The 72,089-nt window shown below is 34.8% G+C and overlaps 3 protein-coding genes and 1 non-coding gene across 6 annotated transcripts; 3 read left to right on the forward strand and 1 right to left on the reverse strand.

The window, feature by feature from the left end:
• Positions 1-3,124: 3,124 nt before the first annotated feature.
• On the forward strand, positions 3,125-12,077 carry LOC131949099 (uncharacterized; the record flags this gene model as incomplete). Its single annotated transcript, XM_059310863.1, has 6 exons — positions 3,125-3,238; positions 4,123-4,201; positions 4,297-4,516; positions 6,138-6,315; positions 7,121-8,591; positions 9,847-12,077. Coding segments are annotated over 6 exons (4,293 nt in total), but the record flags the coding sequence as incomplete, so codon positions are not given.
• A 318-nt stretch (positions 12,078-12,395) lies between these two features.
• LOC131949361 (GPI ethanolamine phosphate transferase 2) lies at positions 12,396-34,863 on the reverse strand. 2 transcript variants are annotated; one of them, XM_059311230.1, is made up of 14 exons: positions 34,611-34,863; positions 34,145-34,488; positions 26,705-26,914; positions 26,409-26,597; positions 24,645-24,771; positions 24,281-24,490; positions 22,113-22,327; positions 21,824-21,960; positions 21,158-21,296; positions 16,659-17,215; positions 16,240-16,425; positions 15,644-16,139; positions 15,001-15,188; positions 12,396-12,634 (listed from the first exon to the last, which is right to left on the reverse strand). In XM_059311230.1, exons 2-14 carry the CDS (start codon positions 34,286-34,288, stop codon positions 12,424-12,426), a joined length of 3,009 nt encoding a protein of 1,002 aa, XP_059167213.1. In that variant the 5' UTR covers positions 34,289-34,488; positions 34,611-34,863; the 3' UTR covers positions 12,396-12,423. The 2 variants fall into 2 exon arrangements, with proteins under 2 accessions (XP_059167213.1, XP_059167205.1); XM_059311222.1 differs by having other exon boundaries at positions 34,145-34,863.
• A 126-nt stretch (positions 34,864-34,989) lies between these two features.
• Positions 34,990-35,062, forward strand: Trnaa-agc (transfer RNA alanine (anticodon AGC)). Its single transcript has one exon. It is a non-coding gene; the product is annotated as a tRNA-Ala (tRNA).
• Positions 35,063-62,570: 27,508 nt separating this feature from the next.
• LOC131949384 (elastin) lies at positions 62,571-65,665 on the forward strand. 2 transcript variants are annotated; one of them, XM_059311261.1, is made up of 6 exons: positions 62,571-62,694; positions 62,964-63,113; positions 63,217-63,329; positions 63,559-63,710; positions 64,688-65,087; positions 65,322-65,665. In XM_059311261.1, the coding sequence occupies exons 2-6, from the start codon at positions 62,984-62,986 to the stop codon at positions 65,445-65,447; spliced, it is 921 nt and encodes a 306-aa protein (XP_059167244.1). In that variant the 5' UTR covers positions 62,571-62,694; positions 62,964-62,983; the 3' UTR covers positions 65,448-65,665. The 2 variants fall into 2 exon arrangements, with proteins under 2 accessions (XP_059167244.1, XP_059167238.1); XM_059311255.1 differs by having other exon boundaries at positions 62,608-62,779.
• The last annotated feature ends 6,424 nt before the right edge of the window (positions 65,666-72,089 follow it).

Raw genomic sequence — 72,089 nt, forward strand, 5'->3', positions numbered from 1 at the left:
GATCTAGATCTCTCTAGAAACGAAAATTGCGCTCGGAAATTTCATTAACGAATACGGAATAGCTAGATACTTAACTTAGACTTAGAATATATAAGATAGATCTAGTGATCAAGATCTATTCTAGATCTAGATCTAACTAAAATTAATTAGGTCTAAAGTCTAAATTATTATTATTAATCTAGATTTCTAGATTCTAGTAGAATCAAGATATTTCAAGATAATCTAGAAATTCTAGTGACTAAAATAGATCTAGATATCTAGCTAGCTAGGCCTAGATTCTAGATCCTAGATTTTATAATTTTTATTAGGGTGTTGGGAAATTGTGAGACGCGAAAAGCGAAATGGCGAGGTGGGAAAATGCGAGGAGGGCGCAAAAACGGTCGGTCTCGCATATTACCACAACCCGATATTTACGCTGGGTGTTAAAATGCGAAGATTTCTGCGAAAAATTTACTGCACCCGATTTACAGTGGTATTTGGTGCAGACTTAAAAAACGTTTAGTTTACATTATTAAAACTTCCAATTTTTCCGTCGCTAGACATACTGATGATTTGTGAACTCCCCCATCTTTTGTGTCGACTTAGAATACCATCTTGTTCGAAACCTCCAGAAATACAGCAGACGATAGATCAACTTCTTTCTTTTGTGTGGAACGCCGAGGCTGTCTGATTTACCATCTTTGAAGATCACCATGCCCGAATCCGCTGCTGCCGCAAACATATTTTGTATTGTTGCATAGATATGTGTGATGAGGGGGGGGGGGGGGGGGGGGTTAGATGTTGTGATGTCACACTATAAAAAAGCAATGTTAGAAAAATGTTAGGGGGGGGGTAAAAATCGTCAAAAAAGCATGACGTCATTGATGGATGACCCCTTTTAGCTATTAAATGGTAGTTTAGTCGATAGCGGACTTTATTTAGATTATCTACAGACACACATTTTTTTTTCATTCTGTTCATATTCGCTTTCTGAGTTTGCACAGTATAAATGGGAGTCTAATGAACTGGGTTGGATGTACCATGTGTGAAAGATGGTGTGACGAGGTGTGTTTATATGACCATGTTGGTCATAAATTACATAACATACTATCTCTGCGGAGCTAGGTTCTAAGAACAATAATCCATGTCACCTACAAAGAGATGAAGTTTTATGGTGGGCTAGACAGAGATGGGGGCTGGCCATCATGGAGGTTAAGAAATGTTGAGGGTGGAACATCAGTATTAATGTGTCTGATCACTTCCCTGCTGGATTATGAGGGTCTTAAATTATATAACATGCCACCCATATTGGCTGAGATCTAAGAACAGCAGTGGTTATTACCTATGAATTATATTAGCCGTTTTAGTGTGGGTTTCGTAGGAGTTAAGTGGTCTCACGTTTCTTACAGTGGTGTGGTTCTACTAGATCTATTGCTACTTAATCTTGTACTTAACTAGAGAATCTAGAATCTACACTAACCAGATCTAGATAACCTATAAAATACTACTGCATTTTATCCGATTTGTCTACTTAAACTATAAATGCAAACAGTATTACTAACAGTATTTTTATTTTGAATTTTCGGCCACATATTTATATCATCCACGAAACTGTCAATAACAATATAAGGATCTTCAATTCCTAAGAGTTCAAGTTTTTTAATGTATTGTTCCTTTTCCGCAGGTGGGGTTCTTTACATACAGTGAACGCGTCCAGCGCTGGTGAACAGCTGATTGTGTTTACGTCCGGTGTACACCACCGTGGCGGTGGACGTAAGTATCACATGATTTAGGTCACGTGTTTGCAAGGACTCTATTATTATTAGTAGGCCTAGATTTCTCTAAATCTATTTATTAGTATTTATTTATAAATTAGTTGAGCGTATTTATAAACACAACCAAAACACAAAAACATTAAGAAAACAATAGATTATTTCTTTATGAATTTTTGTTTTAATTTTTGATAATTTACTTTTGTCAAAGATTGAGAAAAATCATAATTTTGAATGTGCACTAGAGAGATTTAGATATCTAGAGTCTATTTAGAAATCTACATTCTAGAATTTAAAATGTAACTTTTTTTTTTCTTTTTTACTCTTGAAAAATATGTAGGCCTATATGTTTGTGTCAGTTAAGATTTTCATGGCAATATGCATAAAGTACGAAATGGTAGGCCTAATAATATAAAAATAAAAGTTGATTGTGGTTTGACGCCATTCATCTGATCGGCATCAAAGTTTGTGGTGTTGATAAGAACTCACCAAGGGAGGCTTTTGCTTAGGCCGAATGATATTACAGTGGTTGATTAACGTACACTCCAAGGCGATAGTGTAGAGGTAAACCCGTGCCCTGATAAATTATGATCCAAGTGCCGGCATAGTTTCCGTTAAAATGAGTTATAGAAAACAAGGTTTTTGCATGTAAGAATATAGGATTGGTATAGCATTGATGAAAGCCTCCTAATATATTTCGTCAGATTGTATTTGTCCTTTTAGGCATTACTACACCTTTCATCTGATCGCCATGAAACTTTGGGAAGTTGTTAAGAATACTCCTGTGAAGGTTTCTACGAAAAGAAATTTTTAAATTTCACATGGATGGTGCAATCTGGTGCCCTGTAGGGTACAATTTGCCCCCAGGCTATCCTAGGACTTTCTTCTCACAAACACACAGGGACATGCATGCTAGTTTATAATGTTTTTTACCTTTCCTAATTAAAACACACATTCATAAAAAAAATTAGTAGATCTAGATCTAATCCTAGTGTTTTCTTAATGTTTTTGTGTGTTTCAGTTTTGTTTATAAATATGCTCAACTGGAGGTCTATGTGTAGCGGGGAATAAAATAAGCTAAAATGGAGTTTTACCATCTAATGGTATGGACATTGTTGAGTTGATAAGAATTCTTCCATCATTCTTTTATTATTACTAGATAAATGGCCGTTGATGGAGAAATAAAACAAGCGCTAGGTTGATGGTGTTGTCTTTTTCTCTAAACCAAAGGGGTTGACTAAACTCTGGGGGGGGGGGGGGGTGGATACTGGTAAAAGTATATATTTTCTACAGGCCTATAAATTCTATTTCGTTCTAAGAATTAACATTTTTCTTAGTGTATATTATCATTTTTTTACTTAGATGTTTGCTGAAAAAAGAAAAAAAAACTTCAATGTATTGCTTTTTACTGGAGGTTTTCTGAAGTAAAGAAGGCTGAACTTGTGAAAAAAATTAAAGAACTGGGTGGAGTTTTTATTGACTCACAGGTAAATTTACATTGGAAAACATTTAACTTTTTTTTTTTGACTCAACTTTCACAGTGTTTCTAGAGCAAAACCTTAAAATTTTCTCATACAAAAAGTAAAGCAAGTATGAAAAATGTTCAATATTATCAGGGGTTAAATTAATAAACCCTTAAAAAATGCTAACTGTTGGCATAATTAAGGCTAAAAAAAAACCCCACATAAAACAAAAATTAAAATTGTAAATAGGGCTAAAGCAGGGGTCGGCAACCTTTTGAGAAGGAAGAGCCAAAAGTTACCATTTACAAAATTTTTCCAGTTTTTAAAGAGCCACTAACATTTTTTATTTCAATATGTTGGCATTTAATTAGGATTAGATGAATACATGTTATTTTTTTTTTAACCTCACCTCCTCTCATTGTTCTCTGATGTGTGTTTTTATCCTGTTTAAAGTTGTTTTTCTTTACAGTATAATATTTTTTAATGAGTTTTGAAAATGAAATAATGCGTGTATATGGAACTCGAGAGCCGCATCTGGGCATCAAAAGAGCCGCATGCGGCTCGCGAGCCGCAGGTTGCCGACCCCTGGGCTAAAGAAATAACATAGCTTTTGCTAATTTTTCTATCCTCTCTGTGTCCTATCATATTGTTACAAAAATAAATGTTTCTTTTATAGATAGTATTTTTAAATGTTTTTAATGTAACACGTTTAAAACCCCTATCCTAATCCTTCCTCGGTAAAAATATTTCCCCCCCCCCCTTTTAAATAGATTTCAAAACAATAGTATAGAAAGGGCAGCATATAGAGTTTTTAACTTTGGGTCTTATTTTTCCAAAACTACGCGCAAAAAATATTAACTCGTATTCATTAATCAGTCTAACATTTATTATTTCAATATTTGTATCAGAACTTTCAGAATAATGCAACACATCTTATAAGTGAATACCTGACTTGTACTGAAAAGTTTCTGAATTCCTGTGTGAAAGGTAGAACATTTTATTTACAGTGATAAAATTGATAAATAATCATTTTTTGTTTAAAATTGGCTGTTTATCCACAAAATGTTGCTTTTTATTTTTAGGTTTGTGGGTGTTATCTCCTAAGTATATTGAGGATAGTTATAATTTAGGAAGTTGGCAAAATGAGGAAAACTATGAACATAGTATCAAAGACCAAAACTCACTCTTGGTTTCTGCATCTAAACGATGGCGATGGAAAATTTCCTTTTATAAAGAACAGCCTTTTTCTGGTTGGAAAGTGTCACTTATGGTTGAATCTTCCAAGCTGAGTGCTTACAATAGGTACTAACTTAATTTATGGTCCATTGATATTGTCAATAATGTTTTGAAAAAGTTCACTTAGGGTCATCCATAAATGACATCACGCTTTTTTTGACGATTTTTACCTCCCCCCCCCCCCCCTCCCCTCCGTCACACGTCGTCACAAAAAGCCAGACCCCCCCCCTAAAATGATGTCACACCTCAACTTACAAACCCCCCTCCCCTCAAAATTGCAGTTGAATTTTTTTAAAACATCGATATTTTTCCAAAATCTTGTCTAAACTATTACAATTTATTAAAACAGTTATCTAAAACGCAAAATAACGTCTAAAATTCGTTTTCTAACATTGCTTTTTTATAATGCAAAAATGTGACGTCGCAACATCTGGGAACCCACCCCCCCCCCCTTCATCACACATCGTCACAAAATTACAGACTATGGTGCCATAACCCCCCCTTCCTTCCCCCCTCCCCCCCTACTTTTAAAATCGATCACTCTACTATAAGCGATGAAAAAACGTGGGGCGCCGTGATTTTCTTACAGTTTCTATTACTGTTGACTCTCTACAAGCTCCCTAATAAAAGTCAATAGTATTATCTAATCAATAGTAATATAACTTTTACATCTTATATTAACAATGACCGATAAAAAACTTACTTCGGCGCCCCACGTTTTTCATCGCTTATAGTAGAGTGATCGCTTGCATTTTTGTGATGTATAGCATTTATTTTCTACTTTTTAGTTCAATCAGAAAACGTGGGTTTTTAAAAACTTTTTTAATGATAACTATTTAGTTTCACCTTCAAGGTCCTGTTGCCGGGTGATTCTTGTTTAACTTCTTAAGAGCTTTCCTTGTGGGTTCCACCTCAATGCCTGCCTGGTAATACTGGTTGGCTGTGTGTTGATGATTGTATTGTGCCAGCGGATCCTCAGTATTGTCTAAGGCAGCCTTTTATAAAGGTCTGGACTTTATTAATAGGGGTCTTTGCATCCTCCAAGTCTCTGCCTCGTAGAGCAGCAGAGATTTTACCTTGGACATAAAAATCGCTCTCCTTGCTGGTGAATGCTGTTACTGTTGCTTTAGCTAATCCTTGCTTCAACATCTGCATCTCTTCCATCTTGGTGATCCAGTTCTAGTAGCATTCATTTTTACCATTTTTGTCTTTTGATTGTGGATAAGTCCAAACTGCATGGACTTTTACTTTTCTGCTACCATGTGTGTTTTCTTCTGCATCTGCTCTCTGATTTGTATGAGATGAGCACGGTGTTGTCTACTAAGTCCAAGTTGTTTCCTCTAAGCCCAAAGTTGTCGTTTCAGAACACCCCCCCCCCCCCCTTCACACTTCTTCGGAGTGTGACATCGTTTATGGACAACCATCTTAAGTAATTAGTTGACCAAACTCTTCGTTAAGAGAATTAGAGTTCATAAAACTCGTTTATTAAGTTTATGATAGTTGATATTAATTTAAAAAATACATTTTCCGAAATAGTTTTAAATTGTTCACATTTTAATTTATATCCAAACTTTATGTTATTAATTGATCAATATCCCTAAATAATCATGTTCTAAATGCAGAATGAATTATTATAGCAGTTTTAGAATATGATTGTTATAATAAGATAAATATTAATGTATCTCAGATTACTTAAATATGGTGGAGCAAGAATTTTACCAATGACATTACCACTTGCTGCTGGGCAGCTTTATGAAATCACTTATGTCATCATGGACCCAATTTATACAGATCTGGTTGATCAGCTTTTAGAATATGGAATTCTTAGTTTGAGGGACACATTTATTTTGGACACAATTTTAAAAGTAAGATATTTCCTGGAGAAATTTGTTTTTATTAATGCATGTTTCTGTAGTAACATTTAATTATTTATTCCAAACTATTTAAAGCCAATAGTTATCCTTTCTTTTTTAGAACAAAGAAAAAGGTGGCTAGTTTAGCATGTATATGAGTGTTTAGCCAACAGATTGATATATTATTTATTGCAAATTACAAGCTATAAATGACTTGGTAGACAAAGGTAGTCACAGTACATGTGAATGTGTGAAAATTGCACTGGAAGTGCCATGTTTCATTACAATAAAAAGACAACTTTTGGCTTTAGAAAGCTGTAAATAAATTATTATCTAAAGATATTATAACAGATTTTTTTAGAATGAGTAATTGTTTAGCTAGAATAAAAAAAGGATAATTGCAAAAAATGGAAACAACAGTTCTGTCTACTCAAGAAAAAACTTGAAGTAAAAATTCTACTCAGTGACACCAAGTTTGATATAAATTATATAAATAAACAAACATTGGTTATAATGTAGGCCTACAAGTTTTTTGGTTTTTCCAGTAAGTCAATGACCAAAAAAAAGTTGGTAACCATTTTTATAAGTTCAATAATTATATTCTTTTAACATTTTTTTTCATTGCTGTGTTTTGTTGTAGCCTACATTGAGGGTCATGTGATCTACAATGATTAAAAATAATATTGACCATTCAGAACCACTGGGTTTAGAAATTTTAAAAATTTAATTTTAAATCACATCTAAAAAAGTTTGAATTAAATTATAAATAATGCTTTATTTGTTTATTCAAAGTTTTACACTGCTTTGTATTTAATAGGATGAAGAACTGGATCCATTTGATTATCAGATAACAAACAGTCCTATGAAGCAAAATTTCAACATAGAGTATGAACATTTTTTTAGTAGTCTGAATAAATGCAGTGAAAGTAAAAGCTCCATGCAATTCTTGCCAAGTAGTTCAGTTCCAACTTTTCTTACCACTGACAGTGTGGAATTACAACACAAAAACAGTTGTGTAGACCAAGCCACCAACAACTATGAACCCATTATGATCTCTGATGATGAAGATGATCCAAATTTTAAAATAAAGGACAAAGTAAATGCCATTCATATCCATGAGTATAATAATATAGGTTCAATGCAAAAGAAAAAACAAGTTTCTATAAAAGTGGTCAGTCGAAGAGATGAAAGCATATTAGCAATCAAACCTGGCATAATACATTTGGAGGACGTTGAAACAGGTCATAACATCAAATGTACTAACTTGAGTGATCTTTCTAAAGCCACAGAGAATTTACAGTGTGTAGTAATAACTAATAAAGCAAATATTTTTAAAGATAGAATTCTTAAAGAAGTTGAGCCACAAGTGCAAAAAAAGATTGCAAATAGAAAACTTTCAATAGAAAATGAAAATAAAATGAAGGTGGAAAATGAAAACCATCAGGAAGTTTACTCAACAAATGTACAATGTAACTCCTTGAAAAAGAATGTGTATCTTTATGGCCTACCTGATGATTCTAATTTAATAGTTAAATCAGGAACAGAGATCCATGATGTTATAAATGACAAATTGTTGACTCCACAAGTTAAATCTAGTACTAACGATTATCAAGAATATCATACTCCATTAAGTAATATTAGTGATTTTGATGTATTAACTATTACACCTAAGAAAGAACACAAATCATCTAATGCATCCACAGCATTTTTAACCCTTCCACCAAATATTTATCTTTATGGCAATTCCCCTTTGTCTCAACAAAAACAACTGGATAAAATTAAAAGTGAAGAAATTAATGTCAAAAAGTTGAGAAAGCAGAGAAAAAGAACATTTCAAAAGCCATTATTAAGTCAATCAGAATCTGTCGGAGATAATTGTAACAAGAGACATACATCACCAAAACTACTACTTCAACAGAATCCTTTACATCACTCCAAATTAGATTCTAAATTACTAAAAAAAAAGCTAAAATTTCAAGTTGATGTAAAAAAGTGTAAAAGAAGACCAAATGTATCAGTAGTGAAAAAATCTGCAAGTAATGCACAAGCAACTGTTAGTGCTTTAGACAATGATATTGCAAAGTTGTATGCTAATAATTCTCCAACTAAAGGTGGCAAACAATTACATGATGAAATGGAATTAACAACTTCACCATCAATCACCAAGACAACACTTTGTGAAAAAAGTTTTTTTTCACAAATAAGCTCCAGCCCTTTTGCCATATCTACACCAAAAAAGAGTCAAACCAGTCTAAAACAGTTTGGATTTTCTTCATCCTTCATTACAGGTGACTTGATTTCATACTTTTTTCTTTTAAAAATATAAAATTATTTTCCTACAGGTTAGCTTGTGATAAATATTGAATTTCCAAATGTTGTTCAAAATATTTAACATTATTTGTCCTGCTTTAAAACTTTTGTCAACAAAACTTTTTAAAATGATTAACAGTTCTTATTCTGCATAGCTTCTATAATGACCACCCATATTTTCAATAAAAACTAAAAAGGGTGTTGGTAATAGTTATATTCAATTTTTTTATACAGTTAAAGTAATTATCAAACTAAATTATCTGCCCCTAATAGCCGTCACTAAACCCAGCTCCACGAATGTAAACATTTAGCGTGAACCACAGCTCACCAGACCATGTGGGGTGGGGGTGGTGGGGAAACGCCTCGAGAGGAAGAGAGGGGGCTGCTAGGCGCGCTTACAGCTTGGTGTTTTCTATAGTCTCCAAGAAGAGAATTATATATATATATATAGATTGTTTACAAGTTTTTTTATTACGGTATGTGATTTCGCTCATCATTTTTTTTTAAAGTTACAGGGCCTAAGCATATTATTACCAACTACAATGTCTTACTGAAAATGTTTATATACAGAATGACTTTAATCTTTTAAATAACAAAAATGAGTCATTCTATTCCTTTTGAAAAATGAGTCATTCTATTCCTTTTGTTAGTAAAAGTATTTATTGCCTATAAAGCATATAAATCGCTAAATGTTAAATAAAAGATACCTGTTTTCAACTAAACAAAAGCAGCTCTCTTAAAAGCTGCCTGTTTTTGGTCATTAATAAAATAGCTTGATTTATTTAATTATTAATTTGCAAAAACTGTGATTTGGAAAAAAAAGAAAAGATGCTATCAAACTTTAAAACAGATTCAGTAAATAAAAACTTCATAAAGTAAAATGGATGAGATTATGTTAATACTATGTCTAATGCTGAACGAATAGGAAAGTGTGGTCTAATAGTGGAGCATTAGGCTACTAGCCCGAAGTTCTTGAGTTTGGATCTCGGTCCTCACTTGGAACTGTAGATTGTCCCTATAGTCCACCCAGCTCCGATGGGGACCTGACTTACATTGGGGAAAGTAAAGGCAGCTAGGCATATTGCTGACCACACCATCCCTTCATGTGCCGAGGTAAAGAAACATATGAACTCTACTTCATCTGTCCTATGGATCTTTAGGTCTGAAATGGGAGTTTTACTTTACCTTACAGTTTACACACTGAATTTACAATTTAAATTTTCTTTTCCCCAGGTTTACAGAAACCTTCCTTATCTACTACTGTAAAGAAAACTCTTACATCACAAGTGCAAACTAGGCGTAACCTGGTAAAGTTTCTTCAACTAAATGAAGCTGACAAATGTAATAAAGATAAAAAGGAAGAAAAATCTTTGAAAGTAAAACATTATACTGGTTGTTTAAAACAAGACACAAGCCATTCACCTGAATCAAAAATCTGCGTGAAAAATTGTGATACAAGTAAAAGTAGTCTGAAGTCTCCTTTACCCTTAAAAACAGAGACTTCAAAGTCCAGTTATGTAATATTACAAGAAAGAAACTGGCCATTGTCTTACCCTCTGAATGTAGATTTACTGTCCTGTTCACAGGCTACCGAGATGAACAAGATATTTGGTCAATGTATGGAGTCAGATAGGGAACTTTTAATTTCAGACTTTGCATTATCTTACAGTTTACCTTTTCTTGGACATTACCCAACACCATTACTTCTAAGAGAATTGTTACTTCTGTTCCTCAATGAAGAAGTTGAAGTTCAACGTAAAGCTCATCAACACATGATGTCTTGGCTTCAGCTTTATCCTCCTGTTTCCCCAGAGTTAACTAGAGTTTACAGTGAAGCATTCAATCTGACAAGTGACCGTTATTTTCTTATTGACATTTTTAGAAATGCTGTGGAGAAGTTGGATGGGGCTGTTGGTACTCTGGATGGTTTAGAGAGGTCTACACCAGTAATTTGGTTATTTACATATTTTGTTTCCATGTTTGAAGTAAATTTTGATTCTTGTTTAAAAGAGGGAAATCAGAAATCCATCCAAAGAAGTTTGATCATAAAATGGCTATGGGGCTGTCCACAGGCAGTATTTCACAACAGTTCAACTAACCAACTCTTGAACTGGTTAAAAAATGTAATTTCAAAACCAGAGCCAAACCTGTGCTTAGCATCAGCAATTTTTTCTTTAATTAGTTTGGCCTCTGAAGCCATTCGTCTTGCAAGTGTTCAGTGGGACATTAGTAGGTCAAACTTTGAAGAAGATTCAACCCATGCTATCGCTTATGCTTTAGCTACAAGTTTAAAGTCTTCTTTTATTGTTGATAACTACGAATTGATGGCCTCTTTGCTCAACTGTATTCACCTCAACTGGTTGCGAACTCTAGTTGTATCTATTATATTATCGTCATATAACAAACACCTTTTGTCTGACAGTAGTCAATTGAAATCAATATCTCTTACAAGCATTGTTTCTCAGTTCTTTTTTTTACTACCACCTCTGGAAGATTCTTATGCTGCAGAGAGCAGCCAACATGTTTTCTGCAATAAACCATGCAAAAATGAAAACTCTAAAAAACACAAGCTTGCTCACAATTTAGGAAAAGGCAGGACTTCTAAAATTAATAAGAAAAATTGTAAAGGTGAAACTGCTCTACACATTAGTTGTAAAAAAAATGATTTTGAAAAATTAAAGGAATTGTTATTAACGCCAGGTGTCAATGTAAATATTACAGACCATTATGGTTGGACACCATTACATGAAGCTTGCCTACATGGTAGCTATGAATGTGTTAAAATTCTACTTGAGTATATGCCTAACATTGATTCCAGTCAATATTTAGAAAATTATGAGAATTCATTAAAGGTTGACTTGAATGCTAGCTCACCAGATGGCATAACACCACTTTTAGATGCGGTCAGGAATAATCATTTAGATATATGCCAACTCCTGCTCAAATATGGGGGTAAACGGCTTTTAAATGCCAAAACAATTTATGGTCAAACACCTTTAGAATTAGCAGGGTCTGAGGAAATGAAATCTGTTTTAAGAGATGTACAACTTTCAGATTCACTTCTGGAGTTAGAAAAAGATGTTGACAATTCACAATCATATGTTGATAGCAAAATATCACACGAGGATATAAATGTCAGGGCTACAATGTTTGAGTCCGATATAGCCCCCTTATCATCTTCATATAAGTTAGTAGTGGGTTCTAAGTATGCATCAGTAACTCAATGTTCTGCCTTTCTTACCCTGTTATCAATTTTAATTACTTCTTGCTTATTTTCTAACATTCAACAAAGTAATGGAAAAACAGAAAACGAAAAATTTGTTTTAAAAAATTTGTCATTTTATGTTAAACTATTGAAAAGGCATGTAAAATACATATGTAATCCACATGACTTTCAAACTCTTAAGTTTCATTTACTAATTATAAAAGAAATTTGTATGAATCATGAAGTAACCAGTATTTAAATATGATTATTGTTAGACATGTTTGAGAAATGATACCTTATCAATAAATGTACATATTGAACATGTTTATTCTTGTTTTTTATTTCTATATTTATTTAAATAAAATGTTTACATATGTTAAGTTTTGAGTTGTGTGTTACATGCTCACACTCACAGCTGTCTGGTATCAAATTGGTCATTTGCCAAAATTATTATATCAATTTTTTTAAATGCAAATATTAACACCGAATTGGATCAGCAGTGTGGTAGATAAAAACATTGCCTTGTTTAAATGCAGGTTTTTTTTTTTTTTGTAGAATACTGAAACAACTACAGCTTAATTAAAAAAGTATTTTGTATTATAATATTATTTTGTAATAAATGTCAACACAATCATAATGATACAAATGAATGTTGTGACAAAACTATATGCACTTTCATAAAGGAGTTTAGGAGAGAATACACTCCATACAAACAAATGATAGCGTTGAACTGAGACCAGTGATGTATAGGCAGCAGTATGAAAAGCACGGCATAATAAAAGTCTGTAGCCAGATGTTGTTAACAAGTCTGAAAGCCTGTGAATATATAAAATGTTATTGGTAAAAATAGCAAAAAGTTATTAAAGTTCCTTATTAAAATCCTAGAGGTTAAAATTTGTAATAAATGCAGTCAAAACAGTTTGCCAATTTATGTTCAAGCAATATTCCCATTTTCATAAACTGCTTAGTTCTGAAAGTCTGTCAACCATGTGTTTGTGGCAAATCCTGTAACTTTGTAACACAATTTTTACCTACTTCTAAAACTAGCTGCCAAGCCTGTCAGATCACAGGCAAAAAAAATGTGTTTAATCTTGTTTTGTAATATTCCCGTTGTCTGGGTCAAGTCAAAAGGATAAAGTTTCATGGAAACAACATGGAGTGAAAACATAAACAAATATTTCATCCAAAATAAGTACCATTTTTTTTTATTCAATCATACATAGTGTAGTTACTTATGTTGCATTCCATACAGACAGATGACTCAGTCAATTATTATATAAGCTACCATTTCCACCCCTTCTTCACACAAACTCCAGACCACATCTACAATCTGACATTTTTCTCCAAGATGAGGCGGACTTAAATTTCTAAGGAAGGGACTGAACTTAAAGTATATATTTTGTATATAAATTACATGTTTCCATTAAATGTTATCCTTGTGGGTTTTTAAGGATATATAATATTTTTATGGGGGGGGGGGGGGGGGGGTTCCCTTCAATTGATTTATTTGTTCTATTTTAAATAGCATATTTAAAAAAATTAAAATTTTAAAAACATTAATTGAAAGCACATTTTTCCTGCATCTCAATTGAATATGTAAATGCAAAGTTTATATTTATAATTGTATATATCTTAATACTTATTTGTATTGTGGAAACATCTAAATGCGACTTTAGTCATGACTGAGATTAGTTCCAAGGTTTAGGAGTATGGCTGCAACTATATTTAGTATCAATGTGCAGTAACTACGTAATGATCAAGCTTAAATCCTATTCAAGTACCGATTCTGGATAAAAATCCGTTTTCAATGTCATTTTTCGTTTCCGGTTAAATTGAATTAAGGTGGTGATTTTGGTTTTGATTTAGTTTAGAGAAAATAGACACCACTATCAACCTAGCGCCCGATGTATCCTTCCTCAACGGGCCATTTTTCTCGTATTTTATAGGTATATTTTGTATGCATAAATATAAAACTAGATATGAAATATAACTATTATTAGCATTACTACTATTAATTAATTTTTCATTAGAAAGAACAGTTCATTTTAAAAAGTTAAAAATAATTTATTAATTATAAAATATTAAAATGTATAAAATAAAACATGAAAAATCTTTATAATAATAACCTTTGAATGCACTGAAAATAGGAAAATGAAGCAAAGCAAACTTGCTTTATATAGTAAAGCATTGATTTTGTAGGCTACAAAATGCATTTACTTCTACTTAAGTAAATAAGTTTCTTTTATTTTGAGTGCATTTATCAAAAGCTTATTAATATTGGTTTTCTAATTTGTTTTTTTATAATCCTTCTACTGATTTCAAGAATAAGACTTCTGTAAATCTAGGTCTTTTTGTCAGTGCAGAAAAATTCTCCCTCCATTAACTTAATGTTTAAGATTTACAAAGCAGTTGTTTTTTAAATTTAATTTACTATAATTATTTTATATCGGGTTCAGGAATTGTTAAAAACCTGTTTGAGAACCAATGGTCTATAGGGCAGATAATTGTAGGAAAAATACAGAAAAAAGTCACAGAAAAAAATAACAGGAAAAAAATTACAGGAAAAAAATCACAGGAAAAAATGTCACAAATATGTATTTGCATGGAATTTGTTAATACTTTTACGTGTTAAATATTCAGAAAGTGCAAATCAACTTAAATCAAATGAAATGTAATGTAAACATTTGGATAGCCTATATGTGCGTAGATTGTATATGCATAGTAATATTTATAACACACATAAAAATATTTAGTATGAAGTATGTAAGTTTTAATATAATACTTAACAGAATTTAATAGAATGTTCCAACCTTCTTGGTTTTCATCGTGTTAATTTAATACTAACTTTAAATTAGCGTGAAATGGCATAAAGAAGTAGTTAATTTGTAACTCGCTGTCCATTTACAATTCTCAACAATTAAATCAATTTATTTCTTTGTAACTTTTTTCTGTGACATTTTTCCAATAAAATGTTTAATTTGTGACTTTTTTTCTGTGACTTTTTTCCCCTAGCAAAAACACTTTTATCTGAGTTTCTTTTTCCTGTGACTTTTTTACGCTCACCGGAGAAATACTCTCGAAATGAAAAAAAGATTGAAGTCTACTTTTTGTTTTAATTAAAATGTCTGAACTTGTTATGCTTGTTTTACAAAGCTACACAATATCATACTGTAAAAATATACCTGAATTGAGAATTATTTTTGTCAGTATTGGGCAGCATGAAGATAATTCTTATGTAGGTCATGAACCAAAATATGGTTCCTCCATACGTAGACATACACAGGAGTGGACCTGTTATGTAAAAGTTACTCTCGTACAATCCAGTATAACCACTTGTCAGATCTATTGTGCTGAGACTGTTGGAATTACCCTGAAAATTATATTTGTATCTGGTACTGATTTTTTTAATTTAGCATTTTTTAAAATGACCACTGTTTGAGATAGTGTTCATATAACATAAGGGTACATTTTGTAAAAATACAGTGCTGTATGAGCAATCTAATATTTCTATTACAGTGCCTCTGATTTTTCTTAACATTTCTGTGAGATTTCTGCTCTAAGAATAGTTTGATTTAACCAGCTAATATTCTTTTATTCAACAATTTTTTTTTTAGGTTTTATTATTATTTCTAATAGTGACAATTGATGTGGGTTCCTAGAGAAATAATATGTGTGGTGGTGGTGATCTCTGAAAATTTTAAAAACATTAGGTGGGTAAACAAAAACATATCCTATTTCTGTTACATAATGTTACTATTGATTTTTTTTAAACTTTTTTTTTTCAAAATAGCAAAATTGGCATTTTGTTGAATGCAAAACAATTACCTGGAAGAAAAAGAAAGCATTGCCCATCCAATAACAGTAAATCAATATTGATAAAAGGCTCATTTTCTCCATGAGAATAGGTATCATAATTTGTTCAATAACTGACAAGAAGGCAAGCACAGGTATTCCCTGGGGTCTTGACACAAGGCACATAAAACACAGAAAGGCTGAGGAAAACCCTTTCATGCGTTGATCAATTGTTATCACCACTTCTTCAGCTTTTGCTTCTTCCAAAGAAACTTTCCTTTGTGAATTAGCATTAGGTTCTTGATTAAATGAAGTATTTTGTAAAGGTTCGTTTATTTTTAAATTGGGTCCAGAGTGTTTCAAGTGTGTATTATTTGCTTTCTTTTTTTGAGGAAATGATGAACTATTGAAAGTAGAGGTAGCAGATTTAACTTTTTGGCTTTCTAGCTTATAAAAATTATTTGGTAAGATTGAGATGATGAGTGCCAGACCAATGAGAAGAAAAGCTGCACGAGCTTCAACAATTCCACTGAAAGTAAAGACCAGAAAATATGGATTAAAATGAATCAAAGGAACACTGGTTAAGTATGGTAGGCAAAAAATTAAACTGAAACCTATTTATGACATACCTTGAAGATAGAAATGATGTAACTGGAAAAAACAGGTTTCCACATGCCACACGATATAAATAGATTGTTGCAAGTGATAAATTTATACATAAACTTTGTGCTCTCTTTAAACAACTAGTTCTTGTAACACTGATGATCATTAAAGAGAAGACAACTACCAAGGATAAATAGTTTTTGTTTTCTGGCCTGGAAGAAAGGTTAAAGAAAGAATCTTTTGAAAATCCATATAATGTCGGTACACATATAACATTTTAAAAACAATGATTAAGCTTACCTGATATTCATTTTTTTACCTAATGTATGACTTCTTTAGAAGACATGAGAAAAAATTATTTTGTATTCTATAGCATTTGGAAATTTTTGTTTTAAATTGCTTCTCACCTTCTCACTAAGTATAACTTTACAAAATGTTTACTCACAGAATAAACCAGTCTCCAAAATCAGGTACATCAAGCCATTTGTTGCCAGTTTGATTCCATCTTCGTAAAATTCTTAAAATTATCAAAACAACAGATACATTACACAAAAACAGTGAGATTTTAGATTTTTCTGCAATTCCTTTTGCTTCAGTCAAATAAGAATTCACAAACTTATTACCATGATTCCCTCCTATACTTTTGAGGTGGGTGTTGTCTTTAAACACAGTATCACAAGAAATATTTTCAGCTTCAGCATTCAATGCTGTCTCATATTCAAAGCTATTAAAATTACTTATACTTTTGTGTGTAGGTTTTAAATAGTCCTGATCAATTATGGTTGCTTTTCCTTCATCCAAGTTAACATTTTTCTTTTTTTCCAAATGACAAATGAAATGGAAGACCTGATTTACTAACAAAAGCACATGAACTGAAGTCAAAAGAAAATAAAGAGTTTGATGTTCTTCTTCGATAAAACTGCTAGATAACAATGACATCGTATGCACAACAGTGCCAAAAACAAGGAAGATCTCAATAATATTAGCATTCTGGATCCATATCTGAAAAGTAAATTATGATATTCATTATAATTGGGGTTGAACTACTCAAATACTGAAAAATTCATTGTTTCTTTAATGGTAAATAACGTAGTTAAAAAATTAACTGAATCATTTTAAATTTGTAAAACAATTTAAATTTCAGTGTCTGAATAAATAATAATTTTCAGCTTAAGTAGTATCCTGTTTATTTGAAGTTTCCAGATCAATTTCCATTTCAGGTTAAAGTTTCTGTTAAGGTGAAAGTTCCTGGTCTGTATGTTTAAATACAAAACAAGTTAATTAAAAAGTCTAGTGACAATTTTAGCGCAATTTCCTTATGTTATCCAAAAATAGCTCTGTCTTAGCGTAAATCAAGAGCAGGGTTAGTAAAACCATTGGTTAGTTATTAAAACTTTTTTTATTAATTTTTTTTCAGTATTTTACATGTTTTATTTACAATAGAGTTACATGACTAAAAACCATTGCGCGCCTAGCTACTGAACGTGATGACGCAGCCATTGAACGTGATGGCGCAGCTATTGAACGCGATGACGCGTGTGGTGTGGTTGGACGAAATGCCTACTAATTCGGTCCAAATTTTAATTAATTCAAAAAATTTTTTGTGACCGAACGAAAGGATATTTTTGAAAAGTTTCTTCGGCAATATTGTTCTAAATTATGGCAGGAATCGATTGGTACATGTTTCAAGTCGCTAAGTGGTCTGGTTGCCGAGATATGGGCCAAAAACTGCATTTGTTCGAGGTTTTTTGGCTTTTCCGGGAAATCCATGAAAGAAACCCGGAATTTTTATGGCCTAGGTTCATCCTGGTAACTTGCTTAACATAATTGCTTTTGGAACTAGTCATCGATATTGCTTCGTTGAGGAGGAGATACGACTTAAAGCCCGGACACACATTCCCAGAAAAGACGAGTTAATAAACGCAATTCTCCAGAATGGAAATTGCGCTAAAAAGCTGATATGACCGACAAAAAAACGCGTACGCTAAAATAATAAATGGCAGTTGGATTAAGGTTAGGATTTAAGTTACAGTTAGGGCTAAAGTTAGTTAGCATTAGAATTAGGGTTCATCATCTTTTTCCGACTGAGCTCATGACAAATGGACAGATGAAGTAGAGTCATCTGTTTTTATGATATTTGTATAGAGAGGGATAGTGTAGTCAGCTCTGTGCCCAGCCACATTAGTTTCACTAATGTGAGTCAACTACCCATCAGAGCTGTGTATTGCAGATTTAAGTTCTAATTCTGATGAAAGCTAAAGTTCCAGTTCCTTTTAAAGTCACAGGTAAAGCTTCGGTTTTGATTAAAGCTCAAGTTCCTGTTTTGGTTCAGTTTAGATTTAGTGTTATTCTTATTGAAATTTAACTTGACTCAACTGTCTTAATGTCTAGTGTGTGTCTGTATATATATATAAATATATATATAAATAAATATATATATGTGTGTATATATTTCTATAATATAAGTGGCCAGGTAGTGTGTCAGTCCTTCCTTCTGTCCTTCCCTCACCGCTATAGATTTTGGAAACATAAAAATAAACACCACATGCTGTGATTTTACCAAGGGGTCAACATGGTCAAGTCGGTAAAGCTCATAGTTGCTAAACCAAAAAGTCTTGAGTTCAAACCCTTGGGCAGATGAGGCTCATTAGCTGGGGACAGAGACTCTTCTAGGAGAGATAACTCCAAAATCAAACAACTGCTGCCTTGTAGTTTGTTCTTGGTTGGACAAAGGCTATGGAAGCAAATCCAAAAAACAAAGCAGGCTGAATTAGAGTCAACGGCCTCAATGGCGCATAACCAGTTGACATGTATACTTAATTGTGTTGGAGGGGATCACTCTTTTGTATCCGTCAACAAAAGAACGTGAAGAAAATATTAAATACACGCACATTGCTAAAATATATTGAACGGATCTGTCAAATAATACTTTTGCTTATATGCCTTTAAAAATAAATTAATTTCAATAACAGTAGTGTCGAATAAAACTAATCAATTAAAATGTTTAATAATTATGCCAGGGGAGGTATTTAAAAAAGAAATTCAATTCATGCTAAATATTGCTATTTAAGTAATTCTTTTTTTTTATTCCTATTGCATTGATTATTATGTTAGGGCTCATAATTATAATAGATTAATGTTAAGATTATTCATATTATTTTTTTCATTAGTCGGTGCAGAGTTTTATAGGTGTTTTTTTGGTGTTATTTAAAGGGATGGTTAAATGAGAGAATGTGGAAAAGGCTCTCTCTGATTGCTGACCTTCTGGGAAAGCGTGATTTGATAAAGTGTGTTTGTGTTTAAGTTTCATTTGCGTTGTGTTTGTGTATAATTTTGTTCTGTTCCCAAGTTGGTACATTTAAAAAAGATTCACTGTGGTGAAGCACAGGTATGCAGCTAGTGTGTGTCTGTGTGTGTGGATGTGTGTGTGTGTGCTGCAAGAATAACTTGAAAATCAACAGACCTCTAATGCCACAGGTCCACACACTGTATCACTCCATATCTCACATTCTACCAACACTGTTCTCTACATTCAATCATTTTCTGTAACCACTATCTGTCACAATCAATCCTCAAACAAACACCTAGTTGCACTATAGGCCACCATAGCCTAGACCAACCACATGTTTATCCACAACCATTCTGTCTCTGTCTTACACAAATTTCAACACAGAAGTTTGTTCTCGGTCTCGGTCCTCACAATTATCTCAACACATTCTGTCCATGGACATTTCAGTTTCAGCCTCTGATCATTCTCTCTGCATTTCTGCGACATACCCTAAAGTAGCATTGCTTATATACACAGCAGGTGTTGTCAACAATGTCTGTCAAGGTCAAACTATTCTATTTTGATACGACCTTTTTCCGTCATATTTCATATTTGTTAGTCCTTCTGTCTACTGCATTGGTTACAAAATAACGTGTTGACATCAAAGTGTCACCTCTTATTGACAAGTCAAATTCTATTTTAGCAAATTCTATATTAGTCACCAGACTTAAGAAAAAACATCTTGTTTACTTCACAGTTACATAACAGCTCTGTTCATTTTTAGCCTTGACCTTACCCTTGTTGACAGAATGTACTGATAAACAATAAAATAACTGCTCGATGTAAATTGGATGTTGCTATCAAACCTTATATGAAAATATCAACTAGTCTGATTAAAATATAATTTCATTGTAAACAATATGCCACTTGTTTTTAACCAATGCAGCAGACACAGTATAGTATAGTTTGACAAAAATTGAACTTAACGTGTAAACAAAAGTTAGCTAACCCCAATACCAAGTGTCAGGTGCTGAAGGTCTGAAGCTATATAATAGGGCTCAACTAGAAAAGAGACAGCAGAACCAGATTAGAAACGTGAGAAGGAGCTTCTGTGTATGAACTTGCGAAAACATGACAGATGAGGTCTGTTGGTTTATTACATGTGTTATTCTTTTGTGGAACATTGATGTTATTCTTATGAGGAATACACCTTGTATAATGATTAATAAAGTGATTTAATTAGAAGCTGCAACTCAGAGTGTACTTCTTTAATTGATAAACACATTTAAATCACGTGAGTCTGTCTAGTGTCTCGATTCCTTGATGAGGGTAAAGCAAATACTAGTGGACACACTCTGTTTAAGTTGATGTATAAGTTGAAGAAAATAGTTCTACTGACACTCAGGAGTAAAAGTGTGTAAGTTGTGAGTATAATCCACCACTTTTAAGTTTTACAATTTTATTTATTTTAATATAGTTAAATAAAGAAAATATAAGTACGAACATTTATTTCCAGTAAAATTAAATGACAGATATGAATAGAAGAACACTAATAAAATAAGAACTTCTGAAAGTGATCTATCTGAGATCCACATTAATTTATGTTTGCTGCATAGGCTCAACTAGATAAAACATAACAAAACTTGGGATTGGGGGGGGGAGGGAATGTTAAATACCTTAAGATGTTGAGCTGCAGACAAACCGGTATGCCACACTGTCATAATGTCCATACAACATTTTAAGTAGATGAATGCTAGTATCAGTTGTATGAAAACACTGTACAGACTTGAACTGCAAACAAGATCACTTGGAACACTACCTAAAAGAATAAAATATTATAATTTGTGAGATTTGTAGATATTTAATGGGCACTTTTGAACAGATGTTCTATTTTAAGATTTGTTGTCAAACTTATTCCCTGGTATTTGTTATCAAGGGTAATTATTGTTTCTGAGCTAGCTCAAATAATTCCCACACTTATGATTTACTGTGTTTCTTGAGTATATGATTTTTTTACTGCGCCAATGATAATTGAGCATACTGTGGGAATGTCAGGCGATCAAACAGTAAAGCAGAAAAGATTGTTAACTATTAATCTATGTGAATGACAATTAGCTAAATCGAGTTATCAACTATGTTCGTCAGAAGTTGTGTTTCTGATTTTGGCTTCCATAATTACCATTGCCCTTCTGTCAGTTAACACGTAGTCATTTCCTAAATGCATATAAAAGGTCTTATACCTACTTCTACTAGTAAATCTTTTTTTTAGAACTGGCTCAATGATGATGAGATACAGGTAGGGATTTTAAGTATAATTTAAATAATGGTTTAAAAAAATATACCTACCTGTGCACATTGTGATATGAGAAAGTAGAGCAGAGGAAAGAATAATGGCCATTCTGAACACAAGAGTTGCAGTAGTTACTTTAGGCAAGTTGTAATGTCTTCTCATCAAGTTGATTAAAAGGGAAGCCACCAACTGACAAGTACAAAACAAACTATTAATCAAAGAACTTCTATGCATCATTTCCTAAATAAAAAGCAAAAAGAAAAAAAAAATTAAAATTTAGTTGAATTTTAAAAAAAAAAACTATATTAAAAATCAATGGAAGAAAATAGATTGTTACATACCAACCACATTAAAACCATGGATACAGACATAGCATAAACATCATACTGTGTTGCTAGTCTCCTCACTTTTTCAGCAAGTAGAGTCAAACTTTCTGAATACATATTTATAATAGAATGACCTTGTTTCTCCCATGCTTCATAAGAAACACCAGTTTTTGAAAGCAGCCAAGATTGATACTCTATTTCAGCTTTAGTATAAAGAATGTGTGAAGAATCTGAAAATTTAAATTGATTATAACATTCACAAATCTATAAGAACACACAATCAATTGCTTGATAGTTTTAATAGCCCCAGAGATATGTAACCAAGAATGTTTTTGGTAGAAAGCAATTGTCAAGTTTGAGTTATTAATCCATTCCTTGAAAGATTTCACAAAATAACAGTCACACATAGAAATAAGCAGAAAAAGGGCACTGACCATTATTTTAAAAAATGTAGGGTAATTTTAAAAAACGTAGGGGATGTCATGCTATGAAGAGGAAAGAGGTTTGTAACTTTTGGGATGATGTGTGGAAAGCAAGATAGGGTGGGGGAGAGAGTAAGAGAGTATGATGGTCACATTTATCCATTTTAAAATGTAATTTTTGAAACAGAATTTCACCAGTTATTTTGACTTTTGTAAAGTATGACTTTCTGTAAAAGTAACACAAAATTAATCAGATTATTTGTAATATTAAATTAACCCAGATTAGCTAAAACTTTTAGAGAAGATAGTGACTGGCAATGGTCCCAGGAAAATCAACCTACCAAGCAACCAGTTAGTATCCCTTTCTTAAGCTCAATATTTTAGAAAAATTGCTTGTTAAAAAAAATACTTCTGGGTCACAGTAGAGTACTAAAGAGTGACATCATTTTTAGGGTGATTGGTCTTTTTTTTTAAATAAAAAGACGAACATTAATATACAATATTAGATAAATACAAATGGTAGCTATACAATCTTAATACACACCAAAAGGACAGATGTTAAAATAAAACAATTGAAAAAAGAAAATTATTTTTGTTTGTTATTTTTACTTTTAGTATTTCACCTGCCTGAAATGTGCACATAAATAAATAATGTTGCATTTATGTGGAATTTAAATGTGTTTATTTTTTCTGACAACAGCATTATAAATAAATAATGTACCCATCAAATGTTGCTGCAATATAGTACTACACACCAAAATAATCACACTTTGAGTGTTTCATCAATGTGTTATCAATCAGTACTTTCAGATTCATATCCCTTTTTACTCTAACTGTTGGTAATATATTTCTTGGATCTTAGTTCTTGGGGTGAGAGTTAATCTATTCTACCAGCCTGGTGCAGTTTGACCAGTGAATCAAGTAATATCCTAACAGCTGTAGCATCACCCCTCTGAAATTTTACATTTTCTTAGATAGCTGAAACCTTCCCAGTAGAATTCTAAACAATTTCTTAAAGTTTTACTGTGATCAGATGAATGGTGTAGAAATGCATAACAGGCACAGCTAGACAGACATACTTTTATTTATAATTATAGACTAGCATACCAGTAGCTAGTAAGTGTGATCTTGTTCAATACACCAGAGTGACACAACTTTTTATAAGGGTCTGATCATGTTACTAATCATGTGTTTTTAGTTGCTTTCTAAACCTAAAAAATTGTAAACAATGCTGGCACTATATTTCTTAGATCATTGTTGCTGAGGCATTGGTTTGTTGACACTACTGCCCACAGGCATTATTACATCATGAAACATTGGGAAGTTGATGAAAATACTCCTGGGAAGTTTCAGCAAAAAATAATATTAATTTAGGAGGAGTGGTGTTCCCCAAGAGTCTGTTGATTGGACATCTTGCAAGGGGGATGGGGGTAGGGATACTATTTGATTGAACTGTCAAACCACAACAATTGACACAGAGCCTGTAATTGTTTTAAAGAGTCCTCTACACTAGAGACACATCTGCTTCTACATACGATGACTAAACCAAACCAGGGGTCAACACTTTTGACACTTTGACGGTCACAGATGAGCGGGTTTTGTTTACATTTAAATGACTCACATTTAAAAAACAAGGTCACACAATTAGTAACAGGTTAAAGAAACCCTTATAAAACTTTTTGTCACCTTGTTGTGTAACTGATACGCTTGTTAAAAATTAATTTCAAAATGCAGAAATGGGAATATTTAAAGATATTTTACCTTTTTCTACATTCGAAATATAGTTCTCTAAAACTTGAATAGCTTGCTGTGCATTTTGGTGCATGACTTCTATTTTTTGATGGATTGTATGGTTTGATAAAGTATCCAAGAGAACTTTGCCGATGTTGTTTATTGGTATAGGTATACCCATAAGCACAGAGACAGTAGCACAAATATCATTTTGGGAAATGAATCCTGAATGCCTTGGATCTGTGATACAATTTACAAAACTAAATAAAATGATCTAAAAATAATCTTCAAAATAGTAAATGGCTTTTAACATTTTTAACAATAAAAAATTAAACTTATTCTAAATACACTCATGCCATACACCTCTTTTAAAAATGAAAACAGAAATAATAACCTTTATTTATATATTGGGGACTCAGAAACAATACTGGGACAGAAACTTCCCCAAGTGATGCACCCCCATGGCCTCCTTGGTCACTCATGCCATGGTCTCCACAAACCACTAAAATACTTGATTTATCCTATACAGAAGTGCATACTTTTTAATATTGTCCATTTACTTCTTTGTCATTTCTGAGAGGTGTTTCATAATATAATATACATATTGTCAATGCATAATAAATGTTAAAAGACTCAAGAATGAGGTTGAGTATGAATGGCACTTATCCATTAACAATACATACACTGAAAGTACGAAAGTTTATGCTTTATTAATGAAAGTAGTCTGTGGGGAATTAGCAAGCTATTCTCATTAAATTATCTTCATATATATGCAATCTTTAATAATTTTGCCATGAAAAATATCAAAATGAGTACATAAAAATTATGTTCTATTTTGGTTTTATAACCTTGTCATGCAAGAAAAAGTTGAAACTAACATTTTATGTCAGAATTAACAATCTTTACTCTTAAGAGCAGAATTATACTCTCTCCATTTTGGTTATCTATATTCTAATAAAAATCAGTATTTTGTATATTTATTTGTTTGTTTAATTTTTTGTTAGTCAGTTCTAATTGATCAGAGCATCTGCACCCATGTGTAGAACTGCAAAATACGTATTTATGTAGAGAACAATGTTCTTTTTCCCCAAAATGTTATAAACAAATTTAAGGCCATTAATTAATTTATTGATATATTCATATGTAGAAACATAATTTTAATTATACAAGTTGAAAACATATACTTTATTTAGCCTTCTTATTTTTACACTAAACATGGCTTCCAAGAATAGGCCATGTTGCCCATTGATAAGTTAGATGTGGTAAAATGCTAAATTTTCTGTCTGCTGTAGCTAAAACCATATCTCTGTCATTTTTTACTATTGATTTTCAATAGAATATGCTTGACAGTTCTTCTAATTTAAGAATACTATGAATTTTTCTAGATGTTGGTAAACTACATTTAAGCCTTAAGCTATCGGACAACTGATGGTTATGAACAAAAATTAGTATAAAACACAATGAATAATTGAGTTTCTTTACCAATTAATTTCAGGCCTAAAATATTTTATATAAATCTTTGTTTCTTAGCAAAGGAATAGGTATAATTAGGATATAATCAAATTTAAAATAATATTTTACTATCTCAAGAAGACTATGTATAACAACTTGAAATATTTTCTCCAGACGCCTGGCAGAATCAACAGCATGTTAGACACTCTTTTTAAGATGCAAGTCTGAAACCCATGCAGTCATAACATTTTTTGTTAAATCTTCCTGTACAGACGGTACTAAGTGGAAAATCCAATGCATGTTAATTGTTCCAATCCATTGTTGTTACTTTGACATTAGCTTTAATGATATTTTAATTTGTTATTCCTAGTAGTCCCACCAATATTAACAATCTTTTATGGAATATGTTTGACAGATCTTCTAGTCCATGATTAAAGAGATTAATGTTTATATTCATTATATTATTTACTGATGAAGACAATGACAACTAAGGGATCTTTTTTTTTTTTGGGCAGCAAAAAAAAAAAAAAAAAAAAAAAAGCTTTTAAAAAATACCAATAAATAACCGGGTTTTTAACTAAATTATTTAAGGCAAGGATTTTGTTTAGGTTTACAAACTGGAAACTGGGTTATCTAGTATTATATTTTAAGCTAAAAGTTCAAAAATCATTTCCCAACAACAAATGGTATTAAAGTTAATAATTACCCAAGACATCATACTGGTATAAATTTGATGAACTACTTTATCCATCTCTGCTAATTTTGGCTGTATTAAATGACTGTTTGGCCCAGAAATATGTCCAATGTGGTCAAGTCCAAGATAATGGAGAATCATTACATCCCAAGATGGATTATCTAATTCTGGTATCACATGGCGCGTAACATTCTTGTCAACCTAATTTTTAAATAAATATATAATGATCAAATCGTATGATTTTAAGTTCACAATAATAAGCTAACATTGTTAATTTTTTTTTTTTAAAAGAGCTTAAAATACTAAACCTCTGTAAAATCTGAAACAAAAAAAGATGTTGTGCCATCATATCTATCAAAATATCCTGGGAAAAGCTTCAACCATGTATCATCGCCAAAAAATATTATCTTGAACCCGTTTTTTTTAAACTGTGCAACAAAATTATCCTCTTCTAATTCAGAAGCTCCAAAGTTAAGAATGACATCAACAAAGCTTTGTGTACTGCCTGTTGTTATGGCCTGAAATTTATAAATGTAATTTAGATAAATGTATTAACATAAGACACATTATATGCCAATATTTGGTAATATTTGCCTATATTAAGAAAATGTTTATAAAAATCAACACAAATGCATTATCTATAATATAAGCCAATAGGTAGGGTCATTCCTCCCATCAATATAGGTTTAACAACTTTGTTTTTGAGGGTGGACTAAATTTTTTGAAAGGGGGCGGACACTTATAAAAATATGTTTTCTATAAAAATTATATTTTGTTGAATGGGACGGTAGACGTGCTTTAGGGTGTGTGAGTGGGCGGGAGGGGGGGGTGCATTATGTCATGTTTGAGATTAGGTGCAAGGTTTAGGGATATGACTTCAACAATGTTTAATATCAATATGCAGTAACTACGCTTAGATCAAGCTTAATTCCGGTTAAAATGACGATTCTGGTCAGAAATCCGTTTTCAATTTTTTTGTTTCCGGTTAAATTTGAAGTTGAGGTGGTGATTTTGTGTTTCGATTTAGAGAAAAAAGACAACACTATTAACCTAGCGCCCGTTGTATCTCTCCCTCAAAAGACCATTTATCTTGTCAATAAGAAAATTACAAACATAGATAAAGCAATTAGGATAATACTCACAGTTACATCACAGGCTTGGTTCAAATAAACATAATTTTTAATGTCCAATTTATGATAAAAGTAAGATTGTCAGAATTGTGAGTAATTTTGAATAGTAACCTATAATAGCTTACTAGTTTTTAACCAAAATTCAATAAACATGTTTTTTTTTTTAATCAAACTTTATAGTGGAATTATTTTGAGGTCTAAATAAACTTTAATGTGCTCTCACGCATAAGTTTAGGTCACTTATCTGTGATTTGGTTTCCTACATAAAGTAGAATAATCTGTATTGCCCTAGACACCCATTATTTAAGTAAATTCACACACATGAAACGTTTTGATTTCCAGATTAAAACTCTGTACAATGTAAATGTTATTCCTTACTCATTTATCAATATATGCATTTGGGCTTTGTCTTGGATGTGAAAGGGAAGGTCAATATGCTTGCTCTTTGGGCTCAGACACCTGGGGTTAACATGTTCGTAATGAGATAGCCAAATCACACCCTACTGCCAGGAAATGTCACTTTGGAAAAATTTTTGCAGAGACTTTTCCAGAGACTTTTCCAGGAAGGCTTTTTATAATGGGGTTACAGTAAACCAAAATGCATAAAACATATTATTAGTTATAACTTTGCTGTTAAATGCATATATTGATATCTGGAGCATGTTGGTGTGGGGTTTAATCTATTGTGAGACGTATTTGTGTTTAGGGGTGGGGTAATGAGAAGTGGTCTGTATGTTGATAATGAATTATTATGTGTTATTCTTGGGGTAAGTTGATGTCCTGTTGCTTAGGTTTGGGGTATGGGGTGGTGTGGCTAGAATAATGGGGTGTGGGATAGGGGTGGAGATGGAGATGGTTTTTTTTCAGAGTGTTGTTCATGCATAATGAGGGTTGGGTGTGTGAAGAGTGGTGTGATTTTGGGTGTAGGGTAAGTGGGTTGAGTTTTGTTCTAATCAGTGTGTTGTGAGGTTATGTGTGTAGTGAAATAGGCTATAGAGTATTGGGAATGGTGTAGGATAAGTGAATGGGTGTGGATCATGTGATTAGTGGTATGAGGTGTGGGTTGTGCTAGGTGTGGTTTGTACTAGGCGATTTGATTGTTAAATAAAAAACTAGAATTATGAATCAAATGTGGAAAACAATACACAATAATATGCCGTCATTGAAAATAGAAACAAAAAAAAATTAAATGCCTAATTTAATAATGCCTAATTTAATATTTTCAATAATTTTCATTTCGGGTTAAATTTGAAGGTGATTTTGGGGTTTTTTAGAGATAAAAACAACACTATAAACCTAGCCGCAGTTGTATTTCTCACTCAACAGCCATTTATCTAGCCAAGTGTATATTGAACGTCATTTAGTATTATTCCTGTGGACCCCTTGAGGAGAATAGGATGCAACCACACATCTCCATTACACGCGGTTGTGGGTGATTTTTCTAAGCTCCACAACATTCCAGCTGCTTTATTGACAACTGATCTTTTCCAAGCTGGTTTCAGCCTACTAACTTTTTTTCCTTAGGGATTCATATATATATATATATATATATATATATATATATATATATATATATATATATATATATGTGTGTGTATATATATGTATATATATGTGTGTATATATATATGTGTATATATGTATATATGTGTATATATATATATATATATATGTGTGTGTATATATATATATATATATATATATATATATATATATATATATGTGTATATATGTATATATATGTGTATATATGTATATATATGTGTGTGTGTGTATATATATATATATATATATATATATATATATATATATATATATATATATATATACATATATATATATATACACATATATATATATGTGTGTATATATATATATATGTGTGTATATATATATACTGCCACTGAAAATATTTGCTTTAAAACACTAAAACCCTCCTTTCCCCAACCCTTACCCCATCCACTCCCCCACCCCAGTGAAAGCAGCCTCCTCTTAGTTACCTTCCGTAAGTTTAAAATCGTTTCAAACTATATTATCTGCCCCTAATAGCCATCACTAAACCGGCTCTGAGATTGTAAACATTTAGCGTGAACCACAGCTCACCAGACCATGTCGGGGTGGTAGCGATATGCCTAGAAACAAAGAGAGGGGACTGTTAGGCTCACTTACAGCTTGGTGTTTTCTAAGGTCTCCAAGAAGAGAATTATATATTTAGATATTTTCAGTGGCAGCGTTGGTACTATCGAATTCACAAATTATGAATTACTGAAAAGTAGAAAATAAAACAACTAAATAGCGGCGTATGATACGCCGCGGGTCGGCTCATTTATTAAAATTTCTAACTAGAATATTCATTTTAGGTTTATCAGTTTAGCAGACTATGCAAAATGTATCGATACCACATTTTCATGTTCCTTAGGTCACCAAATGTTATAATTTGTTTTCTCAAAGAATTTTAATAATTAAACTAGTAAATGAGTAAATTCAAAGATAATAATTTAACCTTTTTAAAATAATAAAAATTGTATGAATTGAGCTAATATGATGTGGCCTGTGCTACATGCTGCCAATGATTGAATTAGGCATATGATATTACTCAACACAATGTTGAAATTAAGTTACAAAAAGAATTATTTCAAACTAAAAATAATGAAACTAGCTTCGATTTGAGTATGACTATATGGTTTTTAGTTTAATTTTTTAACTACGAAAATCGTAACGCATTATAGTAGGGGCTTAAATCTAAAAATCGAGAAAGCGGTATCGCTAATGTTTTGTCACAATATCCGTTGGTATTTATATCAATGAAAATAAGAAAACATTTTGACTTCATTTGAATTTAGCGGGAGTTGGTACATTTTTAATGTTATTTTCACCAATGATTTTACTCTTCTTCAGACGTTGACAAGCTGTAAAACCCAACTAACAAAATAGACCCTGTAGGCCTAAGTATAAATGATATCGATACTACCTTTCTCCACTTTTGTTTCCATGATATTTGTATTATATTATTATGTGTACACTGATAGTCTTCATTTATTTCATATCCCATTAGGTTATCTAGCTAAAGAATAAAACATACTGTTGTAAACAAAGGCATTTTTTAAATTGCTTGATACCCACTCAAACTCAGATAACGATTGTATGGCGGGGGGGGGGGGGGGGGGTGTCTTTATGAGTTAAAGACCTTTGAGTCTGGTGCTAATTGAGTTGCTTTCGTTAAGTTAGTGTGTTTGATATTTTCGAATACTACATTTAAGAATGAAGAAAAAAGTATATAAAATATGGTTGATAAGTTGGCTATGTAGTAGGGTACCTCTTGCTTTTCTAAACGCGGTACGGAATTGAATCTTCCCTTCATTGTCCACAAATAAAGTCACGCTTTTATTTACACACAACCCCCTCTCCCACCCATAGCTTATCCTCATTGTTGTCAGACATTTTCTCCAGACCCCGTATCCCCAACCTTTAGTAAAATGTTATCACAACTGGACAGTGTAGTCTAGTATGTAGTTCGCACGCTAACCAAACTGATAGTTAGGTACCCGGCCTGGTGACCGTAGGTCATCCCACAACCGAACTGTCCCTCACGTTAAAAACCAGGTGGCCTGATCTCGTATTTAAAACTGCAGGCAAAAGTCAGGCAGAAGCCCTTGTGTCTTGCGTCTGTCTTTGTAGCTGAGTGAAATTCTCGATTCTTGATAACGCGGCTGTTTGTTTCGCGCCAGCTATGTTCAGTTATTTAACGACACCCAAAGATTATCTCTTAACTGACATGCTTCCAATAAGTCAAAAACACTCAAATATGTTTCAATGTACTGATCTGTCTATTATACTGTTTACTTAGGAATTAGGAATGTTTATTTTTTTTTGTTTATTTTTTTTACTCAGCCAGATTTCTTTTTTTTTCTATTACTATGATGTTTTCGTCATAAATCCACTAAATCATCGATTTCCCACTTTTACTTGATCTATACAGAAGAACCATTGTTTAATCTAAAAATGACCTTAAAAGCATTATTAATTTAAGAAAAACCGGATTCAAAGTAGTGTGTCATTTGTTTACTTTTTAGGTAAAAATAGCCATTTTTCGACTACTAGAAAAGTACTATTAGGCTTCGCATATCAATGGAAAGGCCGTGACCTACTTTGTTTATTTGTTCTAAAATTAAAGAACCAGTCAAAATACCTATTTTAATGTGATTATTTTTCTACGTCATAAATTTGTTTATTTTACTCAGTCAGTTAGCGATTGGTCTTTTCGCTTCTGTAGTAAATATTCCCTTCGTTTCAGCGCGTTGCGATGTTTGATTTGGTTTTATTTTGTTTCTCTGAGCGTCTGTGAAATACTTACATTATTTTAACTTATGATTATTTTAATTAAATATAATTTGTGTGAATTAAGCAGTGAGAGGATTAAATTTGTTTCTTTTTTTATTTTGGGTAGTACCAAACACTCGCTAAAAATAGATACACACATCTAACTTAAGTCTAAAACAAGGCACGTCTGAATGCAACTGATTGCAGCTACCTCTACTCAATCTAGCACTATTCAGACAACCACTGATGCAGATGCAATATGCACATTTACTAAGAAACTGCGGCAATATAAGACACAGTTTTTACAGACAGAAGAAAGTAATGCTCCATCTAGTACTGGCAGTGCTAAATGTAAACCACAGCCATGCAGAATTATTGTTGACGGTGATTTGCTTCTTGATTTTATCAATACATTTCTTGCCCAGAGTGTAACTGTGATATAGTGGCTACTATTGATGAAAAAATGTGTAAAGGGTTTGCTTCAAGCATGGTGTGGCAGTTATAAAATGTTGTAAACAGTAAGTAAAATGTTGTAAACAGTAAGTATACAACTGCAAAAGAATCCAAAACAAGGCCATTCACAATAAACAAAGACATTGTCTTAGCATCATTGGCTTTAGACATGGGACTATACAAAATATGCTGCAGTTTCTGCAATAGCAGAATTCAATTTTGGGCCCATGCATGCTATGGCACTACTGTCAAAAGAAGGAAACCATAGTCGAAGAATAAGTGAAGGACGCCAAGACGCCAAAAAAGTCACCTTGATAATAACTAATAACTATAAAGAAAAGCGTGGGTCTCTTCCTAAATATTAGACTCTACTATTTAAATTACTAAAAAAAAAAAAAGCCCCCCCCCTCGCTCCACGCCCAAGACTCCTTAAGACTTCTGATAGATTACATTTTCAAAAATGAAGATACTTTTTGTTTCTTTTTTTTTTCCATACATCACTGAAAAAATTTCATTATTTCGTCCGATTTTTCACTATTTCATCAATTTAAAAATTTTTTTTTTCCAAAAGTGTTCTATCAGTTTTATTTGAACATATATCCAGCGTAACTGGTGCAAATTTAGTTCAGTTCTGATAATTATTAACAAAGTTATTTTAACAATGGTACAAAAAACATCTAACTGAGAAAAACACACAAAAAATTCAGAAAAAAACGTTTTAATAACAAGCTTTTATGTAATAATGCACTAAAAAGTAGAAAATAAATTATACACTACTATTTAAATAACTATAAACACATGTGTCTCCATTCTATATTAAGTTTTCATGATATTTGTACCAACTGCTTTTGGGTGTTTTCCATTTAAAAATCGTCAATAAAATCCAATAAGGCTACCATCACCATGGCAACGGAGGATTTAAAAAAATGTAAAAATATTTTCATGCTTAACCATCTGAGTTATAACTATTAGCCATATACTATTTCATTCAAATTTGATTTAGATCTACGTACTCTAATTATTATTTTTTTTTGTATGTGAATGATAAAGTTGCCTATCGGGACTTGACGGGACACAGGGCAGGTGAAGTAGATTTCACCTGTTTCTGTCTTTCCAGCATATGAAGGGATATGAAGCCAAAATAGGTGTTTTAAAAGACAAAAACAACATAACTACCATTGAACAGCCGGATTTTTATCGAAATCTTTTAATTTTAAGTCTCTTAATTTTAAGTCTCTTAATTTTAAGTCTCTTAATGAGTAAGTGCATTAAATATGGTATTGTGTTGACTGATACTGTATATAATTCGGTTTTAATTTTTCTAATAGGTATTGGTAGTCTATGTTATTTTAATTAAGTATAAACATTGATAGTAAATAAAACAAAACCTCTTCTTTTTCATAATCTTAACAATGTTTCATAAAATGTTTCTTTTCCTAAGTTTCTGATAATGATTTTTTTAAAAGCTGAATTACAATTCATTTCATTACTCACTTTCCATAGATATATACATTTTCTTCAGGCATCTCTACCATTTCTACCCCTTTCACCTCCGAACGAAATTGAAAAAAGTAATTCATAAAAAAAATATACAAAAACCAGTATCCAGTAAACCCCCCCTCCCCTCGCAGACACATCCCGACACCCTCCTCCGGACAGTTTTAAATGCAACTTCCCGGAAATAAATATCTAAAAGAAAAACCGGGTAGCCTTTTGTAAAGAGAAGATAGCTAAAAGTTAAAAGTCATCAGAACTGCCCGTGTAACAGGTAGCGATGGCTAGTAGGCCTATATCTATATAGATCTATTATTATTATCTATATATATATACATAACTTATTTATACCTTAATTTGTGGTAATGTAACAGTTGGTGGATAAGCTTCTGCAGTGAACTGTAAACCATGACCAGCTGTGACAATTGCTTTTGTATATGGCATAAAATTGTAGGGCCCAAACATAAAATCAGCACGAAATGCATCTATCACCATGAAAATTAGCCTTTTGAAAGGTTGATTGAGATTGGGATGTAGATCTAAAAAATCTAGATCTAGATTTGATGTTGAGTTATCTGAGAGGCTTAAAGATTCTGTATACAGTAAAGTGTCATTTAATTTATTCTTTTTGTGAAAAGAAAAATCTTTGGAGGCTTGTTTCAAAGGGAAAAATCCTTTCAAAAAAAGTCCAACGACTAAATTCAGTGAAATACAAAGTAATAAGAATCTTGCTTTCATTGTATATATATTTATATATAGAGTCTATATGTAGAATCAAGTGATCATAAGTATTTAAATATTAAAGTCTAACACTAACATGACACATTCGTGACATTGAATAATGAATTTGATCATTGACAGCCAACGTAAATTAAGTAAATTTTAAAAATGCCGTGACTATGATTATTTGATTATGTCTACTCTTCTCTTAGTACTTAGATTTTCTAGTACTATATTGCTATTTCTTTTAAAATATAAATCGACATGATAGAGGTATACAACAGTTTTTGTATTTATTTAATTTTTATGGCCATGGGGATCCATTGATTTCTTCATTTTTCTCAGATCTAGTCTACAGAATCTAGAATCTATAGATTTTTAGACTGCTAAACTGTTATATTTACTCACACAAAATTAGTTGTCTAATTCGAGCCTATTCTCATATAGAGTATTATCAATCTTGCAATTGGTTAGATGGGGCTGTAGCTCAAGTGGTAGAGCGCTCGCTTAGCATGTGAGAGGTACGGGGATCGATACCCCGCTGCTCCATTGTTTTACATATAACTGTTTCATGTTTCATAACAATGCCTAACAATCTAATACAGTGGTTCCCAAACTTTTTCGAGTGGCGCCCCCTTTTATAAAAATTAAGTGACCCGCAACCCACATAGAATAAACAAGTTAATAAAAAGTCTAGTGACAATTTAAGCGCAATATCCTTATGTTATCCATAACAATTTTAAATCGAGATAAATCATATATTCAGCAACGGTGCCCAAAAATTAAAACGTTTATATCAGTATCTGACTTTTCTCTCTCTCTCTCTCTCTCTCTCTCTCTCTCTCTCTCTTGCCGCGCGCAGTGACGCGAACGACCCCACGTCGCGACAGGCTAGCCTCCCGTATCAGTCGAAAAAAAATCCTTTCGAACCTCCACTCATTCGCTATGGTAAAATCCTTTCGAACCTCAGCGCTTTGCGCTAAATCATCCTAGGCCTACACGACGCTCAGTTTAAAAATTCTTAATTAATTTTTTGTGGCCGAATGAAAGGATATTTTTGAAAACTTTCTTCGGCAATATTGTTCTAAATTATGACAGGAATCGATTGGTAAATGTTTCAAGTCGCTAAGTGGTCTGGTTGCCGAGATATGGGCAAAAAACTGCATTTTTTCGAGGTTTTTTGGCTTTTCCGGGAAATCCAGGAAGGAATTCCGGGAATTTTTTTGACCTATGTTCATCCTCGGAACTTGCTTAACATATTTGCTTTTGGAACTAGTCCTCGATATTGCTTCGTTGAGGAGGGCGTGTTTATGATTGTTTACGTTTATTATTTTTGCGATTTTTTTTTTTGCGCTTCGTTCTAGACATACATGACGAGGAATCAAGTTAAAAGCTTGTAAAAATGCGGCTCTTTTGATGTCAAGTTGCGGCTCTTCAGCTCCTTGCACACATATTTATAACGAGAAAAATTGCCCGTTGAGGAAGGATACAACGAGCGCTAGGTTGATAGTGCTGTCTATTTTCTCTAAAGTAACCCCCCCCCCCACACACACACACACACACACACACAGACACAGACACCCTAAAACATGTCTACCGTCCCACTCAACGAAATATAATTACATACTTTTTCCAGTGTCCGCCCCCTCCCAGAAAATTCTACCCCCGCCCCCGAAAATTTCAAGTACCCCCACCCCTCTTCGGGTAGGAAAAAGTCTGAAAGAAACACTGGTCGCATTTGTAGATCATACAAACTAAAGGAAGAACCTGGGCGGGGCTTCGCCCCTACCGGAAGAGATGCATGAAAAAAACTGTGGACGCTAAACACTTTTTAGATTAGCAAAAGTTCCTCCATCCGGGGAGGAAAAAGTCTGAAAGAAACACTGGTGTCGCGCTTAGCCACTACCCGAAGAATTGCATGGAAGAAACTCTGCACGCAAACACTTTTTAGATTAGACTCATTAATTAGGCTGTAATTTTATTATAGAGTATCGATGACGACATTTCTTTTTAGTTGGGGGGCGGGGGGCGGCTTAGACGTTCTTTCTAGAGCCATGCTCAGCCGGAATAGTTTTTTTTTTTTTTAAATACAAACATGTCTGAGACTTGGCGGGGCACTGGGCAGGTGAAGTAGAGTTTAGTAGAGTTTTTAAAAACGGAATTGATATAGAAAATACATACCTTTAATAGTGTTCGTCCCCTCGGAAATTTTAGTCCGTCAAGTGCCACCCCCCCCCCCCCCCCCCCATGAAAAAGTCTGAAAGAAACACTGAAGCCAACCAACTAACAAATACAAATCTAGAGGCATGCTTTAAACTGAAAACAAGTTATAAGTAATATAAACAAACTTTCAAAAGGCTTGCAAGTCCAAATTATTTATATATATACTACTACTACTACTAAAACTCAAGTTTGTTTACATGTTTGAATATTTATTTTTTTGTTTGTCTGATTTGGTACTGTAAGGAAACTGCTCTATATGGGGGGCTGTAAAATAGTATGTAGGTAGAGAACAATTTTTTATTGCAGACAGACTGTTAATCACACATTTATTTAAAGACGTTTATTAATTTATTGATTTATTCATAGGTAGATTAACCACATTAATTTTAAAGTTTTAGAACAATGGCTTAACTTTGATTGAATAGTGACATTTGATAACTCATTTTTTTTTAAATTTGTTATTGGGGAGAATCTGCATAATGTGTAGAGCTTTAAAATAGGTTTTTGGGTGGTAAATATTGTTCTTTCTTAAACACACTGTTAATTACAAACTAATTTAAAGCCGTTAATTAATTTATTGATATATTCATTGGTAGATTAACCACATTAATTATAAACGTTTAGAACAATTGTGATGGATTGACGAGGAGCCACATTGGTGTTAACAGCCTTTATTAACAGACAGCCATGATGCAAAGAGAGGAAGGAAGTGGCCAGAGACAACTATATATAGATAACAACATGTAAGGGACATCACTCAAGATAACAATATAAATATAATACCAATACAATTATCTCAATCTATTACATCCCTTTACCCTTAGAACACAATAACACATCTCTCAATAGAACAATTGATAGTATCCTAAAATCACCAATTATATTGTAACATGAACACTATGGTAGATTACATCCTTACAAACAATGCACAATATGCTACAACATAATCAAGATACAAAACAATGATGTCAAAGTCCTTTTGACCTTTAAAATCATAGGTCTAACTTATTTGGGACTTTGATTGTCCTGCTTGACCTTCTCAGTGGCCTTTGATTTGGTGACTCAATATTCTGACCATCTGGATTCTCTATCTCAGGAGGTCTAGGATTTAAATCATTAACTCCAGAATTTACATTTTCTGACTCCAGACAACTTGGTTCACTCATATCAACAGAACTTGGTTGTGGAACAAACTGAGTTGGTGTGAACTGATCAGACTTGGTGGGATTGACAGATTCACACTTATTATCTGCACAAGTTATTTTCAACTGGTCTGCATGTCTACGGACAATAAGTCCATCATTTGTTTTTACTTTATAAGACACAGGTCCTGTACATTGAACAATTTGACCTGGTATCCATTTTTCCTTTCTCCCATAATTTCTCAGATACACATTATCATTAACACCAAATTCTCTTTCAATGAATGTTTTGTCATGATTTAATGGAACTATTTTTGAATTGGCATCTGGAAGTATTATGCTGTTATTCAGATCCTTAACTGACATAGATTTCTTTGATTGATCAATTTTCTCAGGTAATCCGATAGTGCTTTCCTGGTAACCAAAAATACTGTTTATGAGTAATATTCTGGACCATATCACTTTGCAACTGTGATCCAGTATTTGAAGTGGGTGTATTAAATGGCAAAAATCTTTTTCTTCTTTTGATGTTACCCTTTTAGTTTCTGTAAGTGCTAATGATGTTAGCAAAGTTGTTTGATGATCACATTCCTTCTTACTAATGTATTCTCTTTAAAACATTTGAAATTGCCATATCACCATAATCATTTATTAAGTTACAAATACTTTGTTTAGGTAGCTCTGACTGATAATGGACTGCATCTTCTCCATCTTTTATATTATCTTCACAAAGGTTTTTATTTCTTATTTTATATGGCCTTAAGTCATCATTCACAGACTCTTCAGGCCAACCATTCATACAGTGCTCATATACTTTTATTAAGCACTCATCTTTTTGTGTTTCTCTTTTAATATCATTCACATTTATATTGGAGTTATCCATGATAGTGAAGAGAACAAATACATCTTCTGGTACATAGCTCAGGCTTTGGTTTTTTAAAGGTAATCTACTAAGACTATCTGCACTATTCTCAGATCCAGGTTTGTATTTCAATTCATAATTGTATGCAGTTAATGTGATAGCCCATCTTTGAATTCTTGGTGAGGCATGCTCAGGTAGGGTTTTGTTTTCTCCAAATAAACCTAGCAATGGTTTATGATCTGTAAAGATGGTGAACTTCCTACCAAACAGAAACTTATGAAATTTCTTAACACCAAAAATGATGCCTAAGCCTTCCCTATCTAACTGAGAATAATTTTTCTCAGCCTGGTTCAAAGATCTACTGGCAAAAGCAATGGGTCTGTCACCCTTCTCATCCATGTGGGACAAGACTGCTCCTACACCATCTGGTGAAGCATCACATGTTAATATAAGTCTTTTCCCTGGGTCATAGTGAGTTAGTAAGGTGTCAGCAGACAAAGCCTCTTTTGCTGTATTAAAAGCAGCTTCTTGTAGTTTACCCCAGTGCCAAGTTGCATTTTTCTGTAGCAGCTTGTACAGTGGTGATAGTTTACCAGACAGATTTCCTATGAACTTTGCATAGTAATTTATTAAGCCCAAAAAAGCTCTTAGTTGTTGGGTATTTTCAGGTTTGGGTGCTTCTTTAATGGCTTTTGTTTTCTCAGGTTGAGGTCTGATACCTTGTTTGCTCAATATATAACCAAGAAAACTAATTTCTGTCAGCATGAATTGACATTTATCTTTGTTTATCTTTAAACCTTTTTCACCAACAATTTTCAATACTTTATCAAGTGTTTTAAGATGTTCAGTGTCATTCTTACCAGTTATGTACACATTGTCAAAGTACACACAAACATTTGGAATGTCCTTAAAAATACTGTCCATGACAGCTTGGAAAATTCCAGGGCTAGATGATATGCCAAAACATAGTCTTTCATATTGGTAGAGTCCTTTATGTGTGTTTATTGTCGTATAGACTTTTGAATCTGGATGCAGTTCTAGTTGAGTGTAAGCATGACTAAAGTCTAATTCAGTGAATTTGTCTCCTCCTGCCAAATTCAAAGAGATTTCCTCAATGTTAGGTATAGGGTACCTATTTAGCTCTATTTGCTTATTCAGTGTAGTTTTATAATCTCCACAAATTCTTATAGAACCATCCTTCTTTAACACTGGCACAATGGACGACACCCAATCGGAATAGTCTACCTTCTTTATAATGCCATTAGATTCCAATCTACTTAGCTCATTTTCAATTTTATTCCTCATTGCATAAGGTGGAACTCTAGCTTTGCAGTATCTTGGATTTGTGTCTTTAATGCTTAACTTCACTGTTCTATCATTTAGTAATCCAGAGTTACCAAAAACACATTTATTTTCAGATATAACTCTATCTAGTGAAGTAAGACTAGATTCTTTTACATTCTTCAATGAACAAATACTCTCCCAATTTAACTTAAGATTACTTAACCAGTTTCTACCTAGTAATGGTGGTCCATTTCCTTCAACCACAAGAAGAGGAAGTTTAACACTTTGACCATTATAACTTACATGAACCATACACTCTCCTATTACCGGAACATTGTCACCAGTGTATGTTGTTAGACACTTGTGACATGGCTGTAGAGGCACTGATCCTCCTGTGACAGCGTCAAAATCTTTCTTTGTTATGACTGTTAGAGATGCTCCAGTGTCAAGTTGGAAGCTGATGCTCTTACCGTTGATATAAACTGGTACATTGATGGGAGCATGACTTATTGATTTCACAGAGAACAGGCTGAAATCCGGCTGCGAATCAGTTTGAGCATTTTCACAGGTAGAGTGGTTCATTGGTTGGGTTAGGTAGTCTTGGTGAGAGTTAACATAGTGCTGCCTTTGGTTGCGGTACTGTCTTGACTGGCTAGATTTAGCAACAGACGAAGACTTTGCAAAGCAGGCCTTGGCAATGTGACCTTGCTTACTGCACTTATAACAAGTTGCAGACTTGAACTTGCACCGATGAGATGCATGGGGACCCTTGCATCGATGACATTTTTGATAATTATTACTAGATTTAGATCTAGGATTTGAACGAGCAGGCTGTTTAGCATAAGTTGAAATGCTCTGATGGGGTTGGTGTTTGTTGACTAACCTGCTGTTTACTGCATGGATCCCTGAAGGCGTTAGAGATTTCGCCGCATCTGATGACTGCTGGATTGAAGTTGCAAGTTGTATTGCTTTTTCTAATGTTAGATCTGACTCGAGCAGCAACTTTCTTTGAATATCAGGGCTGTTTACACCTGTCACAAACTTTTCACCTAGTCTGTCAGACAGTGTGTCTCCAAATTCACAAAATCTACTTAAATGACGTAAAGCAGCAACATATTCTGATATTGACTCGTTTGGTTGACGAGTCCTACTGTCAAATCTAGCTCGACATAGAAACTTTGATGGTACAGGCGCATGGTGGTCTGTTAGCAATTTGCTCAGCTCGTTAAAGCTCTTGGTAGTTAGACTAGCTGGTGCGCATAAGTCTTTTAGTAGCCTAAATTGTTGAGGCCCTATGACTGTTAACAAAACAGCTCTCTTTTTGGCTTCTATCGTCACGTTGTTAGCTTCAAGGTAAAAGCTTAACCTCTCTAGGTAATCCTGAATGATTTCATCATTCGAATCAAATTGCTTTATTTGGCCATACAGCGCCATTATTCTAGAAATAATTAGCTAATAAGCTCTAGCAAACCTCTTTTTTGCGTAAGTAGGTGCTCTTTCTAGTAGATGTTTATCCTTCGTCGCCAAAATGTTATGGATTGACGAGGAGCCACATTGGTGTTAACAGCCTTTATTAACAGACAGCCATGATGCAAAGAGAGGAAGGAAGTGGCCAGAGACAACTATATATAGATAACAACATGTAAGGGACATCACTCAAGATAACAATATAAATATAATACCAATACAATTATCTCAATCTATTACAACAATCACTTTAGTAATAGTAAAAAGATTTATTTTTACAACAATGTTTTCAATTATTTAATTTTTTTAAAAACAATTTTTTTTTCAATATCATGCTAGTAATTTATTCATGAATTCATGTCATGTTTTCTTAACATAGGAACAAGTATAAAAAAAAAGTTTAACCAGTGAACTGTTGTTTATACAATCTGAAACTAATTTTTTCCTAATGAATTTAGAAAGTAAACAAGGTTTTAAGTAAAAAATAATTTATTTTGGTTATTTTTCCAAAGTTAACAACAATACAAATGAAAACTTTAAAAAGGAACAAAACCTAAATGTTCACAACACACCAAGACCTTTCACCCTCAAATTTATCAACAATACATCACAATTAGTATACAAATGCTTTATTTGGAAATCATTCCAATTCTTCAGGGGCATCCATCAATAAATGTCTCCTAGCAAAGATGTAAGGCAAATCTTTTTACAACTTAATTGCAACTTTTATTGAAAGATAACATCAGAATACATAGGTTTAATCCGACTAAGCTTGATCTATAAATGCAGCAATCGCCACAAAAAAAAAAAAAAAAAAAAAGTGGCCTGCTAAGAGACTTGCATGTATATCACGACGTTTCACTTGTTTTATCTGATGGTGTCTCTCTAAATCCATATGATTTGAATTCATTATTGCAATCAGATATGCTCATGCCAGTACCAATGCCACCTCCCAAAATAACAGGCCAGGGTTTTCGCTTGAAAAGTAGTGCTGAAAAGACAATGCCTACTCCCACTCCAGTAACAAACTTTATGAGACCATTGTATAAACAACGGTCGAGCTTTTGACCGTAGACATCCTCTGACCTTTTGCTTGGACTCGTCATGTTGGATTGTTGCAGTTAGTGTTTATGGGAATATTCCTATATGTGAATGATAAGGTTGACTATCAGGACCTCGCGGGGCACAGGGTAGGTGAAGTAGAGTTCACCTGTTCCTATGTTCTCAGCATATGAAGGGATAGTGTGGTCAGAGCCATGCTCAGCCGGAATAGTTTTTTTTTTTAAATACAAACATGTCTGAGACTTGGCGGGGCACTGGGCAGGTGAAGTAGAGTTTAGTAGAGTTTTTAAAATATAAAAAACGTCTTTTTGAATGTAGGGTCTGGTTATTTTGGGATGATAAGTGCTGGCAGACGTGATGTCATTTATGGATGACCCCCCGAAACCTACATTTATCTAACTAGATAACGGGTAGTCTATATATATAATCATAATCAAATTAATACTAATAGTTTCGCTGTCTGTCTATCTATCTATCTGACAAGAACGCTCTAGAGAAAACACAAGCAAATTAAAAACATGCATAGTAATTCGAAAAAACGAAGTATGACGTCGTCACATTTAGCATAGAGTAGAAAATAATCTCAAGCCGGAGAGTGCACACAGTAAAATGACGTCATTGATTCTCGAGTAAACATTGAATAAAAAGGAAATTTTGTCTAATCTAAGTGGTTTGCGTGAATAGTTTCTTTCATACAATTCTTCGGGTAGGGGCGAAGCCCCATCCCCGCTTAAGAACGTCTGAGCCCCCCCCCCCTCCCCAACTCAAAAGAAATTTCTTCATCGATACTCTATAATAAAATTACCGCCTAATTAATGTGTCTAATCTAAAAACTGGTTTTCTTGCAATTTCTTTAATGCAATTCTTCGGGTAGTGGCTAAGCGCGACACCAGTGTTTCTTTCAGACTTTTCCTCCCCGGAGAGGGGTGGGGGTACTTGAAATTTTCGGGGGCGGGGGTAGAATTTTCGGGGAGGGGGCGGACACTGGAAAAAGTATATAATTATATTTCGTTGAATGGGACGGTAGACATGTTTTTTGGGGGGTGGGGGTGGTGTGTGTGTGTGGGGGGGGGGGGGGGGGTGGTTTTAGTTTAGAGAAAAGAGACAGCACTATCAGCCTAGCCATTTTTCTCGTATCATAATATTAATATTGAAATAAAAATGTTTGTGGCTCTTTAAAAACTGGGAAATTTTTAAATTGTATATTTTGGCTCTTCCGTCTAAAAAAGGTTGCCGACCCCTGGTCTAGCTCATTTGTGACTATAGATTCTACATTACATTGAGAAATGGGGGTCGAAGGTGTGAAAATCACATGACACTACTAACAACAGGTCTACTAGGCCTATCCTGGTTACTTTGGTTGGCGGATCTTCACTAGTAAACAACAAGAAAGCTGGGGAGGATAGGAGGCTAACCCATATAAAATCAATGTAAACAAAAGAGGAGTAGTCTCCCTTACTTCAGTTTCTAGCGTTAGCTGAGAAGACTGAAGACCTCCCGGGCTTTGAACCATAATTTATCAGTTATTATAAATCTTTTATATCTATACTATATCCTACTCAGGATAACTTTTGTAGCGCTTTACATCTAGATTTATAACCCGTGTTAACAAAGAAGAAATACAAGTAGCAAGCAGGTTGGCCTAATTAAAAAATTATCCATTTTTTAGGCCTAAAAACTTTTATTTAAACTCACCTAGAGAGTCAGAGATCTAAATCTAGATCTAGATCTAGAATCTAGATCTAGATGAGGCCCTAGCCTAGCCCTAGACCAGAGGGGGCCTAGGCCTACTAAAAGTACTTAGTAGATCTAGTACTTACTACGTTAATCTTTAGTACTTTTACTTTAACTGTTAACTACTTAAGAGTACTTTAGACTTTAGATCTAGGGCTAGATCTAGATTTAGATTTCTAGTACTTTAGTTTTAAACAATAATTTAATGGACCCAAGCAAGAAAAGCCTTTTCTGAAAATCTGAAAAGTAAGGTATTCTAAAGGCCCATTAAATAATATATTAGAACTAAATCTTTTCTATGGATTATTTTAAAATTAAAAATAGGTGTGTTAGTGTGTTGGGTTGTTAGTAGTTTTAATCTGATAGGATCTAGACTCTAGATCTAGGCCTATAATTTTATATTTTAGAAATTAGGGTTAGGCGTGTGTGGTAGGACTTGGGTTGGGGTTAGGATTGACATTAGCCAGAATTGTGTGTATTTATTTAGATCTAGTTAACTACCAGTAACCTAACACCCCTTTTTAAAAAAATTCTATCGGATACTGGTATAAAATCCCCCCCCCCCCAACATAAACAATGGCATCTTGCTATTGGATAGGCTAGCATTAATTTTATTGTACAAATTGTAGGCCTAATAAAAAAAAATGGCAGAACTAGGTCATGTGGTTTAATTTGCATTGTTATTTAAAAAATGTATCTGCAAAGTTTTGTAAACAAAAAAATATAATGTGGGGCTGTCAGAAATCGATCACAGAGTTTCTGTACAGTGTATACAGCCAATCAATGTTTGTCTTACGAAAGTGAAACAGCGGGTTATAACTTAGGCTTGATGAAAATAAATAGAAATGTAGCCTTAAACTCAAAACATATTTTCAAGTTATCTGGATTTGCAAGTGTTATAACATTGATTCTAAAAAAAATTAAATTTCTGAATTTTTTCGGCTTTAGTTTTTTAAAAATATTATTTTGAAGGTCACTTTGATTGCTAAATCTAAAAAAGCACATTTTTAATCCATGTCAACAATACAATGGTAGGATTCTCGTCAACATGGTTGCCTCCATTAATTGGGCTAAATTCCTAATCCCAAAGGCTAATCTTAACCTAAATACTAATAATATGGCAGACATCTAGAAGGATTGTAGGAAAAAGTCACAGGAAAAAAAAAACACAGAAAAAAGTCACAGGAAAAAAGTCACAAATATATATTTGCAAGGAATTTGTTAATACTTTATTCAGTCATATATTCAGAGAGTGCTAATTAACTTAGGATTAATTAAATGTAGTGTAATGTGTGTAGGTTGTATAGGCCTACCCATGGTAATTTTTATAATTCATCTAAAAATATTTAGGCCTAGTATGAAGTATTTAGATTGTAATTATGTTAAACATAATATTAATAGCATTTAATAGAATGAATTAGAATGTTCCAACGTCCTCCATTTTCATTGTGTTTTTTTTTTTTAAATACTAACATTAAATTACCGTGAAATGGTAAGTTCTTCTGACTTGCTGCCCTCAACTCAGCGCAACAATAGTTATGATTAGTTCATCCACCGTTACTGCCCACATTTATCACGCTCATTACCTAACAAAGCATGTGAACAAAACAGAAAGCCGACAATCTCAAACAAAAGTTGAGATTGTTGTGTAAATTATCTTAGAGTATTTTTACTTACAATTGTTATAAACCATAATGCTTTTAACATCTATAAATAACATATGCTATCAAAAAATACAACCCACAACAATAAACATAAAAATTTTTATAATTTTCAACAAATAAATGAAAATATTTCTGACAAGATTTTTGTGACTTTTTTCTGTGACTTTTTTCCAATCACTCTGGTGATTTGATACTCCTCTATATACGGTATTAAATAAAAGTCAATTGCGGTTTGACACTGTTCATCTGATCGCCATCAAACTTTAGGGAGTTACCTGCAAGATAATTTTTTTAATTTCGCAAGGGGGGTGCCCCATGAGGGTGCAATTTTCTGTATGTACGGTATATATAAAAAAAAGTCGGATGCAGGTCGACACCATTCATCCGAGTGCCATGAAACTTTGGGGAGTTGATGAGAATACTCCCGATAAAGTTTCTGGGGGGGGGGGGGGGGGGGCGGTCTTTCCCGTGAGCGCTATGGCGCTTACCTTGGTTTTAAACTGTGAGATAGACTATGGATAAAATGGGAAATCACAGTCGTTCAATAAATTGAATCAGGTGAGTCTGCTGGCCCCTGGCAGGGTGCGATTCGGCACCCCGGGCTATCCCTGCGTCATCCTATGAGCATTATGGCACCTAAGTTAGTTTTAATATTGACAAGGTGGCACCCGACATTCGATGGTTAAACCGAGCCAGGGGGAGTACGTGGCAGTGAAATCAGGAGCTCATGAGAGCGCCCCTCTACACCCCACACTTATGCTGTGAGTGATTAACAGTGATATTATAGTGAGTGATTAACATACATTCAACACATGCTGTGTAGTGTAGGTAAACCCATGCCCTGAGATAAATATGATCCAAGCGCATGCATTGTTTACATTTAAAAACTCTTGTTTAGAAAACAAGGTCATGCATATAATATAAGAATATTGGATTTGTAAAGCATTGATGAAACCCTCATAATATATTTCATCTGATTTTATTTGTCTTTTATGCACTGCTACACCTTTCATTAGATTGGCATAAAACTTTGGGAAGTTGTTGAGAGAAATCCTAGGGAGGTTTCTGCTGAAAAAAAAACAATTTTCAATTTTGCATGGGCGGCGCCCCAGCAAAGTGCAATTTGGCTATGGCGCCTACGTTCATTTGAAACCGTGCGATAGACTATTGATACAGTGGGGCTTTATAGTCATTCACTAAACTGATTCAGGCACGTATGTCAACACCTACGTTAGTTTTAAGGAGCCAGGGGCCGTATGTTGCGCCCTTACCGTAGTCTTATTGTGGCTCCCAAGGGCACCTCTATGTTTCTGACACCTGGGAGTTCACCAAAGTGTGTTCTACCTCACTATCAGGGTGAGTAATTAATGCACACTCAAGGCTTTCAGGCAGTAGTGTAGGTAAACCTGTGCCCCGATAAACATTATCCAAGCATTGAAATGGTTTACATATAATTTATATTATAAATAACTCAGTTTTAGAAAAGAAGGTCACACGTCTAAGAATATAGGTATTGGTGCAACCCTTCTTATATATTTTGTCAGACTTTGTTCTATCCCCTCTTGCTCTATAAATTTACTTTTACCTTTGTCTAATCATACAAATTTCAAACGTTTTAAAACTCTTTTTTTTCAGAACACGTAACAAAAAACATGGTTTCCATATTTGGTTATGATATGAACGAGGTTTTCCAGAGCACTTTGAGGTTTGCAGCAACAAATCCATGGCAGTTCATATATTATGTTCTACTTGTATTATCACCACTATTTTTGATCAGTGCAGTTTTGGCATGGAAACTTGCCAAAGAGATACAACATAAGGAAAAAGATAAAAAACGCAAGGCTAAAAGGGAAGCAAATATTCAACGAACAAGAAGGCATAAGACAGATTGATAATGGGTACATCATTAATAACAAACAAACTATCCTGGCAGCAATTGTTTTATGGCTGCCTGGAATATCTTTGCTTGGCATTAAAAAGAAAACCAAAAAAATCTTTTTGAAATAAATCTTTTCTATGCTACACACTTTATTCAACTAAAATAATACATACTTTTATTGCCACTTAAAAATAAAATTTCTTAAAATAATAAACATTGAATGATAATAGCTTTCCTGATTTACTGTTTTATCATAAAATTATTTTAAGTATAGTGATGACATTTATTCCTATTGATTCAGGAAGTTTACTATTGGGCCGCCTTTTACAATGTCCTCACAAAGAGGGTTGCTGACGTTTTTTGCCAAAAGTCAATTGTTGTGGGGGCATGTTGAATAATTTTCATCAGTGTTTTTGTTAATTCTAAGAAATCGTTAAATTATTGTGAAAACTGTTCATCATAGATTCATCCTTTGAAAATAATTTTGTTTTCCACAACGTATTCTTGATTCTATGTTTAAATGTAATATTCAAAAACAAAACATTTAAAAAATAATACAATCCTATATGAATTATTAGCACTGCAACATGTTTCTGAATTAGTATAGTAGGTATTGAGAGAACCGTAACATTTTTTATGTCATAAATGGATGACCCTGAAGCAAAACTATCAATTGTGAATGTTTAGTTTTCTTTTTTTTTTTCTTAAATTAATTTCACTTAATTGTATTTTTAAAGACCATTGCATTTATATTTTTCATATGCACTAAAACGTGTTATTTTCAGATGAAATCTTTGTATTTATATCTTCATCTTTATAAAAATGCTATTGCAGCAAGTTATTTTTTGTTAAAAATTGTGTTATCTTTCTAATTATTGGTATTATGCAAGAGGTAAAATAGACATAGATAATGAACATAGTTGATATTGTTTTCTGTAAAGTGCAAATTCTATCATTGCATTGTGATTGTTATAGTACCATTGAATGGATGATTTTGTTGAATGGAATTCAGATGGTTGTCAGAATAGTTATTATTTAACATTCCATAGTTGCATTGCAGTACTGCTATTGCTATCTAACAGTATTCAAGCTGTATTCAATTGGAGCTGTGTATCTTTGAAATAAATATACTAAAAGCAGTACACATATTTTATTAATTTAAGTAGATGAAGATCTTTATAAGACCACACACACAAAAAGATAGTAGCCTATGATGTTTTGAGCTTTGTCCCTCTTCTACTTTAATAAATCACTGGAAGTGATTTATTTGCAAACATGGTGTCCTTATCTCCTGTTGTAAAAGATATCACACATCTAGAAAAATAGGAATTTAGACATTCAGAGAATAAGTATTGAGGAAAATAAAGGTTGAATAAGCATGACAATCAAATAATAAATTAATTTTACTTTCAAGTAACTCATATTTTCTTCTATCCTTACCATTTTAATATACTCAGTTAAACAACTAATTCTCTAGGGTTTTACTTTCTCGTATACAAAGAATAGATAAAGTATTGTAATCGTGCACACAAAAAATTGAGATTTTTGCAAATCTCTATGTTTTACACCTCACTGAGTCAAAAAAACATAGTTTTGCAATGTTGTGTGTGTGTGTGTGTCTGTAAACTCGATAACTTGAGTACTGTTACAGCTAGGTTGATGACATCTTATATATTATATATAGAGTCTAAGTATTAAATCAAATTTGTAGATCCGTATAAACTTTTCAGCGATTTCCGGTTGATCTAGATTCTAGTAATTTAGGCTATTTCCAATTTCTCAAAAAACACATGTGAATTTATGAAGTACTAATAATAATATTCCGCACTATTATACACATTTTATTTGGCGTTCACTTAATGTGCAATTCTTTTTTCTACAAGATTCTATTCTATTTTTAAAAGTTAAAGTAATTATAAATGGCTTAAAAGTATTGTCTATATCCCGAGTTACCATCCCCCGTAGTGTTATATAAGAATATTCGAGAAAGTTTAGTTAGGGGAGATCACTCCCGGTTTATTCGGTTATAACTAGGGGTGGAGGACAAGGCTACCTAGTGGGGTCTGAGTACAAGCCTACGTAGTGGGGTAGAGGACAAACCTAACTTAATAGTGTAATATCATTTATGGATGGTTCTTTAAAAATATTTTTGTGTCATTACATTTTTTCATGTCATTTCCTATCACTAAATGTATTGTAAAAATATAATCCAATAGCTGCTTAATGTAATTTTTTTAAGTTCTTTCCATAAATTGTTAGTATGTAAAGCAGTTTTTTTTTTAAATTCTATACAATTTTAATAATTTTTTCTTTGTAGTGTTTGTCTAAGGTTTATAATTATTTAGATTCAGTAAGACAAAAAAATTGATTGCGTTAAATTTTTTACGGAGTTTTTAAACGTATTGTGTGTGAACAGAAAACTGAGTGCTTGTATTTTAATTTTGAAATTGTGTAATTGATTAAAAGAGAGTCATATTAAGTTTTTTAAATCATCTCTTTTACATATGCTGTCATGTAAAAAAAAAATATAAAGTACATTTGCCTAAATTTGGCCTATTCTAAAAATTTTGTTTTTCATGTGCTTGTGTTGACAGACTTTTTTTAAAATTGTTTTTTTAATGGAATTTTGTCTTTACACATGCTCTATATTACTATTACTCATATTATTTTTGTTTATAATTATAGATTAGTTATCAATTTGGGTATCCAATTTTGCTAATATAGAAAACAATTATATAAATGTAATTGAATAATTATTTGCCAATGTTTTTATAAGCATTGGTCATACTTGTTTTATTTTTAGAAATGGTCTACCAGTGTTAATAACATTTAATATTAACATTATTACAATAAGCAGAGATATAAAACTTCATAATGTCCACTCATCTCCTCTTAAGGTTATTTTTACCCGCCCGCATAAGGGCAGGCATATCAGTTTTGTCTGCAAGTATTGTATGTCTGCATAAGCATAGCATGCTTGTCTGCAAGTATTTTATGTCTGAATAAGGCATATCAGTTTTGTCTGCAAGTATATTATGTCTGCATAAGGCTAATCAGTTTTGTCTGCAACTATATTATGTCTGCATAAGGCAAATATATCTTGTCTGCAAGTATTGATAAGTCAATCATGAAAACAGGTCACCCTCGATGGCCCTGCGATCAAGCTGGCTACTATTTTAATTATCTTGTTATCTCCCCTTTTATTATTGTAAATTATAATTGAATATAGTAATTTTTAAATTAAATTGTCCATCTAATAAGATGATTAAATTTGAGATATTCTTTCATTGATATCTAACATTACCACTGTGCAAAATTTCAGATGAATTGAGAGATAGGTTAAATTAAAATTTGAAGATTTACTAAGCCACAAACTAACTTAGTAGCCACATAAAAATGTAATGAGTTCAATAAAAGACATTTGTGTTTATCATTGTGTGGCTGGTTGATAGCATTAAAACTGTTGGTCCACCATTGTATGTTTTATAATCAGCGCATCTTTGAGGAATGTGTAGTGGGGCGGGAGATGAAGTTTGCTTATCTATATATCCCAATTCGCACTACAGGGCAGACGAGGATTGTTAGCTGGGCTGAGTGGTCCAAATTTCAACAACTGGCGTCTAGTAGTTGTTCTTGTATGAAGCAACGCTATGGAAGCAAATCCAGAAGGAATAGCACGCTAAGTCAGAGTGTATGGACGATACAGAGCATAACATGTTTACACGCAATACTTAATTACATCTGATGAAATCCCCTCCATCATTGATACTTAGGTGGGAATCCGGGTTCAAGTCAGTAGACCGTCCCTGAGTCCACGCAACTCTGATGGGTACCTGACTCACGTTAGGGAAAGTAAATACGGCTGGGCATAGTGCTGAACACACTTTCTCTTCATATGCTGAGGTCACAGAAACAAGTGAACTCTACTTCACTTGCTCCAAAGACCGTCAGGTTTGAAAGGGAAACTTTACTTGATTGATATTTAGCCACTGCATTATGATAGGGATTTGATTTGGAAGAAGTCTGTATCACCGCCTGTCTACTTAAGCTTAAACACAACTATCTACTAACTATCTAATAAGTCAAGTTTCACCCACAGCATGTGTCCGCCACATAGAGATTTGAGAAATATGTTGTAGATCATGCAGTGTTTCTTCTTCTTCTAGACTTTTTTCTCCAGGGAGGGGGGGGGGGGTCGGACACTAGTAAAAGTGTATGTTTACTATATAAAATCCATCTCGTTCGGGGGGCGGAGCGCCCCCCCCCCCCCCGAAGAGATGCCTGGAAGAAACTCTGAGATCATGGGTTCCCAAACTGTGGGTCGCGACCCCCAGTGGCTGTCTGAGGGGGGGGGGGGGGGTCGCCAACTGGTAGATTACACTCTTGCAATGAAAAAAAAAACCGTGAAGAAGAATGTCTGAAATTCGACTTTACTATTATCACTAGAAATGGAATAGAGAAGAAACAATGCGCACTGTGCAAAGTTCTCAGTCATGAGTCTATGAAACTTTCAAAACTAAATTGTCATTTTGAGACGAGTCATTCGGAACACACCAAACAAGATGTTGAGTTCTTTCGTCGGCATGAAGCTAATTGCAAATGTCAGAGATTTGATCGAACAGGGAGTTTTTACCAAGGAAGTCCAGCATTAGTGCAATCATCATATAATGTAGTCGCATTAGAAATTTCCAAGTAAAAACAAAATTCACAGTCGAACAAAAAATATAATTAAACATAAAAGCTTGTTATTAAAACGCTTTTTACAAGTTTTTATTTTACTTGCTGCTTCCTCTTCCCGTCTGTCTGTCTAGATTGAAACGCCCGAGCAAAAATTCGGACACTTCTGACAGATACGGTTCAAAGTTTGCACGTGGGTCAAGTCATGAAGACAATGCAATCAGACATTAAATTTTACTTGATTGGATGCCTAGTTAATGTTTTATGAATTAATTAAAATTGTGTCAAAATTAGTAGGCTGTCTCATTCAACTATTCCTCACTATTATACACACGCCATCACGTTTATTAGGTGCGCATGGTTTTTAGTCATGCAGCTCTATTGAAATTATTTTTGAAATTAGTGTTTTAAAGAAATATTTTCAGTGTCAGCGTTCGTGCTGTCGAATTCACAAATTATGAATTACTGAAAAGTAGAAAAAACAACAACTAAATAGCGGCGTATGTTATACCGCGGGCCGGCTCGTAGTAGAAAATAGTCTAAAGCCGGAGAGTGCACACAGCAATATGACGCCATTGATAATCGAGTAAACAATGAATTAAAAAGCCATTTTTTTTTCTAATCTTAAAAGTGGTTTGCGTGAAGAGTTTATTTCATGCATCTCTTCGGATAAGGGCGAAGCCCCCCTCCCAGAAGAACGCCTAAGCCCTCCCCCCCCCCCTTAAAAGAAATGACGTCATCGATACTACATGATAAAAATACTGGCATTACCGACTAATGCTCATCAGTAGAAATTGTAGCCCCCCCCCCCCTCCTCCGCCTCCAAAAAAAAAAACCAACAACGAAATATGACTTATATAAAAAAATATCTACTTTTAAAAACGACGTCATCGATACTCTCCACCCTCGGTAGAACGTCTAATTTCCCCCCCCCCCCTCCCCCCGAAAAAAACGAAATATAATTTAAATAGAAAATATATACTTTTACAAGTGTCGGCCTCCCCCACTCCGGAGGATTGTATTCGCCCATGCAAAAATTCAAGGGCCCCACCCCGAGAAAAACGTCTGAAAGGAACACTGTCTGCGTGAGTGAGGTTTATCGGCCAAAAGTAGGAAACTAGTCTATATTATAAAAGTAGGTTCTACCCTTAATTAGAATGATCTACTAATGCATTCAGTGTTTCTTTCAGACTTTTTCCTCCCCGGAGGGAGGGGGGACTTGAAATTTTCGTGGGTGGGTGGACTAAATTTTCTGGGACGGGGCTGATACTGGTATAAATATATAAATCTATTTCGTTGAATGGGACGGTAGACTGCTTTGGGATGTGTGTGTGTGTTGGGGGGGGGGGGGGGGTAGCCCCTCCTCTCCCAAGTAGAGTCGCCTGAAAGAAACTCTAAATGAAACTTTTGTCATGATTGAGATTAGGTGCGAGGTTTAGAGGTATGGCTACGACTATATTTAGTATCAATGCGCAGTAACTACGTGTAGATCAAGCTTAAATTGTGGATAAAAATCCATTTTCAACGTCTTTTTTTTTTTTGGTTTCTGGATCAATATGAAATTAAAGTGGTGATTTTGGTTTTGGTTTAGATAAAAGAGACAACACTATCAACCTAGCGCCCGTTGTATTCTTCCTCAACGGGCCATTTATCTGGTCTATAATAGTAGTTTCGCTGCAGTAGCGTAGCGAGGGGGGGGGGGGGGGGGGCGGGGGGGGGGGGGACATATGTCCCCGGGCGCCGACCTTAGGGGGGGCGCCAAATTGAAAGTTTGAGGGGGGTGCAAATGAAAAGTTCGAGGGGGGGGGGTGCAAATCGAAAGTTTGAGGGGGGGGGGTGCAAATGAAAAGTTCGAGGGGGGGTGCAAATCGAAAATTTGCTCCCAAGGGGGCGCCAAATTGAAAGTATGTCCCCGGGCGCCGGGAAGGGTCGCTACGCCTCTGTTTCGCTGTCTGTCTATGTATCTGTCAGGAACGCATTTACTATAGAGAAAACACAAGCAGAGTAAAAACATGCATAGTAATTCGAAAAATGAAACGTGACGTCACATGGAGCATATAGTAGAAAATAGTCTAAAGCCGGAGAGTGCACACAGCAATATGACGTCATTGATTCTCGAGTAAACATTGAATTAAAAAGCCAATTTTGTCTAATCTTAAAAGTGGTTTGCGTAAAGTTTCTTTCATGCAATTCTTCGGGTAAGGGGCAAAGCCCCCTCCCCCCCCCCCCCCTTAAGAACGTTTATGCCGCCCCCCCCCCTCAAAAGAAATGACGTCATCGATACTCTATAATAAAAACAATGACATTACGGCCTAATTAATGTGACTGTTATAAGTGTTTTGCGTGAAGAGTTTCTCTTCTGGTAGGGGGGAAGCCTGAAACGTACACTGTCTGCGTGAGTAAAATTTATTGGTCGAAAGCAGGAAACAGGTCAATATTATAGAAGTAGTGCTCTACTTTTAGTTTTTATGAGCTGCAAATGCGACCGACCAGTGTTTCTTTCAAAGTTATTCCTCCCCATTTCGGGGGTGAGGGTGGACACAGGTAAAAATGTTTTCTATAAAAAAGTATTTTTCGTTGAATGAGACGGTAGACGAACATTAGGGTGTGTGTCAGTGGCGGAACTAGAAAAAAAGGGCCACCCCGCAAAGAATTTTTTTGGGCCCCATATATATATATATATATATATATATATATATATATATATATATATATATATATATATATATATATATATATATATATATATATATATATATACGAAAATATGATACATAGAATACTCATTTCGGGATTGTTCGAGTTTTAAAAAAATAATTAAAAACACTTAGTTTTTTATTAAAAAGTAAAAACAAGTTACACCACTTCATTTGTGTGACTGCTATTAGATCTAGTCCAGGGGTCGGCAACCTGCGGCTCGCGAGCCGCATGCGGCTCTTTTGATATCTAGATGCGGCTCTCCAGCTCTTTGAACAAATACTAATAATCTTAATCAAAAAATAAAATATTTGAAATTTAAAAAATGTTAGTGGCTCTTTAAAACCATGGAAATTTTGAAAATTATAACTTTTGGCTCTTCCGCTTCAAAAGGTTGCCGACCCCTGATCTAGTCTGTTTTGAAAATTAATACTAATAGTTTCGCTGTCTGTGTATCTGACAAGAACGCTCTGTCTGACAAGAACGCTCTAGAGAAAACACAAGCAATTTAAAAACCTGCACAGTAATTCGAAAAACGAAATATGACGTCGACACATTTAGCGTAGAGTAGAACATAATCTCAAACCAGAGAGTGCACACAGTAATGTAATGACGTCATTGATTCTCGCGTAAACATTGAAAAAAAGGAAATGTTGTCTAATCTAAATGGTTTGCGTAAAGAGTTTCTTGCATACAATTCTTCGGGTAGGGGCGAAGCCCCACCCCCCGCGTAAGAACGTCTGAGCCCCCCCCCCCCCTCCCCAACTCAAAAGAAATTTCCTCATCGATACTCTATAATAAAATTACCGCTTAATTAATGTGTCTAATCTAAAAAGTGGTTTTCTTGCAATGGGACGGTAGACATGTTTTTTTTTGGGGGGGGGGGGGGGGGGGGGGGTGGAGGGGTGGTGTGTGGGGGTGGGGGGGGACTTTTTCCTCCCCGGAGAGGGGTGGGGGTACTTGAAATTTTCGGGGGCGGGGGTAGAATTTTCTGGGAGGGGGCGGACACTGGAAAAAGTATATAATTATATTTCGTTGAATGGGACGGTAGACATGTTTTTTTTGGGGGTGGGGGGTGGTGGAGGGGTGGGGGGTGGTGGAGGGGTGGGGGGGTGTGTGGGGGGGGGGTGGGAGGGGGGGGTGGGGGGTGGTGTGTGGGGGGGGTGGGTTGGTTTCAGTGTTTCTTTCAGACTTTTTCCTCCCCGGAGAGGGGTGGGGGTACTTGAAATTTTCGGGGGCGGGGGTAGAATTTTCTGGGAGGGGGCGGACACTGGAAAAAGTATATAATTATATTTCGTTGAATGGGACGGTAGACATGTTTTTTTTGGGGGGGGGGGGGGTGGGGGCCGGTGTGTGGAGGGGGTGGTGTGTGGGGGTGAGGGGTGGGGGTGGGGGTGGTGTGTGGTGGGGGTGGGGGTGGTGTGTGGGGGGGTGGGTTGGTTTTAGTTTAGAGAAAAGAGACAGCACTATCAGCCTAGCGCCCGTTATATCCTTCCTAAACGGGCCATTTTTCTCGTCTCCGTTTTAATATGTTTGCTATAGTGCCTCCTGAAATACGTCAGTCGAAATAATATGAAGCATGAAAGCTGTGTATGTGTAATGGTTTCTCGCCCTATGTTTATTTTTATGTATTTTTTGTATTTATATTATTAGTTTTAAATACATTTCCTTTTTATACTTTGTCATTCTTTATTATGTATTTTTTTAAAAATTATAATTAAGAGAAGTAATTGCTTTTTAATTTGTTTAATGCAAATCTATTAAAAGGGGCTTACGAGCACACACATTTGACTATTTAAAAAAAGGGAAATAAGTCATGGAAGTGGTTTGAAAGTTTACGTATCTTTCACGCGATGGATTTATTTTCAAAAGAATTTTGCCGACAACAGCATGTTTGATTGCAGGAGAAAGAGGACTCGAGATGGTGTCTATAGAATAAAGATAATCAAACAGCAGCTGCAGTATTCTTTTTACAAAACATCCATCAAGTCAAAAATGAAAGAAGATTATTTTTTTCTAACTGTAAAAAAATGGATTATGGTCGATTGCGGGCCCCTAAACGTCCCGGGCCCCCCCCCCCCCCCCGCAATGCGGGGTCTGGCGGCACTGTAGTTCCGCCCCTGGTGTGTGTGTGTGTGTGGGGGGGGGGTGATTTTTTTTTCGGACAAAGGAAACAACCAAGTGTTAATAATCTAACCTTGGTTTATTTTTTATCTGATTATTAAAAGGAATGTATTACATGGCCCTCATCTGCCCAGGCGAGCCTTTGGAACTGAAATTTTTGTTTGCAGCCATATATATATATATATATATATATATATATATATATATATATATATATATATATATATATATATATATATATATATATACATATATATATATATATATATATATATATATATATATATATATATATATATATATATATATATATATATATTTACATTTATATTTCTATATTTCTATATTCCTATATTTCTATAGTTCTATAGTTCTATAGTTGTTATATAGTTATATAGTTATATAGTTATATAGTTATATAGTTATATAGCTATATAGTTATATAGTTATATAGTTATATAGTTATATAGTTATATAGTTATATAGTTATATAGTTATATAGTTATATAGTTATATAGTTATTAATTCTATATAATAGTTTCGCTGTCTGTCTATCTATCTATCTATCTATCTGTCTGACAAGAACGCTATAGAGAAAACACAAGCAAATTAAAAACATGCATAGTTAAACGAAAACGAAATATGACGTCGACACATTTAGCATAGAGTAGAAAATAATCTCAAACCCAGAGAGTGCACACAGTTATATGGTCATTGATTCTTGCGTAAACATTGAATAAAAAGGAAATGTTGTCTAATCTAAATGGTTTGCGTGAAGAGTTTCTTGCATACAATTCTTCGGGTAATTACCGCCTAATTAATGTGTCTAATCTAAAAAGTGGTTTTCTCGCAATTTCTTTAATGCAATTCTTCGCGTAGTGGCTAAGCGCGACACCAGTGTTTCTTTCAGACTTTTTCCTCCCCGTAGAGGGGTGGGGGTACTTGAAATTTTCGGGGGCGGGGGTAGAATTTTCGGGGAGGGGGCGGACACTGGAAAAAGTATATAATTATATTTCGTTGAATGGGACGGTAGACATGTTTTTTTGGGGGGTGGGGGTGGGGTGGGTGGGGGTGGGGTGGTGGTGTGTGGTGTGTGGGGTGGGTGGGGGTGGGGGTGGGAGGGGTGGGGGTGGGGGGTGGTGTGTGTGTGGGGGGGGGGTGGGTTGGTTTTAGTTTAGAGAAAAGAGACAGCACTATCAACCTAGCGCCCGGTGTATCCTTCCTCAACGGGCCATTTTTCTCGTTAATAATACTAATAGTTTCGCTGTCTGTCTGACAAGAACGCTCTGTCTGACAAGAACGCTCTAGAGAAAACACAAGCAATTTAAAAACATGCACAGTAATTCGAAAAACGAAATATGACGTCGACACATTTAGCGTAGAGTAGAACATAATCTCAAACCAGAGAGTGCACACAGTAATGTAATGACGTCATTGATTCTCGCGTAAACATTGAAAAAAAGGAAATGTTGTCTAATCTAAATGGTTTGCGTGAAGAGTTTCTTGCATACAATTCTTCGGGTAGGGGCGAAGCCCCACCCCCCGCGTAAGAACGTCTGAGCCCCCCCCTCCCCAACTCAAAAGAAATTTCCTCATCGATACTCTATAATAAAATTACCGCCTAATTAATGTGTCTAATCTAAAAAGTGGTTTTCTTGCAATGGGACGGTAGACATGTTTTTTTTTTTGGGGGGGGGGGGTGTGGAGGGGTGTGGGGGTGTGGGGGGTGGTGTGTGGGGGTGGGGAGGGGGGTGGGGGTGGTGTGTGGGGGGTGGGTTGGTTTCAGTGTTTCTTTCAGACTTTTTCCTCCCCGGAGAGGGGTGGGGGTACTTGAAATTTTCGGGGGCGGGGGTAGAATTTTCTGGGAGGGGGCGGACACTGGAAAAAGTATATAATTATATTTCGTTGAATGGGACGGTAGACATGTTTTTTTTCGGGGTGGGGGGTGGTGGAGGGGGGGGGGGGTGGTGTGTGGGGTGGGGGGTGGTGTGTGGGGGGGGGTGGGGGGTGGTGTGTGGGGGGGGGGGTGGGTTGGTTTCAGTGTTTCTTTCAGACTTTTTCCTCCCCGGAGAGGGGTGGGGGTACTTGAAATTTTCGGGGGCGGGGGTAGAATTTTCTGGGAGGGGGCGGACACTGGAAAAAGTATATAATTATATTTCGTTGAATGGGACGGTAGACATGTTTTTTTTGGGGGGGGGGTGGGGGGTGGGGGGGCGGTGTGTGGAGGGGGTGGTGTGTGGGGGTGAGGGGTGGGGGTGGTGGGGGGTGGGGGTGGTGTGTGGGGGTGGGGTGGGGGTGGTGTGTGTGGGGGGGGGGGGTGGGTTGGTTTTAGTTTAGAGAAAAGAGACAGCACTATCAGCCTAGCGCCCGTTGTACCCTTCCTCAACGGGCCATTTTTCTCGTCTATAATAATAGTTTCGCTGTCTGTCTGACAAGAACGCTCTGTCTGACAAGAACGCTCTGTCTGACAAGAACGCTCTAGAGAAAACACAAGGAAATTAAAAACTCTCACAGTGAAACGAAAGACGAAGTATGACGTCGACACATTTAGCATGGAGTTGAAAATAATCTCAAGGCGGAAAGTGCACACAGTAATATAATGACGTCATTGATTATCGCGTAAACATTGAATAAAAAGGAAATGTTGTCTAATCTAAATGGTTTGCGTGAAGAGTTTCTTGCATACAATTCTTCGGGTAGGGGCGAAGCCCCACCCCACGCGTAAGAACGTCTGAGCCCCCCCCCACCCCCCTCCCCAGCTCAAAAGAAATTTCTTCATCGATACTCTATAATAAAATTACCGCCTAATTAATGTGTCTAATCTAAAAAGTGGTTTTCTTGCAATGTCTTTAATGCAATTCTTCGGGTAGTGGCTAAGCGCGACACCAGTGTTTCTTTCAGACTTTTTCCTCCCCGGAGAGGGATGGGGGTACTTGAAATTTTCGGGGGCGGGGGTAGAATTTTCGGGGAGGGGGCGGACACTGGAAAAAGTATATAATTATATTTCGTTGAATGGGACGGTAGACATGTTTTTTTTAGGGGTGGGGTGGGGTGGGGTGGGGGGGGTGGGGGTGGGGGTGTGGTGTGTGTGTGTGTCGGGTGGGGGTGGGGTGGGGGGGGTGGGTGGGGGTGCGTGCGGGGGGGGGGGGTAGGTTTTAGTTTAGACTTTTTCCTCCCCGGAGAGGGGTGGGGGTACTTGAAATTTTCGGGGGCGGGGGTAGAATTTTCGGGGAGGGGGCGGACACTGGAAAAAGTATATAATTATATTTCGTTGAATGGGACGGTAGACATGTTTTTTTTTAGGGGGGGGGGGTGGGGTGGTGTGTGTGTGGGGGGGTGGGTGGGGGGTGGTGTGTGTGGGGGGGGGGTGTGTGTGTGGGGGGGTGGTTTTAGTTTAGACTTTTTCCTCCCCGGAGGGGGGTGGGGGTACTTGAAATTTTCGGGGGCGGGGGTAGAATTTTCGGGGAGGGGGCGGACACTGGAAAAAGTATATAATTATATTTCGTTGAATGGGACGGTAGACATGTTTTTTGGAGGGTGGGGGTGGGGGTGGGGGGTAGGGGTGGGTTGGGGGTGGGAAGGGTGGTGTGTTTTGGGGGGGTGGGGGGGTGGGGGTGTGTGTGGGGGGGGGGTGGGTTGGTTTTAGTTTAGAGAAAAGAGACAGCACTATCAACCTAGCGCCCGGTGTATCCTTCCTCAACGGGCCATTTTTCTCGTAGTTATATAGTTATATAGTTATATAGTTATATAGTTATATAGTTATATAGTTATATAGTTATATAGTTATATAGTTATATAGTTATATAGTTATATAGTTATATAGTTATATAGTTATATAGTTATATAGTTATATAGTTATATAGTTATATATTTATATAGTTATATAGTTATATAGTTATATAGTTATATAGTTATGTAATAATATAATTTTTGTAAATAATTTGATTTTTTACTTTCTCGTATATACGAAGTATAGAGAAAGTCTTGTAATCGTGCAAAAAAAAAAAAAAATCGAGATTTTTACAAATCTCGACGTTTCACACCTCACTGATACGGAAAAACATAATTTTGCAATCTTGTCCGTATGTCTGTGTGTCTGTCTGTGTGTCTGTCTGTCTGTCTGTGTGTCCGTGTGTAAACACGATAACTTGAGTACCGTTACAGCTAGGTTGATGAAATTTCATATATAAGTATTTTATCAAAATCGTAGATCCGTATCAACTTTTGAGCGATTTCCGATAACCGGAAGTGGTACTTTTCCTACTTTGAATTTTTCAAAAGCCTATAACTTGAGTACTATTTCAGATAGATAAATGAAATTTCACATGTAAGTAAAAGATCTAATTCTCTACCTTCTGTTAAATTTTGAGTAATTTTCGTTGACCGGAAGTAGTACTTTACGCTACTTCCGATTTCTCAAAAAACTAATGTAAATTTTAAAAGTACTAATAATATTGCGCACTATTATGCGCTTTTTTATTTGCGTTCACTTGGTGTGCAATTAATTTCTACTAGATTTTATTCTATTTTTAAAAGTTTAAGTAAACAAAAATCATGTCTATATTCCGAGTTGCCATCCCACGTTGTGTTATATTAGAATATTCGAGAAAGTTTAGGGGAGATCACTCCCGGTTTATTAATTTTTGTAATTGGTATTGACAGCCTATGTTATTATAAATGTGTCGAATTTTTAGCTATTTAGTTATTTTCTATGTTTTGTCACTAATACCGTACTGTGAGGGGCATGAAGTCAGTTAACTACATGTGAGGGGTATGATGTCAGTTAACCACATGTTAGGGGTATGACATCATTTAACAAAAGGTGAAGAGTGTTACGTCAGTTAATTATTAAGGAACTATGAGGCGTTGGACTTAAGTTAACAAAATATGAGGGTTATGACGTCAGTTAACAAAATGTGAGGGAGGGGTATGACGTCCATTAAAAATGTGAGGGAGGGGTATGACGTCAGTTAACAACATATAAAATGACTATTTAGTCAGTTAACAAACTGTGAGGGGTATGACGTCAATAAATATCTCTGGTATTGAATTTTTTAAAATTAAAAATATAATCTTAGTAAAGTCGCAAAAGTGTGTGTGTACATGCATCTATCAACACATGATTCATTTTGACACTTCCAAAATCAATTTTAGAGTGAAAAAATACGACCAATCCTAGAATCTAAAGCCTAAAGGCATCAGCCTTTCCTTAAAATCTATTAAGTTTAAAATCGTGATCGTTTCCTAATGGAGGGTGAGGCGTGATTGCTGGTATAAATTGTCAGCGCCGGTGGGGATCTCATCGTTACAGAGGAGATCTTGTAACCAGGTAAACCCGTGATAGCAGTAAACAACAGCAGCTGGAGGTAGGACGTCCTAAACAACACGACTACATTTTTCACTCATTTTAGACCATACACTACAGTCAATTTAGTACTTGTAAATTAACAGGTGAAGTATAAAGAACATTCTAAGTAATCTAAAACATTACAGCATATTATGAAAAGAAAATATTTCATGAAATCAATTTATCTGAAATAAATTCAGCTAGAAACGTATTTATTTTTAAAAGAATATAAAGAGGAACTGTTTAGCCTTTGTAAATAAATCATTCCCCTAATTTTTGCTTTCACAGAGAATAAGTTAAACATAACCATGGCAAAGATATTCATCCTCTCTTTTGTGACACTAACCATCCTTGGCAGCCATGCTATTTCCCCATTTGCTGGATTCGGCATTGCGCCAATTTACCCAGGAATTCCAATTGCTAAAGGCTATGTAAAAGGTAAATTATTTTCATCCTAAATGACACTTGCATGTTTATATAGCTTTATGTTATATCAAAACGGCGATGTCCCTCCGTTTGATTATGATGTTATGTTCTCCAGGGCCGTTGACTCTAACTTGTGCTGTGAACTTCACCGATCACTATAAGCCTTCATCGGGAATCGTCAATGCCATTGCAGTTACTATAAAAGATAAGCAAGCAGGATACGGCGGGGTAAGCTTAAAATTTGTAGTAAAACTCAAATATTTTAAGTCAGTCAAGCCAGTATTTTAAGTTAGTAAAGTAACATGATTTAACTTTGTAAAGCTCTAGACTTTGACAATTTTCACTTGCCCCCCCCCCCCCTCAACTCCCCCACCCTAACATGTAGTCATAACGTTTCTAATGACATCATATCTCTTTCTGTTCTAAACGACTTACGAACATGATGTTCTTCCCTCAGATGGGCCCCGCTTTGTTTCCCTTTCAACAAGGAGGTCTTTCAGCATCAATTGATCTCTTCTCTTTGGTCGGCGGATCCGTGTCTATTGCCTTCACAGAGCGAGCTAGACCAGAGAGAGGCTGCTATGCTGAAGATTTCGGTACCTTTTACTCGTAAGTTGTAGATTTATCACGATCTCTTCAAACACCCACCAGAAAACACTAAACAAAGCGTAATATAAATGCTCACTTTTGTTCAACAATCTTATGCCGAAAAAAAGGCGAGTCTAATTCTAACGCCGAATGAGATCTTATAAACGTGCATATGAAACTAGTAAGCTTTCATGTATTTTATATGCTATTTCAAAATAATTTGAATCGTCACTGATTACATCTTTCTTAATTTGTGTAAACAAGTTTAGTGGAGTTTAATAATTTGACACAAGAGCAATAAAATAAATAAACCGGGAGTGATCTCCCCTTAACTTTCTCGAATATTCTTTTATAACTCGGAATATAGACATGATTTTTAATTACATAAACTTTTAAAAATAGAATAGAATATCGTAAATAAAAAGAATTGCGAGCCAAGCGAACGCCAAAACAAAATGTGCGTAATAGTGCGCAATATTATTAGTACTTTATAAATTTACATGCGTTTTTTGAGAAATCGAAAATAGCGTAAATTAGTACTTCCGGTCAACGGAAATTACTCAAAATTTAACAGAGGGTAGAGAATTAGATCTTATACTTACACGTGAAATTTCATTTATCTACCTGAAATAGTACTCAAGTTATAGGCTTTTGAAAAATTCAAAGTAGAAAAAGTACCACTTCCGGTTAACGGAAATCGCTCAAAAGTTGATACGGATCTACGATTTTGATAACATACTTATATATGAAGTTTCATCAACCTAGCTGTAACGGTACTCAAGTTATCGTGTTTACACACAGACACACAGACATACAGACACACAGACACACAGACATACGGACAAGATTGCAAAATTATGTTTTTCCGTATCAGTGAGGTGTAAAACGTCGAGATTTGTAAAAATCTCGATTTTTTTTTTTGCACGATTACAAGACTTTCTCTATACTTCGTATATACCAGAAAGTAAAAAAAGTAAATTTTTCAAACATGTCAACAGAGGGCAATCTAGTTATGGAGGAATCGGCCTTGGACCAGTCGGCCTTGGAATCGGCGGTGGTTACGGTCTCGGCGGTGGGTTCGGTTCTGGCTTAGGTGCTGGATATGGTGGAGGATATGGATCTGGATATGGCTCTGGATACGGTATGGGTGGTTTGGGTGGTATTGGCGGTTATGGTGCTGGCTATGGAGCCGGAGGTTACGGTGGAATGGGAGGTTTCGCCGGAGTCGGATCTCTTTACCCAGCTGCAGGAGCCGGGTACGGACAAGCTGCTTATGAAGATAATGTTCCCGGTGTCATCGCTAAAGTCAAACTCACGCCAGGCACAGCTTCAGAGATCAACATTGACAATCTCAGAGGCTTCTCAAGTTTAAAGGAGCTGGCTGGACGTGGAGTTGTCGTAAGTTGCCATATATAAACTGTAAGCTATGTGTAGTCATAGATAACAACACTTAAACGACTAGTGGGAAAAAACATCATGCCTACCATTGTCACCTTTAAACTCATTGAGATAATAATGTTATGTTGTGTGATGCATTGGGATAATAATATTTTGTTGTGTTATGCAAATAGATAATGTTATGTTGTGTTCTGCATTGAGATAAAAATGTAAAGTAAAATGGTATGTTGACAGGTGTGTCCTGACGCTGCCATTGAGAACAAGTACGGAGAGGCTGTCTGTGAAGGTGGAATCCTCTCATGCTGTGCTCTTCACTACGACAGCGGGGATCAAACTCTGTCAGTTAGTTACGGCTACTAAACAAGTTTCCAGAGTAGCTGCTAAATCTCTCAACATTCCTGTACCACCACATACCCAAAGATCTGGCTGTACCACATCAGCGGTTGCATACAACAAGGAACAAAAATCAACAAGCTCGAAGCTACATACTAGATGTCGTTGCTAGGGACAACAAGAAAACCAATTGTCGAGAATATTTTTGAACATGTAAAATTTAATTAAAAGTAATTTTAAAAATATTGATTCACTTATTCCAATTTATTTGTACCAAATAAGATTTTAATTTTCGTTTATATTTAAAAAAACGGGTTGCTAACTTCAATCAAAAAGTGATTTAAAAATTTAATCTAAGGAAAGAAAAGCAGGAAACAAAACAGTGGTCCATAATAGTGCCATTTTTAACTGTTTAATTTCCCAACTGTTCGATACCAGAGGACACATTGTTATAAAAGAAGGCCACATGTGACTAGACTTAAACTTAGTCTCATTGAAAGTGTAGAGTTATCCATTCAAACCCGGAAGACCATGAGGCCGAAGTAGAGTACACCTGATTCTGTGACACACACTCACACACATGCACACACACGCACACACACACATACACACACAATGTAGTTAAGTTTCCAACCTCTGATTCTATATAGATAATCACTTCATTGTCATTAGAGCATTTGTTTGACATTCGTGAAACCTGGAAATAGACACCAACATAAGACACAAATAAATGTGTGAATATTAAAAGGCGTCGATTCATTTTAAATAAAATTCAATTGTGTTTGTTTGCCTAGAAGACAAGATAAGTGTCTTAAGCAGAGGTGTAGCGACCCTTCCCGGCGCCTGGGGGACAAACTTACAATTTGACGCCCCCCCCCCCCCGACCCCCCATAAATTTTTAAATATTTATAATACAAGACTGCAGCTAAAATGAGCTTTTAATTTTTTTTCCAACCCATTTTGACGCCCCCTAGGTTCGGCGCCCCCCCCCTACTCGCTACGCCTCTGATCTCAAGCACTTAAACAAAGACCATCGACTGACGAAGGTAGAAATATGTATACAATGTTATAGAGCAAACAAGAATGCCTGTAGGCTGTTGTTTGATTTCCGGGTGTAAAACAAAATCAAAATTTCCAATCACTCTAGGTAGAAAAAGCCCTGGGCAAATCATACCCTTCCGGGGCGAGGTCAGAGGCGCCTGATTCAGTTTAGTGAACGACTATAATACTACTTCTTATCCATATTCTATTACACTCTTTAAAAAGAAAATATTTGCCATAGCGCCACCGGTATAGCCCGGGGCGCCAGATTGCACCCTGTCGGGCGCCGGTGAACGCATCTGATTCAATTTAGTGAATGACTAAACGCCTCATCTTATCCATAGTCTATCGCACTGTTTAAAACTAATGTAGGTGCCATAGCACTCACGAGATAACCCTGGGCGCCAAATTGCACCATGCCTGGGCGCCGGCCAACGCGCCTGATTCAATTTAACAGTTTAAAACGAACGTAGGCTCACGGGAAAGACCGGGGCGCCAAATCGCATCCTGCTGGGAGCCGCTTGTGTGAAATTACCCCCCCCCCCCAGAAACCTTCTCTGGAGTATTCTCATCAACTCCCCCAAAGTTGTATGGAACTCGGATGAACGGTGTCAAACCACAATCCGCTTTTATTTTTTTCATATACACTAATAGAGAAAAATCTCACCCTCCCGGGGCGCGGCCCTTGCGAAATTAAAAGAATTTTTTTGCAGAAACCTCCCCTGGACTGTTCATATCAATTACACAACGTTTGACGGCGATGTGATGAACGGTGTCAAACCGCAAACGACTTTATTGTATACCGTATATAGAGAAAAAAAATCGCGCCCTACCTGGGCGCAGGGGCGGAACTACAGTGCCGCCAGACCCCGCAATGCGGGGGGGGGGGGGGGCACGCCATTTAGGGGCCCACGGCCGACCATAAAAAATTGTTATAGTTAAAACAAAAAATGTTCTTGCATTTTTGACTTAATGTTTGTTTTGTAAAAAAGATTACCGTAGATGCGGTTGGATTATCTTTATTCTATAGACACCACCCAACGCTCATTTTTCCTTCGTTTTTAAACCACTGTGAAAGCCGAGTCCTCTTTCTCCTACAATCAAACTTATCAAAGATAAGCAAACGTTCAAACCACTTCCATGACTTATTTCCCCTTTTTAAATAGTCAAATAGTGATGCTCATAAGCCTCTTTTTAATAGATTTGTACTAAATAAATTAAAAAGCAATTACTTCTCTTTATTATTATTTGTTTATAAATTACTTACTAAAGAATGACACTGTATAGAAAGAAAATGTATTTAAAATTAATAAAATAAATACAAAAAAACATAAAAACGAACATGACACGAGACACCATTATTTACAGAAAGCTTTCATGTTTTATATTCTTTTGACCGATGAGGTTAGAGGAAATTCGGCAGAGATAATAAAAAACTGATTTTCACAAAACAGATTAATGCACTTACATGACAATAATAGACATGATGTTGTAATTTGTTTTATTAAAAAAAAACCACGTATTTCTCATAACACGAACAGGCCAGCAATAAGTATCCTATGTTCGTATTTTGTGTTTGAGTATATATATATATATATATATATATATATATATATATATATATATATATATATATATATATATATATATATATATATATATATATATATATATATATATATATATATATGCCTATATATTTATATGGGGGGGGGCCTAAAATGTTTTTTTGCGGGGTGGCCCCTTTTTTCTAGTTCCGCCACTGCCAATAACTATTTCATAAATTATTTTTCTGAAACAAGTACAACATTTTAAAATATATAGGCCTATAATTCGCGTGAAACGGGTACCGATGGCTAGTTATTACATAAAAGCTTGTTATTGAAACGTTATGCAATTTTTTCATTTTTACTTTCTCGTATAATTATTGAAATCGTGCACAAAAATCACATGAAATTTCCAGTTTTCATCGTTTTACACCTCAGTACTTCATCATATACCCTACGGGGTATAGGGGACTTATTTTAATCGGGCAAAAATAATAAATGCGGATTTATCAAAATTTCAACGTTTTATGCGTAATCGAGTCGGAAAAACTAGGTTTTGCAATTCTGTCCGTATGTCTGCGTGTGTTTGACTGTAAACACGATAACTAGATTACCGTTACAGCTAGGTTGATGAAAATCAATATACAAATATTACATCAAATTTGTAGTTTCTTAACAACGTTTCAGCGATTTCCGGTAACCGGAAGTAGAACTTATTCTACTTTTTGTTTTTCAAAAGCCTATAACTTGAGTACTATTTCAGACAGTTAAATGCAGTTTCACATATAAGTAAAAGATCTAATTCTCTGCCTTTTATCAAATGTTTAGTATTTTCCGTTGACCAGAAGTAGTAATTTTCGCGATTTCCGATTTCTCAAAAAAAAAAAAACGCATGTGAATTTACAAAGTACTAATAATATTGCGCAATATTATACACATATTGTTTGGCGTTAACTTGGTGCGCAATTCTTTTTTCTACGAAATTCTTTTCTATTTTGAAAAGTTTCAGCAATTAAAAATGGATTAAAAATATTGTCTATATCCGAGTTGCCATCCCCCGTAGTGTTATATAAGAGTATTCTCTGTTTATTTCTGTTTACGTTAATTTTATCCTTTGAAATTGTTTACTTTTACGGTGTAAAAAGCTATCTACTCTTACATGATACAATTCCAATATTTTATTTTTGTCTATTTTAATTGTATCACGAGGTGAGGGGAAGTAAGTAAACAGCGGTTTTTTTGATGCTTACTATATTTGTATAACGAACCGTGTAATTGAGGAGAGTCAGGTAATGTGTAGGTTAATATTTAGAATCACGAGCGGTTGCTATTTTGTGCGTTGCATTATATAAATCTCTTTGATTTTTCTTAAAACAATTTGTAAAAAAACAAACATATGTACATAAACATTTAAGATTGGGAATTGCTTTAAATGCGTGGAGCATAACTTAGCCGATAACGGCTAGGATATGCTAGTAGCGCCTTTTTCGGAGAATAATTAAATAAACACACGCAAACAAAAAAGTAAACACATTACTGAATCTACGAAGTAAAAACCGTCATGATATGTACCCTAAATATCACATTCGTCGCAAGTTGATCTACAGCCTACATAGTGGCTAACTTATCAAATCGTGGCTTTATACTGTTATGTTTCAGCGTTTTTGATTAAATATATTTAATTCTGACAGAAGACCATCATTTTTTTGTAAAAACATAGTAAAAAGCTTCTAAAATTAAGTAATAAAGTAATTATTGATCTGGTTAAATTTGACAATTATAATTAAATGTGTAGACCTATAGGCCTACATGTCTAAATTAAGAGAGTAATTATTTCATCTCTACCTTAGTTCGCTTGTGTTAATTAATATTCATTTATGTCAAATATTGTTTTTTACAGGGACTACAAAACAGATTGTGATGCGTTTCTTGTCTTTGGTTGTGTTCTGTTTATATTTTGCGTAGCATTTTATTTTTTTTGTGATGAATAGTTTTGTTCTTTATATATATATATATATATATATATATATATATATATATATATATATATATATATATATATATATATATATATATATATATATATATATATATATATATATGACTTATGCTAAAAATAATTTCCCGATGACTATCCTAGGTGTGTAAATCGTGTTTATATTATTAACGTTTAAAAGTCAGCAATCAATCATGTGGTTTACGAGTTAAAATCATGACATGTCGGAGAACTGGGGGAACGAAATCCATTATGGATAATCAGTTCACAAACGAGTGGCTCCAGGCGAAAGAAAATTGTTTTTGCCAAGACATTAAGACAACCTGAGAGGGCAGGTGGGGGATGGGGAAGAGAGGTGTGTGGTGGGCGGGGGAAGAGAGGAGTGGGGCGGGCGAGGTTCGAACATTATTTCAGTCGCTACAGGCTTAAGGTGCATGTTTAGTCATACTTTAGAAACTTAAACAACATTTGCTTTTTTTCTATACGTTTTTTGTGATTTTTAAAAATTAATTTTAAAATAACATTAAACAACTTCTTTCATAATGGTTTGTTTAATTGCAATGCACAATTCTTTAAAAAGTCCTCAACGAGCAATATATAGGCCTACTTGTGCTTTTGCATTTCACATTGAATTATATAAGTTTTATTCCAAGAATTAGAATAGAAAAATATTTCCGAAAAGGTTAATGTTTTCTGTACATCTTCGTCCGTCAAGGGGGATCAGCTTCTAATCAGTGGCGTAGCAAGGTCGGGTGTCACCCGGTGCGGCACTTTATGGTGTAACCCCCCACCTAGAGGCGTAACGACCCTTCCCAGGGACAAAGTTTCAATTTTCGATTTGCAGCCCCCTCCCTCAAACTTTCGATTTGCACCCCCCCCCCCCCATCAAAGTTTTCTCTATATACTTTGCTATTTTTTGCCTTGGTGTCACTCCCTAAATGGTGTCACCCGGTGCGGTCCCCACCCCCCCCCCCACCCCCCCCCTCGCTACGCCTCTGCTTCTAATGAACCAATTCGTTTCAAATTTCATTTGTAGGCTTAGATCCGATGACAATGCAATGTCATAATGCCATGATGATTTTTACTTTCTCGTATATACGAAGTATAGAGAAAGTATTGTAATCGTGCACAAAAATCACTTGAAATTTTAACAATTTTCACCGTATTACACCTCAGTCCTGCTTCACACCCGAAGTATAGAGGACTTATTTTAATCGGGCAAAAATTATCAATCCAGATTTATCAAAATTAAAAGGTTTTAGGCGTAATCGAGTCTGAAAAACTGGGCTTTGCAATTCTGTCCGTATGTCTGTGTGTCTGTCTGTCTGTGTATGTGTCTGTGTGTAAACACGATTACTTGAGTACCGTTACAGCTAGGTTGATGAAATTTAATATATAAGTATTTTATCAAAACCGTAGATCCGTATCAACTTTTGAGCGATTTCCGTTAAACGGAAGTGGTACTTTTTCTACTTTGAATTTTTCAAAAGCCTATAACTTGAGTACTATTTCAGATAGATAAATGAAGTTTCACATGTAAGTAACACATCTAATTTTCTACCTTCTATTAAATTTTGAGTAATTTTCGTTGACCGGAAGTAGTAATTTACGCTACTTCCGATTTCTCAAAAACTAATGTAAATTTTTAAAGTACTAATAATATTGCGCACTAATATGCACTTTTTTATTTGGCGTTCGCTTGGTGTGCACTTCTTTTGTCTACGAGATTTTATTCTATTTTTAAACTTTAAGTATTTAAAATGGATTAAAAATCATGTCTATAGCCCGAGTTCCCATCCCCTGTTGTTTTATATAAAAATATTCGAGAAAGTTTAGGGGAGATCACTCCCGGTTTATTTTAAAAAGTTTTCTTTCAGGGAAAGTTTATTCCATAACTACTAGGATCCAAGAAATCTTAGGTTTAGATTTAACGCCTCAATGGTTAATCAACAGGTATAGTACATTTAGAATAACGCCCAAACTGATAAAACATTGTGATAATCGGAAGATACCGCAAGTCTTATTCAATTACTTGACATTGTTAATTATTTTCACATGGACCCTTAAAAGGTGTTCGGTCATGAC

The sequence above is a fragment of the Physella acuta genome, unplaced genomic scaffold, assembly GCF_028476545.2.
Source record: "Physella acuta isolate Inbredline_101_S28 unplaced genomic scaffold, ASM2847654v3 ptg000061l, whole genome shotgun sequence".
Classification (NCBI taxonomy): Eukaryota; Metazoa; Mollusca; class Gastropoda; family Physidae; genus Physella; species Physella acuta.

Coding starts and splice junctions, on each gene's coding strand:
- LOC131949361 (XM_059311222.1), bottom strand. CDS start 34,531: ATGAAAGCAAGATTCTTATTACTTTGTATTTCACTGAATTTAGTCGTT. Junction 21,961..22,112: donor CCATGGTTTTAATGTGGTTG/GTATGTAACAAT, acceptor TGTACTTGTCAG/TTGGTGGCTTCCCTTTTAAT. Junction 17,216..21,157: donor CTGCAGCTCAACATCTTAAG/GTATTTAACATT, acceptor TTTACTTTTCAG/ATATGGATCCAGAATGCTAA.
- LOC131949384 (XM_059311261.1), top strand. CDS start 62,984: ATGGCAAAGATATTCATCCTCTCTTTTGTGACACTAACCATCCTTGGC. Junction 63,330..63,558: donor AGCAAGCAGGATACGGCGGG/GTAAGCTTAAAA, acceptor TTCTTCCCTCAG/ATGGGCCCCGCTTTGTTTCC. Junction 65,088..65,321: donor TGGCTGGACGTGGAGTTGTC/GTAAGTTGCCAT, acceptor GTATGTTGACAG/GTGTGTCCTGACGCTGCCAT.